Source organism: Ruditapes philippinarum, unplaced genomic scaffold (assembly GCF_026571515.1).
Source record: "Ruditapes philippinarum isolate M1 unplaced genomic scaffold, ASM2657151v2 ctg5763_1_1_1_1, whole genome shotgun sequence".
NCBI classification, from domain to species: Eukaryota; Metazoa; Mollusca; class Bivalvia; order Venerida; family Veneridae; genus Ruditapes; species Ruditapes philippinarum.
Window position 1 is genome coordinate 48,939 of NW_026864301.1, and position 72,089 is coordinate 121,027.

General features: G+C 32.4%; 4 protein-coding genes across 4 annotated transcripts; all 4 read right to left on the bottom strand.

The window, feature by feature from the left end:
- Positions 1-7,726: 7,726 nt before the first annotated feature.
- On the bottom strand, positions 7,727-19,129 carry LOC132725122 (nuclear hormone receptor HR96-like). Its single transcript, XM_060710201.1, has 2 exons — positions 18,445-19,129; positions 7,727-8,471 (listed from the first exon to the last, which is right to left on the bottom strand). The coding sequence occupies exons 1-2, from the start codon at positions 18,786-18,788 to the stop codon at positions 7,964-7,966; spliced, it is 852 nt and encodes a 283-aa protein (XP_060566184.1). The 5' UTR covers positions 18,789-19,129; the 3' UTR covers positions 7,727-7,963.
- An 11-nt stretch (positions 19,130-19,140) lies between these two features.
- Positions 19,141-33,198, bottom strand: LOC132725120 (uncharacterized). Its single transcript, XM_060710198.1, has 2 exons — positions 33,080-33,198; positions 19,141-19,659 (listed from the first exon to the last, which is right to left on the bottom strand). The coding sequence occupies exons 1-2, from the start codon at positions 33,135-33,137 to the stop codon at positions 19,361-19,363; spliced, it is 357 nt and encodes a 118-aa protein (XP_060566181.1). The 5' UTR covers positions 33,138-33,198; the 3' UTR covers positions 19,141-19,360.
- Positions 33,199-33,285: 87 nt separating this feature from the next.
- On the bottom strand, positions 33,286-50,515 carry LOC132725123 (uncharacterized). Its single transcript, XM_060710202.1, has 11 exons — positions 50,363-50,515; positions 49,459-49,986; positions 48,619-48,681; positions 47,775-48,179; positions 47,069-47,395; positions 46,792-46,881; positions 42,783-42,961; positions 42,421-42,538; positions 40,865-41,206; positions 36,838-36,936; positions 33,286-33,428 (listed from the first exon to the last, which is right to left on the bottom strand). Exons 2-11 carry the CDS (start codon positions 49,943-49,945, stop codon positions 33,286-33,288), a joined length of 2,253 nt encoding a protein of 750 aa, XP_060566185.1. The 5' UTR covers positions 49,946-49,986; positions 50,363-50,515.
- Positions 50,516-58,967: 8,452 nt separating this feature from the next.
- On the bottom strand, positions 58,968-63,006 carry LOC132725124 (uncharacterized). The gene is made up of 3 exons (XM_060710203.1): positions 62,940-63,006; positions 62,352-62,561; positions 58,968-59,170 (listed from the first exon to the last, which is right to left on the bottom strand). Exons 1-3 carry the CDS (start codon positions 63,004-63,006, stop codon positions 58,968-58,970), a joined length of 480 nt encoding a protein of 159 aa, XP_060566186.1.
- Positions 63,007-72,089: the final 9,083 nt, after the last annotated feature.

The following is a 72,089-nucleotide window of genomic DNA, read 5'->3' on the forward strand; positions in this document are numbered from 1 at the left end:
TGTAGGTCGCAAAACCCATTATGTTGGTTTTGTCATGACACAGCTCATATATACAAATCTTATAAACATATAACAATGTTTCATTACCATACATACTTGTAAATCACAAATATTGTGATTTAGAAAGTGTGATGTACTAAACCAAGTTAGAAAATAAAATAGCTGCAAATAATCATTACAATTTTGTCAACAGTTAATTCAATTTAAGTATTTAAATTGACCATTTTTTGGTGTGAAAAATGGTTTGCGTTTTGCATTGAAAGAATAAAGAAAAATATACAACAGTGTCACACCAAGAAAATGTGGTATTGCAAGTCCTTAAGTATGTTGTGTTGCAATATGTACACATGTTGTGTTGCAACATGTCCTAAAAAAGATGTTGTGTTGCAATATGTACACCAAGTCCTCAAAAAATGTTGCATAGCCACATTATCACCAAGAAACTAACTGTGTAGCATTTCATCTGAAAGAGCTGTTCCCTCATGCCCCCAGTCAATATTTTATTTTTTATTTTCATGGATAATTGTACAAACTATATGAGCCGCGTCACGACAAAACCAACAGAGTGCGTTTGCGACCAGCATGGATCCAGACCAGCCTGCGCATCCTCGCAGTCTGATCAGGATCCATGCTGGTCGCAAACGAATTATGTTGGTTTTGTCATGGCGTGACTCATATGTACTTATGAACAGAAACAGTGAAGTCTGACCCTTCTCTAAACTGTTGGCTCCTAAAATCTCTTATGCTTGTACTAAACGGTGCAAAATTAAAAGCAAGACATGGTGATTACATAAATTCTGCAGGCAAAGGATTTATTAATATATTTTGAAATGCCAAAATACCTACATGTGTCAAATGTCATATTTTATAAAGGTATTTGTCCTTAACGACAACCAGGAACTAACTTTTCAATTTAGAAAAACGACTTTTAAGAATTCAGTTTAACAGAATAAAAAATTATGGTTTTGTTACTGATGTAACAGTTTTTATAATCTTTAAAACTCGAAATTACTTTTTAATCTGATAAAGTTTCAAGATCATGTGACAAAAATTAGTCTGGAGAAAACAGTTTCTGAGAAATAGCGAACAAAAAAATCTAAATCAATAAAATAGTTTTACTTTGTGGGTATTTTTTTGCGTGTATAGTTTTTAGTTTTTTTTATTTGTTATGATAATATATTTTTATTATGTGGTGTCGTTTAAATACAGAGCAGTTTTTTTTTCTTGGTTAAACGAAACGTTAGCATTCTTGTGTTCATCAAGTTAATTTAAAGTTAATTAGATCAGGTATTGAAATTTATAAGCCTTTGCCATTACTACATGTATAATGCCAGGCCAGTCTGTGCATATGTGCAGTCTGAACATGGCCGAATACTGTTGGTAGTTCATTTTTTGTCAGTTTATTTTGAAATACCACACTCTGAATTATTTATTCCAAATTCAATGGAGGGCAAATTCACTTCATAAAGTAAGCACGATCAACGGTTGAAAGGTTTTAATAAATGAATTGGACATTCCCTCTTCATAAATTTTACAGTTATAGTTTTCAGAAAAACTACTCGGCCTCACGTAATATTGACTTGATACGCTGAAACTTTATTATTTTAGTCTGTAAAATGCCAACTTTCTCATTTCCAATCGGCAGTAAAAGACATTAACTGAAATTAGTGTCCAACTTTATTTGTCATCCAATGAAAACGCTCTATTTCTGTGTGTTAATTTTCACATAGAAGAACAAAAGTCGATGCTATATCGAATTCCGTCCATAGTCGACTTCTATCTTACATAGTACTTTATAGAACCGTATAGTGACGTAATAAAGTGAATGATAATGTGGCCAAATAAAGCTTGACACTAAATATATTAGTATTCATCCGTGCTGTTGTACAGAAAGTAGAAACAATCTTCTGTGACGTGTCGCTATCGCCCCGTCGAAGTTTCTAATTTCTGTAGAAGAGCACGGATGAACACTAACATATTATACTTAATGCTAGTAAAACTAGTCAGAAAATGTAGTTTTGCTTTGCACATTTCCCTGTTGATAATCATTCTACCACTACATTTTGATTAACAAACTTTAGTTTTGTAACAATACTGTTTCATAAAAGCGAATCCAATTATTTTGAAAAAACATAATTAGTCTAAACTATGAGTGCTTTTATATGATAGCACAATAAATGATATCTGAAAAGAATCATAAAGGTCATAAAACTTGAAATAAAAGTTTGATTTAAAAAAATTTCAAGCATTTTTTGTTTAACTTAATTTGATGATTGATGAAAAATTACATTTCATACAATTCATGCAAATTATCTTTGCAAGTATAAAGCCGGTGGCCTGAACCTGTATATTTTTGCAGTCTGACCACGCTCTATACTGTTGCCTGCTCAATATTTGTATTTTGATACTGAACCCCTAATACTTGAAATGGACTGTTCTAAATTCAAAGTAGGTCAAATCCATTACACAAATTCAGCAGGTCAATGTTCTGTCTGAAGGAAAAGTATGAGTTTTTACTGATTAGTAAACATAATGCAATAATATGATACTATTTTTCCGTGCAGTTCTTGGAACCATATGCCTTCATTATTTATATGATATTTTTATGGCATTTTAAGCAATGGCATTGTATTCATGACAGTTTAAGCGTACAATCGTAACTATAATATCTAAATTGTATGTCTGTATAGAGGTAAGTATGTATGTAAGAAAGTACGTACGTATGCAGTAATGCATGTACGTATGCAGATATGTAGGTACATATGCAGGTATGTATGTACATATGCAGGTATGTTATTATGTATGCAGGTCTGTGCATGCATAGTTGTATGCAGCTATCTGGTCATGCATTTGAAATCTGAAAGGAACATATTAATTAATTAAGAGGCTCAGTTTTCAAATAGGGGTTGTTATTGTTCTTGAGAAAATATTTCACAGTCCATTAATATACGTTTTACCCTCACGGTAAATCAGCAACAGCAAAAAGATTCCTATATCATAAGTGGAGTATCTTCCTCTAAAACAACTTCACATCTACCTGATTAACTAACTGAGGTAATCTTAAATGTGACAAGTGTCTACGGAAGCGAATAAGGGCCTACAGTTGGTGAGATGTTTTGCGCTAAGTCGACTAATTTTTATTCGCATTGATAAGATGTTTTTGCATTTCTCAATAAAATTTACTGACAAAGATGAGAAGCTTTTAGGCATTGCAACTGATTTTTTCTCAATATGCTTGAAGCTTTTGTCTCTTCGTCAAAAAAACTGTCGAAACTTCTTGATTTCACGACTTTGCTGAAATATTTAGTAAGACGCAAAGACGTTACTCGCATTGACAAATAGCTCACGTAATTCAACAAAGTTTTTTTTGCAATGATTAAAAACTTGTACTTATTACATATTTTATCATAACGTCTTCATGGAATGTTTTATGTATTACGTATTAATCAAAACGTCTTCATGGAATGTTTTGGTCAAAACGAGAAGAAACAAGTTGACATGACGTGAAACTATTAGAAAAGTGGAGGCACTGATAAGCTTCCGTAAGTTTCAAATGTATGAGAAATGATAAATTTAACACAATACCTGTCTTAAGACCCCTTAAACTTTTCTTAGTTCTAGAGAGAATACTTAAAGCAGTCAAAAAATCGGGCACAAGTTGGCGTAAGCTAATTTTCAGATTGTCTTTAAGAAATGGCATCCCATTCTGAAAGTGAAAATGTAAACCAAATAGAAAGTGACAAACTTTGAAAGTTTCTGGGAAATTATGGGACATTTGTAGCGCCGATATATGTCCAAACGTCGAAAAATGTCCAAACGACGATAAATGTCCAAAAATTGACGATAAATGTCTCAATCGCCGATAAATGTCCAAAACTCCTTTAACGATAAATGTCCAAAAATTAACGAAAAATGTCTCAACAAATTAGGTGCTCATAAATGTCCAAATCGGTTAACGATAAATGTCTCAATTTTTCATATGTTAATTGCACTTATTTCTATGATCAACAGTAATGCATCAGCCAGTTATAAAGGTTTTCATAGGGATTAAAAGTACCGATTTAAGTAGCGTTCTCACCAGCATCCCGGCAAAGCCCAGGACCACCCCAGACGATCCGGGATGAAAATATTGTTGCAGTCTCAATAACCCCGGTAGCACTACGGCGATACCCAATTTCCATACTTATAACAACCAGGATGAACTCCGGGCCATCCATGCAGAAACCAGTTGAAACTACGGATAATGCAGATAGTAACTGGACGACGGGTGACCTAACACGATATTCAAACGCTGTTAAGTCTTCGACCAAAGAGATCATAAAAGCTGAGATCCATGCTAGCACAGCCCCGGATGATGTCGGCAGAGTCCCGTATGATCCCGGCAGAGCACCGGTACGGTCAGATAGAGTGCCGACAATCATCGATAGAGCCCCGGCAGAGCCCTTGATCATCCCGGACTTTGCCGACAGAGTTACGGACGTACCCGGTCGTTCCTGGATCACCCGACCGATTCCCGGGACTCTAGCGGGATGCTTGTGAGATTGTTAAAAAAGTTTAAAAGATGTATTTGAAAATAAGTCGATTGTTGGATACAGTCTATCTCCCTTACTATTAAAAATAAGTTAAACCGAGGTGCATTGTAATGGTGCTTTACACCGAGCAATTAAAAGAACCAGGGTCGCCTCTGGAACGAGGCGTCTTCTGTATCATGCACTATCCCCCGAAAAATAATATACTAACAATCTTCAGGGGCCGTTGGTCATATGGGCAACCGGTACCAGCGATAAAAAAGTCAAATAAAATAAGTTATTATGCCCTCCTTTGCTTTGCCCATGTCGGTCGGTCGGTCGGTCGGTCGGTCGGTCCGTAGACCATGCCATTTCCGCTCAATAACTAGACAATGCTTTGGCTGATGGTCCTCATATTTGATGTGGAGGTTGGTCATGACTAGTAGATGACCCCTATTGATTTTGGGGTCAGTAGGTCAAAGGTAAAGGTCACAGTGACCTCACCATGAAAAGCTTGTTTTTAGAAGATATTTTGTGTGTAACATTGTCTCATTGACAACTACAGGATTTACTCAATTCATGGACCCATGGGTCATATTGGTTTTACCCATGGTAATGATGTACATGTATTCCATAACAAATTTACTATGCATTTTATACACATTTAAAAATATAATGTTATATTAAATTGGCTGTGTTTAGGGGGGCATACATGTTTTACAAACATATCTTGTTAACATCTGCATTGCGCTACTCTACACTTACAGCTATATTCAGTGTCGTCACTCGAACTCAACCTCTACTCAAATTCTTTGAATTGAGGACGTCTTGGTCAAGGTGAACTCAAGTGTAGAATTGGTACTGTCCTAGGATGTAAATTTGGTCTTAACGGTACATGGGAAAGTCCAAAATCGGGGTTATCTGGATCATTATCAGATATCGTAAAAGTGAACACTTACATATACTATATAGCATTATTCTTACAGAATGGATTGTTTATTACCGTTATGGCTCTGCCGGTAGATCGAAGAAGTTGTAACTTTTAGTGTTTTGTACTCATAGGTTCGAAACCCACTTAGTGCCATTTCATAACCACAGTTTTTTCTTCTTACTCTGTTTTTTTATCATTATTATTTATTTATTTTTCGTTTTCCTTTTTGTTTTCTTCTTATAATATATATTTTATTGTATATATTTATTTTTTTATTTCCATTCTATTTTCTTTTGTATTTCTATTGCAGTGTAATAAAATATTCGATCTCATATTCATGTAAGTATATGAAAAAACCGGTCAAACTTGTTTCTTAACAATTGGCTGTTCTGAGGTAAAAAAAATTATGTCTTACAGTAGTCGAACTTCTGCCTGTACGGGTAAAACACATTTCTGACATGGTTGCTCTGCCTAAGTACTACGCTAACAAGGCATATGATAATATATAGTTTTATTTTCTATTTTATAGGTTGTGGCATCGATCTGCCTAACCTTTTTTCCGCATTGTTATTGGTCTTTGTTATGTAAACAAAGGCTCAAGTTATCATCCTAGGACAGTATTCATATTTGAAAGTCTTCCTCGACTTACCCGAGAAAGGTTTGAATAGCAAATCACCCGTAAAATCACTGTTATAGGTGATCTGTTCAATAAAATATACACTAATTACATAATTCGTACTACTGATGCCCTTTGTTGGTACGAGATTGCAGATATATGGTACAGAAGACCGTAAGAAATGGCATCAGTACATTACCGAAGTTGCAACCAAGACATAACCAAGTTAATATATGTGTAAAAACAGTTTAAAGATGAAAATATTCATTGACAAATTGTGATAATTTCAAAATAACGTTTGTCGAATGGAGAAGAAATGTTAAAAATTTTTGTCACCAGATTAAAATAAATATTTCACAGTATTCGAATAGTAACATTACAATTGCTATATGATGGTGTCATTTAAACATTAATATTAGTATACCTCAATATATCCTTCAATGTAAAACTCCCATAGGGCTACAAAGTGTTCTTATCGAATATCACCCTCCTAGAATATATTCCCCGGGGAATATTTCTTATATCACCTTGGAGCACAAAACTCTTACATAACTCATTCATAAAGCGAAAATGCCTTAGTACCCAGTTAGCATAATATTATATATTTCCTAGTCTGTCTGTCTGTCTGTCTGTCTGTCTCTTGTTTTTATCTATATACATTATACTATTTTTGTGTATATCGAACATTTACAGATCAAAATCGCTATAATTGTGAAGTGATGATCTGTATTTTTTTCAGGCAAAGACTGCTGACCTAAGGGTTTTTTTTCGGTATAATAAAATAAATAACAACATGGCTGTCGGGGTGATAGAGGATATTGCCAACCCTTGAACTGGCATATTACCCTCGGCTGCGCCTCGGTTGTAATATATACCAGTTCTCGTGTTGACAATATCCTCTATCACCCCGACAGTCATGTGTTTATTATATATTATTATACCTCAATATATCCTTCAATGTAAAAACTCCCACGAGCCTACAATGTGTTCTGATCGAATATCACCCTCCTAGAATATATTCCCCGGGAATATTTCTTATATCACCCTGGGGCACATAACTCTTACATAACTCTGTATTCATAATAGCGATACTGCCTTAGTAACCAGTTAACATAATGCAAAAATATACATACTAATACAATTTAGATAGTTTATAAAAAAAATCTTTATTTAGCAAAGAATCCCACGTGGAAAGCGAAAAGTTCTTAGACACTTAGACACTCGGACGGACAATGGCAACGCTATATGGGGCACAAAAATATTGAAGAACACAAACAATGCTAAAACGTATTGCTTTGGTGAGTTAAGAAGGCACATGCCCCCGCGCCACATCCGGATCTGCAACTGGCCATGCACAATAATGTATGATACATTTTACGTCGGGGGTAAACCAGAGGGTAAAATCACGGGTTAGTTGGATAGACTGTTACAGTATCCAATACAACAAATTACAAATTAGCATATGAAAAGTTGAGACATTTATCGTTAACCGATTTGGACATTTATGAGCACCTAATTTGTTGCGACATTTTTCGTTAATTTTTGGACATTTATCGTTAAAGGAGTTTTGGACATTTATCGGCGATTGAGACATTTATCGTCAATTTTTGGACATTTATCGTCGTTTGGACATTTTTCGACGTTTGGACATATATCGGCGCTACAACATTATCGAAAAAGTTAACTAATGCCAACAAGTGGGTCATGACAATTGCTCCACCATTTTTCATATGAAAAAAAGGGAACTAATAAAATAACAATATCCATAATTACGAAAACACCTTGGTAAAAGTCCAAACTCTGGAAAATTTCAAATGTCTGATAAGAGATCAATCGATACTGTCACAGTTTCAAACCCATGTGACTCCATTGTGTTTTCAAATTTTCTGTAGTGAAATGTATCTAGCGTCATTTCTGCAGATCAAACACCTCAATGAGTAACGGTTCTAGTTTTGTAATGTCTAAATGAGAAGCAAGCTTGGCACCAGACTCGCCAAGGTTCCTCACATCCAAAAGCATCATCAAGAGCTTCTGGTACAAAGTGCGTGCTTCGCAAAGAGGCATAATGGATTCTAAATACATCTGTAGCCAATGAGTAAATTTACCCCGAGCCTGTGTAATGGCCTCTAAGTTTTTCACGTTCGGTCGATCCGGTGAGAATATCTCGATCACGAACATCAGTGTCATTATAGTGTTGTTGCTCATCGTGAGTTGGTGAAGAGTTTTCACGAATTTCATGTGTTCTGTATACATACCCGTACATAGCTGTTCCTTTATAATTGATGGATCGATATAACGCTCTTTTGTATCCTGCATTTGTTTAACCTTCCACATGTGATTTTTCGGGTCAAACCCAATCGCAGACCCTAACACCATGATTTCCATAATACCTCCCTGAAAAAGACAATTAAAATCACTTTAAATACAATCTATACTGTGCATAATGTCGCCAAAATATAATCAAAAGATGATTTGATTTACCCCAACTTTTTCATGTGATCAACTAATGAATGTTACTTGTCTATCATACGAGAACCATTTACAGAGGGTTTGACCTTAAAGGAGCATTCCATTACAGATTGGTCAATGGTTACCAAAGAAATATGGCATTATGAAACCTTGTCTTTTTTTGCAGACGTTCCAACTAACCAGCTTTCCTTGATAACTAACCAGTTCATACCGATCTCTCTGCATTTGATTCCTAAATCAGTGGTGAGAGACAAATGACCATTAGACCCAATGTCAGAAATCAATCGACACAAAGACATAATTGAGCCGCGTCATGACAAAACCAACATAATGCGTTTGCAACCAGCATGGATCCAGACCAGCCTGCGCCTCCGCGCAGTCTGATCAAGATCCATGCTGTCCGCTTACAAACCCTATTACAAGTAGAGAAACTGATAGCAAACAGCATGGATCCTGATCAGACTGCGCGGAGGCACAGGCTGGTCTGGATTCATGTTGGTCACAAACCCACTATGTTGGTTTTGTCGTGACGCGGCTCATATCTACCCTGCCAGAGAATCAAACAAGTGACCCTAGATTACAAATCTGATGCAGGGGGTATTCGTGGCCGAGTGGTTAAGGTTGTTAACTTCAAACCACTTGCCCCTCACCACTGTGGATTCGAATCCGGACAGGGACTTTGGATTCTTTCATGTGAGGAAGCTATTCAGCTAGCTTACGGAACGTCAGTGGTTTTACTCAGGTGCCCGTTGATGCCTGAAATAATGCATGAAAGGGCACCTGAGATCTTCCTCCACCAGTAAAGCTGGTAAGGCGCTTTATGACATATAATGTGTCTATGTGATGTAAAACCCAATTAAACAAACAAACAAACTAACTAACAATTCTAATGCTGTCTCTACAGAGCAAAGTGGGCAGACTGTATTTTTGATACAACAAATGGTGAAAGCTCTGACAATAGCTAATATCTGAACACTCTTTCTGCAAGCTTTTAACCTTATCCAGGTTGTTTTAGAATTATTTGTTTACAAATACATGCAGGAATAAAATGTATATGTTAAGATTAACATAATACCGTTCACATTAATATTTCTCCACAAATGTTTGAAGTGACCTATTAAATGTAGACCGTGAATATAAAACAAGACAATTATTATGCATGTGCAGAGAAATGGATATAAGTGTCTGAGTGCAAAGGCATTATCATATTACATGAATATACACTCTGCATACCTGTGTCTTTCATATACAGTTAAATGCTATAGAATTCATAACAGGTGTTGCTGTGTTAATGAAATTTCATTTTCATTACAGGTAAAATCATTGTTTGTCAATTTTCTTGTATGTGTGCGTGTGCGTGACATTGATCACTAAGAGGTGTGACATTGGTCACTAGTAGATATACCTTTGAAATACTTTACTGAGCAGAATCCATCTAAATTAGATCCTGAAAATTTTCCATCTTCTTGATTTATTCGTAATTCTTTTGTGTTTCCATAGATATTAATTAAATTTAATGGAATAACAATCTTGGATTTGTTGTTTTTCCTTTCCTTCGAGACAAAATGCCGAATACATCACAGATGGTTTCATAATTGTGGTTAATCGTTTATAATTTCTTTGGTTCCATTCGCCATTTTTATTGATCTTTATAACATAAGGCAATTATATATTAGATGGAAAAAACTCCGCTGAGGTATTTTGACATGACCCAATTGGAATTTTTTTTATTTTGACATGAAGGAATTGGAAATATTTTTATTTTTATTTTGACATGAAGGAATTGGGAAAAAAATTCAGAAATTTTCAAACCATTTGAAAACCAGTCAAAACAAAACTTGTATGCATAATATTAGATCATTCCCTCACTCCATTTTTCCTGAAGAATGTTTTTTTTAGTGTGCCAAATGACCTAAATGTGTGTAATTAAACACATTTTACTTGAATTGAGATAAGAATCACATTATTTTTTTCTGTTTTAATTCAGGGTGTATTTCTTCAATATCTTAATAATGAAGTTGAAAAGCCTTTATAATGTTTACTGTATTATACTAAGCAATAAACTAACTTCATAATTAAGAATTAAAAACAAACTTTTGCCATTGCAACTTCAAAAAAATGTGCAACAGGATGACTAATCTATTGTGACAGGTGGTAAGAACGGTCAAAGTTTGTTGGAAGGGAAAGTCCACATTAACTCAGTTCCAAATAACATCTATTCTAGATACTAGTTCCATGTTTATGTCAGTTGTTAAAACACCTCTTTAATTCTGACTTTTATCTATCATTGTGTAACCATTTACATATATATGACAGCTTTTTATTGTTAGTTCCAAGAACCCATCATTTCTAGAAAACTGCACCTCATCACTACTAAACAATAAAACTTAATGACCTGTGTAACTGACAATTGCAAAATCGCTTCATTAAGTGTATAAAGCAATCTATCCGTCCATAAATTAGAATGAAATATGTTGTATGAAATATTTCCTTTCAATCTGAATCAAGTTCAGTGTTTCGCCTTCTTTATAATTCGAATTTCCCAAGAAAGCTATTTTCAGCCATGCAAACAAACCGGTTTTTACAGAAGCATTAGAAGAAGCAAGAAAATACCGTTATTCATGAAAGTTAAACAAATTTTTGATTTTTGTTAGAAAAAACTGTTTGAAGGGTAAGATGGGTTCTGCACATTACCCAGATCGGGTGAACATTTGATCAAAATTTGAAGAAAATCCTTCCATAAGTATAGAATGGTCTAGTATTGATTGTATGTAAATTTAATGAATTAAAAAGGGGCATAACTTTGTCAAAATGCAATACAGAGTTATGTAACTTGACCTGCATATCTTATTTGTGACACCTCATATATCTTTTAAGTTTCGAACAAATACCTGCGCTGGTTTCAGAAATATTCAAGCACATGTTAAAATTTAAGAACATTTTCTAAGTCAATTTTTGACCTTCAAGTGTGACCTTGACCTTTAGCTGGCACAGAGGTGACATAGATTCTGCACATAACCTTGTTGAGCTGAACATTTTGATTAAGTTTGAAGAAAATTCTTCCATTAGTATAGGATTTATAGAGCAGACACGATATATTTTCTAATATTTGATTGTATGCAAATTTGAAGACTTAAAAAAGGGCATAACTTTGTTAAAATGCAATACAGAGTTATGAAACTTGACCAGCATATCTTAATTGTGACACAAATATATTTTAAGTTTCAAGCAAATACCTTCTCCAGTTTCAGAATTATTCAAATACATGTTAAAATTTAAGAATAATTTCTTAGTCAATTTTTGACCTTCAAATGTGACTTTGACCTTAATCCGACAGAAGGGTAACATGGGTTCTGCACATTTCCTTGTTGAGGTGAACATTTAAGCCAAGATTGAAGAAAATATTTCAATTAGTGTAGGACTTACAAAGCGGACACGACATACTGTCTAATATTTGATTGTTTGGTATTTGACCTTCAATTGTGACATTGACCTTGACCTGACACATAGGCAACATGGGTTCTGCACATCCCATTGTTGGGATGATTTGAGCCAAGTTTGAAGAACATTTTTCAATAAGTGTAGGACTTACAGAGCGGACACGACATACTGTCTAATATTTGATAATGTTTGACATTTGACCTTCAATTGTTACCTTGACCTTGAGCTGACACATGGGCAACATGGGTTCTGCACATCCCCTTGTTGAGGTGAACATTTGAGCCAAGTTTGAAGAAAATTCTTCAATTGGTATAGGATCTATAGAGCGGACACGATAATGGAGACCGACTGACACCGACCAACCGACCGATCGACCGGCCGACGCGACAGAGCAAATCCATTATAGCCCCCCCCCCCCCACACTTTTTGGCGGGGGTAAAAAAAAAAAAAAAAAAAAAAAAAAAAAAAATATATATATATATATATATATATATATATATATATATATATATATATATATTATATGTTACAGTAGAATCCCTACTTAAGACCACCTCGGATTTAAGACCACCCCGCTTTTAAGACCAGTTTTCAAAAGAACGGAATTTTCTGTTCTTTATGTCAATGGCTACATGATCCAGAATTAAGACCACCTCACTTATCCACTTTTAAGACCACCAAATTCAGTCCAAATTCATTATTTTGTTCTTTATTTGACCTCACTATTGAGACCACTGATATTAAAATCAACACCTTCCTAGATCTAAAATATGTTGCTGTGTTGTTATTATCTGCTTGATTGCTCTTAGGCATGACACTTGATTACACTAAGTGTCAAAAAATGTTATTTATGGGATATTTAATATGATATGTGAATTAATATGTATAACATACAATAATTACTATTGAAATCAGAACAAAGAAAACTTGATATTAAATTTCTTCAGAAATATATTTTCTTCCCATTTGATGTTAAATTATAACATACTTTCATATATACACATTGGTTGTTCATACAAAATGAGTAAAATAGGGCTTGGTCATAACATGGGTAAGCAATGATAAGAATATCCACAATTCAGACCACCCCGCAATTAAGACCACTTTGGTCCAGTCCCGATGGTGGTCTTAATTGAGGGTTTTTACTGTATTTTGGTTTTGGAGTGATATATGTGGATATATTACCTGCTAAGATTTTATATCACCCGAGCCGTTAGGCGAGGGTGATATTTTATCTTGGCAGGTAATATATCCACATATATCACTCCAAAACCGAAATAATAATTTTATTACCCTTCCCCTGTCGAGTTTAGACGATTTTTAAAAAAAAATCATTGTTGTTTCAAATGAAACGTCTAAATAAGATTCCCTTAAGGGTACCCCTTCATCACAACATGACGTCACATAAATACATGACGTATTTTTCCCGTATCTAACGAATGTAAACAAGAGAAAAGGAGTAGTCTATTGAACGCACTTTTTTGTAATTAATATCAAGCTTTCACAAGGTTATATTTGTTTTCAATACTGATGGGAATATGTATCATTACTTTACTTTGGTAAACATTTTTCATTTGACAGTTAAAAAGTGCTTGTAAATCGGAATGTACACCGCGTAAAATCGAACCGTGCGCGCATCACCTAAGCGCATGTTGTTTACAACGTGGGGTACCCATCGGGGAAATTTAGTTTGTATAATACCCGTCTGGCTCGGTAATATCAATTTCTTTCGGGTGATCAATAACCAATCAAAAAGGCGGAAAAAATCTGGAAGGGTAATAAATATATATGTACTTGGCCAAATAAAGATCAATAGTAAAAAGATGCCTCCTCTATCAACATTGATGAATTATCAATTGTCCTGATTTTACCTGTAAATAACCCTATTGTTTATCTCTTGCCCAATAATATTCTTACACTTAATCCTCTTTGAGCATATCTAGTGTATCAACAAACTTGCCATGATCAAACCCTTTAATCATGAATATGCTTTTAGCTAGTGCCCATGTCAACTTTTTCTTATTTCTAAAATAAAACCCCAGAGGAAAAATATCATTGTAAAGAATAATCCAACAAACATTTTTATTTTTGTAACAAATTAAATTCATGTCACAAACTTGATCGTGACTGTCAGTCAGTTAAAGGTCAAGGTCACATTTGAGTTAATAATCATGTAAATTTTGTCAAATGTGTCCATACTCAACCGATTTGTCAATCTTATTTCTCTAGGTCAAACATTTTTTTTTTGGCTACATGTACCAAAGTTGAAAACTAAAAATATTGTATTAAGTAAAGGGCAAATACTACAAATACTGAATAAATGCACAAGAAAACCCAAAAGGTGCATAAGTACAAATGCTGACCAACATTCTTGTATACTTTCAGGCCTACAGATCAAATACTTTTTGAGTTACATGCAACACAAGTTGAATATTATAAATTTTTACTCAGTCAAGGGCAATAACTCCCATACAAAAATACCCAGGTGCACAACTACACATGCTGAGAAACATTCCTGGAAGGTTTCATGACTCTAAGTCAAATATTTTTTATTTAAGTGCGACATAAGTTGAAAATTTGAAAGTTTTACTTATTGAAGGGCAATAAATCTAAAAGTACTTAAAATATCCACATGAAAAAACTCAGGTGCACAACTAAACATGCTGAGCAACAATCTTGTAAGGTTATTTGACTCTAGGTCAAATACTTTTTAAGTTACATGCGACACAAGTTGAAAATTGGAAATTTTTACTAAGTCAGGGTCAATTACTCTAAAAATACTAAATATATCCACATGAAAATACCCAGGTGCACAACTTCACATACTGATCAACATTCCTGTAAGGTTTCATGACAAGGTCAATTATTTTTTGAGCTACGTGTGACACAAAAAGAGAACGGACGGACGGACGGACAAGGGTAAATCTAAAGCCCCCCCCCCCCCTTTATCGTGGGGGCACAACAATTTTTAATAATTTGACCTTGATGGTCAAGGTCATTTCAGGTCAAAGTCATAGCAGACTAATTCAACATGTTGGTTTTGTCATATGTGTTTCTTTTGTCTTAGTATAAATCAAATCTGTAAATATATAACAAAGTTATGACAATTTAAGCAAATTTAAATAATTTGTTCTTGGAAATCAAGGTACAATACAGGTCAAAGTCATATCAGTAAAATTCAACATAAGGGTACAATGTTCAAGTATGAATCAATTCTGAAAGTAAATTACACAAATATGACACTTTGAATTAATTCAATAGTTTGACCTTAATTGTCAAGGTCAAATAAAGGTCAAAGTCATATTGAATTATTCAACCTACGGGTCCTCTGAAAAGTGTTTTTTTGTCTAAGTATAAATCCATAAATAAATAACAAAAGTTATGGTCATTAAGAAAGAAAATTTGTTGTGTTTGGGTTTCAATGCCACACCGACACAGTATTGGTCATTTGGCGACGTTCCAGCTTTACTGGTGGAGGAAGACCTCAGATGCATTATTTTAGGCAGGAACGGGCACCTGAGTAGAACCACCGACAGTCCGTATTCTAGCTGGATAGCTTTCTCACATGAAAGAATCCAAAGTCCCGGTCAGGATTTGAACCCACAGCGGTGAGGGACAAGTGGTTTGAAGTCAACGACCTTAACCACTCGGCCGTGAACGCCCTTTAAGAAAGAAAAATATTATGACCAATGTTAAAATTTGCAGACCTCAACAGCACTGGCAATGACAACATGACTGTATCAATAGCTTTTTTTTCTTGTCTTTTGAGCTAATGATATCAAACTTGCACACAAAGTTATAAGTCTAGACCTACATCAAATTGAACATTAATCTCAAAAAAAATATTCCCAGTCCCGTAATGTAAAAAATGTCAGTGGAGTCCTACAATAAATAACAGGATAAACAAACAACAAGTTCTGTTAATCTAAGAGGACAGTCTCTTCCCATATAGTACCCTGTTTAATATATGAATCCTTTTAAAAATCCAAATTCTAAAATTAACCAGCAATGGAAATAAAATCTTGACATATTTCATGGAAGTATGGGATGGTCCAGCACCAGAATGACATTATTGCTCATGGAGTTCAAAGAAGTTTCTATGCCTGATCACAAATTAATTTTCCACATGTCTTTATTCATTTGTTTATGACAAGACACGTCATTTATGTCCTCATGGCATAATGGTGAACCCAGCTTTTATGGTAAGGATATAAAAACCAAATAAGGAGCTAGCTGTCCAAGTAGATAATTAATGAACAAGTTTATACACTTATATCACCAGTTACCTTATATAATTATCAAAAACTTATTTAAGTATTGAATTTCCAAACATAACCACTTTGTGTTTTTTACCTATATGAATATGTAAAAACATTTTTTTTTAAATTTTAATTAAACTTCTTAAGAAGTAAATAACTAATAAGTATTTATTAAAAATCTTTCCACAGTATTTTAGACAAATTTTGTAGAACTAAATTTCTTTGTGTGTGTTTGTGTATACATATAAAATAGCCAAGCTGCAGTCCAGACGCGAACCACAGGTCTGTTGATTGCCGGTCCTGTATGCTAACCACTACACCACAGTGACCGTTGCGTTTTATTCATGCTAACTGACCGTAATATATATCTAATTTATTTTTAACTTTATTGTGGTGTCATCAATTGAATAACCATAGCGGTGAGCTGGTTTAATGACTATTACCGCTGTTGCATGGCTGATTCAGTCGAAGTTTTTCTTATTTATTGTCTTAAGTCAAACACATTTAGGGTCGCTTATAATTTCCCAACACAGCCCATGAATAAATGTACATAGGTTTGTTTGTTTGTTTGTTTGAATTTACGCCTTTTCCCAACAGTATTTTAGTCATATAGGCAGGTAGTTCCTTAACCGTCGTTCCTGGAGAGCTTCACCAGTACTAGACTACCTTCCTCCGCGCTAAACTACCAAAGCATCTCCCGGGGAACAAACCCACGCCAGAGAGGTAACTAGATTAGAAGTCATCGACTCTAACTCCTCGCCCACGGAGGTGGTTATATAGGTGATCAATGAGAGGACAAAATCTTCATGTAACCTCTCTCATTACACTGGCAGCAATATTGACTTTGGCACCAATTTACAGCCAGACAAGAAAGATCCGGCTTTATTTTGTTGGCAGCTTTGTTTCTAGTATCCTATATTCAAAATCTTAAACAAGCTAATTTGAAACACATCCATTCAGTTGAATAGCCTACATCTCAAGGTAATAGTTACATGTTATATATGCGAATGATGATTACATGATACACCAGTATCACTAATAAAATACCTTATGAAACAATTTAAAAGGATAAGTTATTGACGGTATGTGGGCTCATTATGTGGCCATGACACAATTCAAAGATGTAAAACAACGACATTAATGCTTTAACTGATCAGAATTCAGGACAGACTGTCTAGCAGTAGTGTTCAGTCAACCCTGAAGTATAGAAATCTAGTGGAAGGAAATTCTACTAAGGCGCAAAAATTCATTTGCAAGAAATTTTACGTATCTTTTCTCAGACTTCACATCTGTGATAAATGACTGTATTTATAAGTTAGCATACAATTAAAAGCCTTCATTACAATAACCTAAATAGGTAACGTACAAATAGTTTTCTGCAATGCTAATCAAGAGGTAAAAATATTTCAACTAACTAGCTTTCATTCTCTTGCTATTGCCAAGTTATGCAAAATGTTTCAAATAATATACAAATTCATGCTATTGTTAAGTTGCTTATTTGCTTTGTTGCTTACCAACTTTAATTTACATACCTCTCACCAATTAGTATATTAATGCATTTTAGGTATCATGAACTATTTATGCTTCTGGTAAACTATTTTGGTTGTGTTTAAGCCACACTAACGCTGTCATGATGTTGTGTACAATGGTGGTGGGACAATACCTCGGACCCATGCCTGCCGATGCATTATTCCATGCAGTGAAACTATGGGTCAACAATAAGCTAGCAGCAAAGCACAGAAGTTACAAAAGTAGGTACTGTAGTGTATAAGTGGATTTCTGCGTGTCCAAAAAGTTAGCGAATTTAAAATTTTAAACCCATCGCATTAAGAAGTATTAGCGAATCATTAAAGGGTAGAATTTAATGACAGGTTGGTTAAAATTTACGCTAGAGGTTGATATTTACGCTAGATGAAATTTTAGCGATTATCACCAATTCGCAAAATTTCTCAATATTTCTGCGTCGCTAACTTAACAACTTATACATTTATTCATACATATTCATATCTTATCTTAGCTATCCAAGACTACATTTTCATAATTAAAGAACAAGACAAGAGCTGTCGGAGAAATTATGCTCAACTAATTGAATACTGGATTCACTTACGAAAGATTTGTCACATTGATAAAAAACATACATTTTATGAGTAAGACAGCTTTTCATAACCCTGTTTACTCAAGCTAAAAGATGTTCAAAAATATAAATAAAAATCAACAAACATAACCTGTAATAAATGAATCTGATCTTCAAGCTTGAAGTTCTTGAACTCGGGAATTTGGTTGGCAAATTTTATTAAGCGCCGTATAAAAACATCTGACATGTTGAACAAGTCGTTAGCATTATACGGCTTTTCAACCAGTTTTTTAGCCTGATCTTCCGAGTAACCACTATCGAACACTGACGCATATTCTTTTTTCAACTTCCGAATTTCTGCCTTTAACTCCAGATCCATAGGTCTCGTGTAATCATTCCCTGCGGTCTGGAGACCGCAGGGTATTGGTACGCGTTTAACTTTTGAGGCATGGAGGAGCACGTGACCTGTTTTCGGTACATGGAGGAGCATGTGATCTGTAAACCGTACATGATTGGTTAATTGACCTTTTCGAAAAACTAGCTAAATACCGTTTGCCGGTACGTTACAGATTCAACTCTAGGGAATTTATTCGAATTACACCTAATTAAGAACAAAAAACTATTACGTGATATTTCTAATTTTCTATAATTATTTTACCGTTTAAGGTGGAAAACTTGAATGATGTGTTTGAAAATTATCAATGTTTCTTTAAAAATCCAATTTTACAAACCATAAATTGTTTATACCGAAAATCTACAAAATTAAAATATTCGTAGTGGCATCTGCCATAATAAATAGAGATATTTTCTGCGTAAACTTGTGTGTTTGCTTTATTCGGAATGATTCATAAAATGGAAGGCATATTTAATCATTTTCTTAGAAAGAAATAATTGTTTTATGTCCAACCTTCTCCGGTCTTCAACGGTCACCAGTTCTTCTATATTGATCGATTATTGGATACAAGCGTTTATTTACCCCCCCCCCACACACACAAACAATGTTGAAAATAGTTCAATGAAATATCTTTATATCATTAAAAATGTTCCCCGCAGGAAACCATTTTACTTGTCTTCACTTTTTTTAGTTTTTATAATGTCTTGGGCAAAATTCGTGAGCGGACTACTCAAATTACTTGTTTCAGTAGAGTCAGAGAAGTAGGTGGTCGAGTTTGTGTCAGTGTCGTTGTAGATACCCGGTGACTGAAAGGAGGACTCCATTTTATGTGGTGGTAAATATGGGAATGGGGTCGTCATCTGCTGTGGCAAGACGGTCTGTTCATTTTCTATTAAATATTTTTGGACGTTAGCGTATGATGATGTCCGTCCACTCTTTTTACGCCGTTTAGCCAACTGATCATCACCTATTCAATGAAAAAATTGTGATTTTAAGTTTCTTATCTCAATAACAGTAGAGATGGGACTGGTACAAGCAAAGATAGAGTTTGGTGCAATACTTTTAAATATTAGGACTTTTTTTCCTTTCCAAGTTCGAGTTAAACACTTTTAGGGCCATGTTTATGAAATTTGGTTCATCAAAACTCTTAAAAGTTTCTCCTATATTTTTATTATGATATAACAAGATTATTTTGAATAAGTTATTATAATTTTGGCAAATGATAAAATTGTTTTGATGTTCCATTCCAGTGTAAACCGTGCAATCTACGCACTTCTTTTATTGAACCAATTTAAACCAATAAACTCTATGATATTTCAAGTATTTCCACAACTTTTTACTTCCCAGAATAGGAAGATTTTTTTTTTTGTTTTAACTTGAAAATGAAAAGGACTTGAAGTTTAGTGGGGATTCTAATAAATATATCAAATAATTACACAGAGATCACATGACAACATTCAAAGATCGAATAACACATAATCATATACAATTAAAAAGCATATTAAACATGAAGAACTCTTAAAATAAAGCTCAAAATAGCATAAATTAAACTTAAAGCTCAAATAATATAAATAACACTTAAAACTTAAGTCATAACTCTTAAAGGTCTAATTACATAAATTACAAACAAGCCCAATATTATAATGTGCTCTGCATAGAGCTCTCTATGCAAAATTAAATCAAAGGATAATTTACTTTTCATTTATCTGCAAAAATAGCAGACAGCAGGATATACACATGTTACAAATGCGGACCAAGGTCAGCCCGCACATCAATGCTATCTGATCATAAGTCTTCACTGTGCGCTATTCAGTCTGTAATTATCTAGAAATTGTCCATAAAATTGTTAAAAAGTTTTTGTCTAGCTTGAAAACAAGACAAGTCTATCTAAATTTATTTGCAGCGTGGTAGCATTTGGCGTGGCAATTATTTGAGACGCGTCACGACAAAACCAACATAATGGGTTTGCGACCAGCATGGATCCAGACCAGCCTGCGCATCCGCGCAGTCTGATCAGGATCCATGCTGTTCACTATCAGTTTCTTTAATTGTTATAGGGTCTGTAAGCGAACAGCATGGATCCTGATCAGACTGCGCGGATGCGCATGCTGGTCTGGATCCATGCTGGTCGCAAACACATTATGTTTGTTTTGTCATGACGCGGCTCATATTTAGCGTGATACACCCCAATTAAGCACATACATTACCTTAATACTTATATATAACATGTTAAAAGATAGGTCTTCGGCAACCTTATAAATGTTCACCGCGTCTGATCATTCTGAAAATTTCTAATTCTATGAGAGGTTTTTAATATTCAGAAAATGACAGTCTCCAGACAGATCCTAAATAATTATTTGGCCTACATTTAGATTGCACTATTCACTTAATAACATGTGAGAATAAAGATAAACAAATAAATTTCTGTTAAGTGAATGAACTAAATTTGCTTAACCTTAATGTCTCCTAAATTTGTTGCCATGAACTTACCTTACCTACTTACTTTATTGATTAAAGGGATTTTCTATGTTAAAATTCTCATATTATGCACTAAATAATAAATAGTCTGATCATACTGCAAGATTGTGCAGGATTTACCTTTCCTTGTATATCAGAGAGGGTTTTCTAACATTTTTCGAGCTTAAAGCTGCATGCCAACAGATGAGCCTTTCAACAAAATTACACTGGAGAAAAATGTACTAAAATTTTAAGAAAAGAAAGAAAAATAAGATTTAAGTAATAACTTACATGCCATGTGTGATTAAGAACTAATTTTGCAGTATTTATTACTATATTTCTGTGTTACTAATGCATTAAGTGCCATGTTTGCATATTCTGGCTAATTTACACAGATTAAAAGTGATGTTTGCAATGTTCAAATTACATTCATTTCACAATATTTAACTTTTAAATACATTTTATAAATTTTCATGAAAATAAGCATGAATCTGAAGATGTGCTCCTTAAATAATGGTAAAACATGTCTCCCACACTGAATAAGACACTGGTAAAACCCAGGACGATAAAATGGTATAACTCAAGACTCTCAATCTCAAGAAATAAGCCGCATCATGACAAAACCAACATAGTGCGTTTGCGACCAGCATGGATCCTGACCAGCCTGCGCGAATCAGCACATATCGCCGCTGTTCTGATGAAACATATAAAAGTTATATGACTTTTAACAGTTTGGTTACTTTAAAGACTCCAGAAATGTTATAAGGTAAAATGTTAGTTTTTCTGATATTGGAAAATATCATTATCAAAGACAAGAATTGATAGAGAATTTAGAACACTTTAGTTTATTAAATCAACAATGTATAAAGAAATAAATGAGAAATAAACATATTTCCTAAATTGCAAAGCAATATTAGAAATAATTTGCCTACAATATAGTTTTGTGATTAAATTGGGAACTTGTTTCCCTAAATGAGGGCACACAAAACATAAATATGATAAAATAAATAAATAAACATGTTGGTAAACAAAAATATCAGCAGTCTATTCGACTGTTTTTTTTTTTTTTTTTTTTTTTTTTTTTTTTTTTTTTTTTTTTTTTTCATTTGTTGCATGTCATTTGGAATTGTAACTGGAAAAAGAAAATAAAAGAAATGAGCTGCGCCATGACAAAACAAACATATTGGGTTTGCGACCAGCATGAATCCAGACCAGCCAGCGCATCCACACAGTCTTATCAGGATCCATGCTGTTCGCTCTCAGTTTCTCTACTTGTTATAGGGTTTGTAAGCGAACAGCATGGATCCTGATCAGACTGCGCGGATGCGCAGGCTTGTCTGGATCCATGTTGGTCGCAAACGCTTTATGTTGGTTTTTTCATGGCGCGGCTCAAATTATCTCAAAACAGACACTTTTTATCCCTTATACTGATAATTAATACTTAATAATCATGCTGTATTTCATAAATGGATTTGTCCAGCTTCTATTGATAGATAATTATCTCGGATAAAAATTTTAAGTTATTCAGTCACCAGTATAGAGCCTTGTCAGATTGCATAAATGTGCAGGCTGGTCTGGCCGCATATACTGGTAGCAAGGGCTTCTCTCTTTAAGTTCCAGCAGCATAAGGGGCATACATGTTAGTGTAACCTTTTGACAATGAAATTTCAAACTCTGAAAATCATCATGGAATAGTTTGATAGTAACAGGAAATTGGTATTTTCTATGTTCAGTCTTTCCGAGAATTAATAATTCAGTACAGTTAAATTGTTGTTTTTCATTCACCACTCAAAAAAGAAGGATGTGAAAGTTTTATTTATTTATTTTTTGTGTGTATGAATTCAGTATAGAAATCCTCAATATATTACAACCATGATTATTTGACTTGAAATCTTACATCAGCTCTTAGGAAACACAAATAGGAAAAAAATTGTGGTGGCATAGTGGCTAAGGTGTCCATACCTTCACCCAGGGATCTAAGGTTCAAGCTCCACTTGGGTAAAGCCGATGTTTCATCATATGACACCAGGCCTGGTTAGTTTGAGAAAGTGAACACCGGAGTGGTTTAGATAAGCTTCAAGGTCTCATCACAGTTAAGCTAAGATAGATAAATGTTTGTTTATACTAAAATACTTCTTTTAAAGGGCCATGATGGAGAGCAGACATGGACCATCAAGTCATCACAAAACTCACTTTTGAACACTATGTGCTTAAAGGAACTCCACTGAGGTCCAAAAGCGGCTAAAAATACAAGAGGGCCATGATGGCCCTGAGGTCGCTCACCTGTGTATAGGCCCCCGGAGCGGGGCCAGTTTAAACCCCAGGGCTTTTATTTGAACAAAAAATTGGAAAAACCCCCCATAAGAAGAATTTTTATTTATGTTTAAGTTTTTTACTTTACCGGATGATTCCGGTTTGGGGAAAAAATTAAAACCTGAAAATGAGAAAAAAATTTTTGAAAAGGACATTTTAAAAGGGGATGTCGGGGTTAAAAAAGTAAGGGGTTTTTGCCTTTTTCCCAAAATACTATTTTTGGGAAAAAATTTTTAAATTGAAATTGGGGAAATGTGCTTTTGTAAATCCAAAAAATTTTTCGCCTTTTTACCCATTCGAAAGGGGGGTGGGGTGATGTTTGGAAAAATTTTAAAATTTTTTTGGTGAACACAATGATAAAACCGTCACAAATCCCCGTGGCCCCGGGCCATTTCGGGAAATCCAGTAAAAAGGGGAAAAGAATTTTAAACCCTTTACATAGTTTTACCATAGTACTACGATGAGTGATCAAAAGAAAAGGGCATACTCTTCAACGACTAGCGAATTAGACACTAGTGCGAGTGCACTTGAAACATCGTTGCTTAATAAACAAAAAAAAAAAGAAAAAAAAAGTCCGAAAAGCAAATGCAGAAACATAAAGACTCTGATCCCAAAACACAAAAAACAATGACTGATTTCTTGGAAAAAAATCCCCAAAACCCCCCATATCAGAAAATTGAGAAAATGGAAAAACCTTTAGAAGAAATAAATACAAAACTAAATGATGTCCTGAGAAAATCTGATCAATCTTGGATTAAAGATCTCATTAAAGAGACGGTGAATGAAATGAAAAAGGCCATCGTAGAAAGTGTGGAGCAAAGAGTTGGGGTTCTAGAGGGAGAAATTCATGAGTTGGCAGTACAAAATGATAAATTACACAATGAATTCAAGGGAAAAACAAAAGCAATAAATCTTTTAAAAGAAAATGCAACTGACTGTGCTAAACTTAAAGAAAAAATTTAGTCAATCAAAACTAAGAAATGCAAGCCCCTGAAAGAAAATAACCAAACAATGAGAGATAGACTTAACAGAGAAATTAATTACAATGAAGGGGCGCAAAAAACGACGCAGAACAATACAGTAGAATGAACAATATTCGTTTATATGGCCTCAAAGACGACGATCCCAAACAGACATCGAGCATGACAGCTGAACTGGTAGTTAGTGAATTGAATAATCAGCTGAAAATCAACCTCACAATGAATGATATCAGTATCGCTCACAGACTGGGCCGATATCTACCGGGTAGAACCAGACCAACAATAGTGCAGATTGTTAGCAGGGAAGTAAAGGGAACAGTTATGAAAAATGTGAAGGAATGTCGATAAGTCATGACTTAACCAGGCTTAATCAACAAGTTTTACAGTCTATTAGACTCAAGGATAAGAATAAAGAAGTAGACGATGTTTGGTATTCAAACGGAAAAATCTTCGTCAGTAAAAGGGCTCCAGGAAAAAACGGCAAACTGGAGAACCGAACTTTCCAAATCAAACAACGTGACTTTGCGTATTGGTTACGGAAAGACTGGCCGGAGAAACGTAAGATAGAACAGGAAAGTAGGTACGCAGACAAAGTGACAATGTCCATGACTATAAACAATGAAAATGTACAATTATAAGATAATGAATTTAAGCTGTAAATGACTATTACATTTTTTAGATGACGAAATATGTTTATGTATTTGATGTGTATTTATGTTACAAAATGACTTTAAAATTATGAGTTAATTGTTAATAAGCAAAAAAATATAACATGAATACTATGTAGTAAAGATATCGCATATTTAAAAAAAAATCAGGAGTACACGTGTACTATATCAAATATGTTTAATGAGAATCTTATGTAAATAAAAACTTTTACAATATATCATAATATTGAACTCATTGACTGTTTTAAGTATCCGGATATCTATAAGTCTTAACTTTCAAAGTATGTTCTATTTTTGTATAAAACGATAACATAATTATGAATCAGACGACAACTTTATATGCAGACGACACTTTTGCGATAGTATGCAGCAGTTTCATTATTTTTTAATGTTAAAAATCTTAAAATAAATATCATTTTGATATTAAGAATTCAAGAATCACTGTTCATGTTTTGTACACTGTAGTTCAAAATGTTGTTGTTGTTTTTGTTTGTTTTTTTTCCTTGTTAGAATTACAATAAATCATTTAATTATACATTATATAGATCTACGTTGAAGTTGAATTGTGTTTTTTGTGGTTTTTTCCTCGCTGCACGCAGAATTGTATACGCGTTTACTATGATGTTCACATGTTCTATATTTTACCATGATTATTTTTATGTATAATAATATCTTAAGATTTTTGGTACTGATTCCCCATGTGCATAAAAACTCATTAGTTAATTAGTTAAAATAATATATCTTTACCTTTAAAGTCTGTGTCGATAATAAGCCCATATATATTTACTTAAAGGCACATTGTACCTCGGAAAATTAGAAACATTTATGTAGCATAATGGGCCTTAAAAAATATGGATTCGCACTGGGGGTAAATTACTTCCCCTTGACTGATATATTTTTTTCATACATGCTGTTATAAAAATAATGAAACTAGTAAAAATAACAATGAACTTTAAATGGCAGAAATAAAATTCAGGTTATCCCGTTGTGTAATTATGTACATGGAAGTCTTGTTAGAACTTTGCATATTTTTGTTCGTTTGTTGTTGTTGTTGTTTTCCTTTTTTGAGTGTTCTTTTGTGTGTCTTTTTTGTCATTGGTTAAAGTAATATTTGATACTGAGCTACTATGTCAGGAATTAATATTAAAATAGTAAATGTATCAAAGATATATTAAGATTATAAATTCTACTGAGTATTACATGAATTTAACATACCGCATCTAAAATCACCTTATTTCGTTTCTGAGGTGAAAATTGGTGTTTATATTGATAGCTGTCATTAATATTTTGGCCCGTATTGCACAGTTTGTTAGTGGTAGAATAATTGCTTTATATAGTCTTCCTAAACGTTTCCGTCTTTCGTTTTTTTTTTGGTCTTTCGGAAGAAGAAATAGTTGCATATATAGTGGTCAACTGTAAACAATTAAATTATCAATAAGTAGGTTTTATCATTATTCAAAGTATGCAATACATATTGTCTCATTTTGATGAAAAAAAAAACGTTTTGCATTTAATATCTCCTTATATGGTTCTTATTTTTGAATTCCAGGAAAGGTGGAATATTTGTTTGTAAATGCTATGTTACAATTTTTTACGTCCTTGTGTTGTTTGTTTTCTTGTACATGCCTGGCCAGGGCAATGAAAACGAATATGTATTTTACATGTACTATTATATTTTACAAACGTTTTTTGTGATAATTGAAATTTACAGTGGTGCCCTTTTAACGCGGTTTTATGGGAGGCCTTAAAATATTATCTCTAAACTGTAGAGGTTTAAATGGTATAAAAAAGCGGAAAGAAGTATTTCGTTTTCTAAAAGAAAATAAATCTGATATTTACTGTTTGCAAGACACTCACTTCACTTTAGACATGCAAAAAGCTATATACGCTGAATGGAACTGTGAATGTTACTTTAGCTATGGAACATCCAATTCCAGAGGTGTAGCTATTTTATTTGGAAAAAATATTGAATACAAAATTAAGAACACAATTATTGATAAGAATGGAAACTACATTATTCTAGATATGACCATTTATGATAAAAACCTAACACTTGTAAGCATTTATGGTCCAAATTCTGATCAACCACAATTTTATGAAGAAGTTTTTAATAACGTAAGAACAATTAGTAATGAATATTGTTTAATATGTGGGGACTATAACTTGGTCATTGATCCGCAACTTGACTATTACAATTATAAAAGGTTAAATAGTAAAAACGCAAGGAATGCAATGATAAAGTATATGCATGAGCACTGTCTGGTTGATATTTTTAGAGAACTCTTTCCAAGTAAACGGCGATATACCTGGCGACGAACACGGCCAATTCAACAGGCAAGATTAGATTACTTTTTAATATCTGAAGCTATGCAACAATTTGTAGAGCAACATAGTATTGACGCAAGTTTCCAATCAGATCACTCTATCATAACACTGAAATTGAAATTTGATGACTTTAAACATGGTAAAGGTTCTTGAAAACATGATAATTCTCCTTTAAAAGATCTAAAATATCTTGAAACAATAAATGAGGTGATAGATAAGATAAAGATGCAATATGCTCTACCGGTTTATAATATTGACAATATAAAGAATATTCCAGATAATGAAATACAGTTTACAATAAATGACCAGCTATTCTTGGAAACGTTACTTTTAGAAATTAGAGGGAAGTCAATATCTTATAGTTCATACATAAAAAATAAGCTAAGAAAAAACACAGAAAGTCAAATATTAAAAGAAATAAGTTCTATTGAAGCCAATTTATCAGATCAAAATGTTGATAGACTGCTCTTACTAAGAGATGAATTATCTCAGATAAATAATTAACGACTTCAGGAATACCTTATAAGATCAAGGGCTAAATTGTCCCTTGAAGGTGAAAAACCTACTACATATTTTTGCAATTTAGAAAAATATAATTACATTTCAAAAACATTTTATAGAGTACAAAATGAAAAAGAACTATAATTGATAATCAGGAAGACATTTTAAAAGAAACAGAAAGATATTATGAAGCTCTGTTAAAAAAAAAGAGAATCTAATGAAATAATTGATTTTAATGATTTTACATATAATATTAATTATAATAAACTCACAGATACAGAAAGCCAAAACTTAGAAGGTGAAATAACTTATCATGGGGCATCATTTGTTTTCAAAAACATGTCAAACAACAAAAGCCCCGGCTCATCTGGTTTTGGAGCCGAGTTTTATAAAGTATTCTGGAAAAAAATGGGACATTTTATTGTAAGAGCTCTAAATGAAGCATATAATGTCAACCAGTTATCCATTACTAAAACACAAGGAATAATTACATGTTTACCTAAGGAGAATAAATCTAAACTTTTTCTTAAGAATTGGAGGCCAATAACTTTGTTAAATACTATATATAAGATTGGATCTGGATGCATTGCAAACAGAATTAAAATATTTTTAAATAAACTTATTAGCAAAGATCAAACGGGTTTTATAAAAGGAAGATATATCGGAGAAAATGTTAGACTGATATATGATATTATGAATTATGCATAAGAAAAAAGATTTTCCTGGATTACTTCTTTTGATTGACTTTGAAAAAGCATTCGATTCGCTATCTTGGGATTTTGTACAGAATACCTTATCTGTTTTGGTGCATCAATTAAAAAATGGTTTAATATCTTTTATGAAAATGCAACATCAGCTGTTTGTCAATGTGGATTCTTATCCAAATTTATCAATGTACAGCGAGGCTGTCGTCAAGGCGACCCTCTTTCATGTTATATATTTATTTTATGTGCAGAAGTTCTTTCCCTTAAGTTGAAATCCGTAGAAAATATTAAAGGAATATGTATTAAACAGACTGAACATTTATTGTCACAGTTTGCTGATGATACCACTGTAATGTTAGATGGAACAGCACAATCTTTAAATGCCACTCTTGATGTTTTATCAGTTTTTGCTCAGATCTCGGGGCTCAGGGTGAACTTTGAAAAGACAAAGGTTGTTTGGATAGGCATTAAAAAGTACAGCAGTGATAGCATAAAAACTAGATTGAAACTGAATTGGAACGAAACTAGTTTCAAAATACTTGGTATAACATTCCATGTGGATCTTGAAAAAATGGTAGATCTTATCTTTAAAGAAAAAATATCCAATATAGAAAAAATGATTAAACAATGGAATAGACTGAAGAGCTTTGACTCCAATCGGTAAAATAACAGTTATAAAAACAATACTTATCTCACAACTAAACCATTTATTTATAATGTTGCCGAATCCTTCGGATAAATATATACAACAAATTAATGATACATTATCTGCTTTTATTTGGAATGGATCTTCAAAAATTAATAAAAATGTGTTAGTTAAAGATTACATGGAAGGGGGTTTAAGAATGGTAAATATAAATGCTTTTATGAATGCGTTAAAACTTACATGAATAAGAAGAATTATTTCAAGTGATGGTTGTTGGATAAGTATTTTAACACAGGGCATTGATGTACAAACATTAGTCACGTGTGGAAAGCATTATGTCGAGAAAATGTCAAAAAACTATTAAAAATGAATTCTGGAAACTCACTTTAAATGCATTTTCATTGTTTATTGAGCATCAGAAATTTGATTAAGAAGACATTTGTAACTTACCTTTATTTTACAATCAGAACATTACTATTGGGAATAAAAGTATTTTTTGGAAATCTTGGTATGATAAAGGAATTCGTTGTATTTATGATATCTTACAAGACAATGGCCAGTTTTTATACACCAGAAGAATTAGGCAAGATCTACAATATAAATATCAATCATCTTTTATATTTAGGAATTAAAAAAGCATTTACAAAACTTTTTTTCAAAAATGTCTGCTTCAACCCTTTAACTTTTAAGAGAGAAAAATTGCCAACAATTCCAATACACATTAAAGGGATAATTAAAGACCAAAAAATGCTCAAAATATATGTATGATTCGCTTAATGTCAATTTCAGCAAGCCCGTTTGTCAGGTCAAATGGTCACAAAAACTATGCCTCCCAAATGATGATGAATACTGGAAGAATATATATGAAACTATGGAACATATCTTTTGGGAATGCATTCACAGCAATAAATTAATACACGAAATTTGTATAGATAAACTAAACATGCAAAACTTGAAAAAAGAAACTATGCTTTTTGGTTACACTAAAGGAAACAATACAATAAATATTGTAAACAATTTAGTTCTTTTATATGTCAAAATGTATATTTTTAAATATAAAACTAATAAAACAATGCTATCTTTTGCTGGTGCTATAAAGTATATTTCATATGTTTTAAAGGTAAATGAAGAAAAAGCTATCCAATGTGGAAATCTTGACCAATTTAAAAAAGACTGGCATACTATTTTAAATATATGTCATTAATCATAATATAATAGAGACCTATCCAAATTATTTGTTCCAATCTGATAATGATTAATGTAAATCATCAAAATACTTGTTTGTATGTTGGTGTTAGAAGCGACCTTTGTCTTTTCATTTTTCATACCTAGCTTTGTTTGAGCATACATGGAAGAATAAATTCGTGTTTGTAGTATTTTTGAACGTGCCCTTGCCGCAAAGTATTTGTCTTTGATGTTTTTGTTGTGTTATATTGTTGTTTTCTTTTGTAAATAATCAACCTTTTTCGTATGTCTATTTATTCTATCGTCAAGCCTCCTGGTAAACCCCATTAGTATCATTAGTTTGTGTATAACTCATAAATATAAAAAAAGTAATTATGTTTTTGTTTAAGGCATAATGTAGATGTAATAATATTTTTCTATGTCTTGAACTTAAAACCTCCTTTACATATTCAATTTTTCAAAAAAAAAATGCCATAAATTACTTATGTTACTACTATGTTAATTCCTCATGTTTTAACACATTATTGTAAGACTATTAAGGGATGGACCTCCGACCCTTAAATAGTCATGCGACGGAGGCAATAAATGGGGCCACCTTCGGGGCCTGAAAAAAGAAAAAAGTTTTTACTTCACACATATAATGAAAAACAATGATCTGCCCCCCACCCAAGACAGGGCCAATTTTAACCCAAGGGCTTTTATTTGAACAAACTTGGTAGACACCCATAAGCTCGAGCTCATTAGGTTTTTTGAAAGAAGATTGTTTAAGTTTTTACTATATGCATATAGGGACAATCAATGACCCCCTGGGGCGGGGCCAATTTTGACCCCATGGCTTTTATTTGAACAAAATTTGTAGACACTTACTAGAACATGTTTCATGCTTAATATCTAAACTCTAGCTATTTGGGTTTTTTCAAAGAAGATTTTAAGTTTTTGCTATACACATATAAGGAAAATCAATGACCCCCGGGGCTTGCCAATTTTGAACCCAGCAAACTTTGTAGACACTCACTAGAAGATGTTTCATGCTAAATATCTAAACTCATGCTATTTGGGTTCTTTAAAAGAAGAATTTTTTAAGTTATTAATATATGCATATAGGGAAAATCAATGATCCCCTGGGGCGGGGCCAATTTTGGCCCCAGGGCTTTTATTTGAACAAACTTGGTAGACACTCATTAGAAGATGTTTCATGCTAAATATCTTAGCTCTAGTTCTTTTGGTTCTTTAAAGGAAGATTTTTTAAGTTTTTACTATATGCATATAGGGAAAATCGATGACCCCCTGGGGCGGGACCAATTTTGACCCCAGGGCTTTTATTTATAGAAAATTTGTAGACACTAACTAGAAGATGTGTCATGCCAAATATCTAAGCTCTAGCTCTTTGGGTTTTTAAAAGAAGATATTTAAAGTTTTTTCTTTCGGTTGCCATGGCAACCAGAGTTCTGCATGGAATTTAATTCTTTGAGTAATTTTTAAAGGTGACCACCAGAGGAACATTCCTGTGAAGTTTGGATGAAATTGGCTTGGTGATTTATGAGGAGATGTCATTTAAAGTAAAAGTTTACTGACGGACGGACGCCGGACGAACGGACGCCGGACAAAAAGCGATCACAAAAGCTCACCCTGTCACTTTGTGACTGGTGAACTAATAATCCTAAAAAGTAACACTTTTTACATGCAACATGCAGTTATGAGTAATTCTATGAATAAAAGAAGTAATGTTCAGCAATCGATGTTATCTTTTAGACATATTAGTATATTTATCATTTCTGTCTATTGCTTTTTTAATGATTCAATTATTAAGCAGTATTAAACACATATTTAACCTTTTTAATATATAAACATTTTTTACAAAAAGTTGATAAAAAGGAAGATGTTTTCTTGCATATCAGACTGGCGTTCCTTGAGTTCTACCCATGCCGGAAATTTCATCTGACATGGGGATTCATGATGAGTCACGTGCTATACAATAGCACGTTTAGGATGACGTCATTTTACCGTTATGAATGAAGCTGCAATTCATACGCTGTTGTAAGTAGTTACGGTTGTAATGATATAAATTTTCATTGAAAATAAAGATAAAGAATTTAGAATATAATCAAATGTGGTAGAATATGCAAGAAAAAACATCTGATCCGAACCGCAAACATATGTCAGATGTTTTTTTTCTTGCATATTCTACCACATTTGATTATATTTTAAATTCTTTTTCTTGCATATCAGACTGGTATTTCCGTTGTTTTACCAATGCCAGAAATTTCATCTGGAATTGGAGTTGCCAGATGAATCGCGTGCAGTACAATGGCATGCTTAGGATAATGTAATTTTACCTTTGTAAATTAAATTGTAATTTTATACGCTGTTGTAAGTGAAATGACATAAATTTCCATGGAAAATTGTTTCATTCAGATAAAGAGTTTAAAATTTAATGGAATATGGTAGATATGCAAGAAAAAATATCTTACATATGTTTATAGCTCTGATCGAAATATCCGTCCATCGGGAACCCGCCCATCACGGGACGGATATTCCGATCATAACAACAACATATGACAAATAATATTAATATGTATCTTGTGTAAGACAGAGTCATCTACGATACCTTTGGTTATAGAGAGCTTATGTTTATCTTGCTGTAATGTAGGTTCCAAAAACTCCATTTTTTTAATATCTTGACCTTTTAACTCTAAGGGGTAATATACCTTCCTGCTAAGTATTTCTCTCGCTAAAATAAAAATGAAGGGTAGGGTTATAAACAATTAAACAGAAAAATCGGTAAATAAATCAATGAATCGGAATAAATATTGTTTAGTTATCTTGAGTGAAAATCATTTGATGTATAACAACATTTATACCTTCGGTTATCGAGTGTTGATATTCATCTTGCTGCATAATTTCGATTTCTTGATGTTTTCTCAAAATGGGTTCAACTTCATTCTTGCTATCTTTTTCTAGAAATAAAATAAAAATGAAGGGTTATCAACAATAAAACAGAATAATCGGTTAATAAATCAATGAATCAGAATAAATATTTTTCACTTATCTTTAGTGCAAATCATGTCATGTATAAAAAGTAGCATAAACGTACACAAGAGGCCCCAATTATTGAAACTGGTTAATATTGTATATATTGAATAATTTGTATCTAATACTATAAAATAATTTGAATAATTTGTATCTAATACTATAATTGATTTGAATCATTTGTATCTAATACTATAAAGTAATTTGAATAATTTGTGAATAATTTATATCTAATACTATAAAGTAATTTGAATAATTTGTGAATAATTTGTATCTAATACTATAAAGTAATTTGAATAATTTGTGAATAATTTGTATCTAATACTATAAAGTTATTTGAATAATTTGTGAATAATTTGTATCTAATACTATAAAGTTATTTGAATAATTTGTGAATAATTTGTATCTAATACGATAAAGTAATTTGAATAATTTGTATCTATTACTATCAAGTAATTTGAATAATTTGTATCTATTACTATAAAGTAATTTGAATAATTTGTATCTATTACTATAAAGTAATTTGAATAATTTGTATCTAATACTATAAAGTAATTTGAATAATTTGTATCTAATACTATAAGTAATTTGAATAATTTGTATCTAATACTATAAAGTAATTTGAATAATTTGTATCTAATACTATAAGTAATTTGAATAATTTGTATCTAATACTATAAAGTAATTTGAATAATTTGTATCTATTACTATAAAGTAATTTGAATAGTTTGTATCTAATACTATAAAGTAATTTGAATAATTTGTATCTAATACTATAAAGTAATTTGAATAATTTGTATCTAATACTATAAAGTATTTTGAATAATGTGTATCTAATACTATAAAGTAATTTGAATAATTTGTGAATAATTTGTATCTAATACTATAAAGTAATTTGAATAGTTTGTATCTAATACTATAAAGTAATTTGAATAATTTGTGAATAATTTGTATCTAATACTATAAAGTAATTTGAATAGTTTGTATCTAATACTATAAAGTAATTTGAATAGTTTGTATCTAATACTATAAAGTAATTTGAATAATTTGTATCTAATACTATAAAGTAATTTGAATAATTTGTATCTAATACTATAAAGTAATTTGAATAATTTGTACCTAATACTATAAAGTAATTTGAATAATTTGTATCTAATATTATAAAGTAAGTCAGTTTCTCCTTGTATAGAGTAATATAAAATAAATGCTTATTGACATTACAATAAATATATATGTCGACATAAGATGAAAACATTTTTTATTCTTACAATTGATACTTGTAAAAAACTTTGTCAAATAAAACAATTTGACACACACTTAATGAAAACATGTATGCGAGTGATAATATATAAGAGAACTGGACGTTTTGTACTTAAAGGGGCTCCACTGAGGTTTAAAAGCCTAAAAACATAACATTCGAATTTCTTATATAAATGAGCTCGGGCACTTCAAACAGAAATGTATGCAATGATAGTTAAAAAATGTACTTTGAATAAATTTTATGCTTTTCTTATCCTGATTTGAGTGAAAAGCGTTTAAACGCTTTTCATTTTGGGTCATTTTTTTACAATTTGAAAAAGAATTTTGGAAAAACGAAGTGTGCGAATGATCTGAATTTTTTAACAAATATTAGTGGTCTAAACCTACATCAGATGGTACATTAATCTGGAAAAAATATTTTCAGTCCCATCATGTACAATTACCTCAGTGGAGTCCCTTTAACTGAGTTTGTTTTTGCAAATGACATAGGTATTGGTACATTACTACCAGTATTTTCACCAAATTCACAATATGGTGTATATTGTACATATTAATTTTTTTTAAAATTGAATCCTTTGACAAAAAATTGATCAACCTTTCACAATATTTTGCAAAAGATATATGTTTGTCATTTGGTGAAATAAAAGGCAAATATTTTGGACATTCCTGGTTTGATAATATGTTAAATTTGATGACTGCTGTTTCACAAAAAGACATATCTCTTAGATCGTTCGTTTAAGAGGTTTATACAGAAGCAGATTACACATCATAGCACCAGATATCTGAGATGTTGCTGTACCTCTGTTTCCTCATTGGGAATATTGTCATTTGATTATATTCATAAATCTTTGTTAAACAGTTGCTCTTGATTTTGTCAATTACCTAATTTTTAATCGTTCATACTTTTTGAAATTTTCTTATAGCAAATAACAGATTTCTATCTTGTATCTCGAGTTCAGACATTTTTGGAATCCAGTTTATTTTTTGTCAACCTGGAAGATTTCAGTATTGTCTCATACAGCAAATAAATTTATGACCCCTTTTTATGTAATGTGTCAGTTGACGGATACTGTTATATAAACCTTTTTGTATTTTGGTATAGCTTCACTGGTACGTGCATGTGATGCGTGTATAAACATTTATCATCCTTTTACACATTGTCATTGCAATGTGCATTTATCTTTTTACAAACTAGTAAAGAAAATGGCTTTTTCATTAGTTAATTGCAATCCTCTCGTATTATTGTTACTGAAAATCCTTCTGATAAAGATATTGAAAGAAATTTTATATTTTATATCTTTAATACGAGAGGCAAATTGTTTTATTACTTCCATTTTGTATAGTCTGAATGAAAAGAAAATGTTTTTCCCGGTCAAAACAATTATATGTCTTATAAAATATTTGTATAAAAGCCATAAAAAGGATTTCAATAATATTTGTATGAAAATTATACAATTTTTTTAAAAGACTAAGAAAATGCAGGAGAGCATTGGTATGTAGAGTACTCGCTTATATTTGGTTTTCTGAATGTGGCGATATAAACCTATCATCACTTTCTCCTTATATCAAGATGGTTTCTTTGTGTATAATAAATTAGGCTTTATTCTTGCAGTTTGATACTTGCACATAGGTTTTAAAATAAAATATCCATAAAGCCCCAGAAATACTTTCATTTTTTGATTTCTCAAAATCTTACATTTTTGGAAAATCTTTTTAGAAATTCCAAACACATATAGATGAACTAATTTTTCTTCTTCTTTTGATCTTTGGCAAACTGTATGATCATGGCAAATAATATTTTGATAAACTATTTCAGCACATCAGAGATCCCAATCATGGAAACTGTATGTTCAAACAGTTTTGTTTAAAAGAAGAAAAAATATCAAAATCAATGAATTAAATAAAGATTACATCATATTCCTGAGTAGTTTTTTTAATTGATCCATTAAAAAAAGAACTCTACAATGTTTTAGTCTAGCAATTTTTCACTTGTAGATAACTTTTTCAAGTAAAACAATTTGACCAACATTTAATAACATACGTGTATATAAAGGCATCCGAATGTCAAGTACTTACGTGAGGTTTGCTTTTCAGATGAGGTAGTTGCTGGTTTAATTATACCATATGTGATACGGGGAGTATATCTCCTGAACAGATCTTCTGCAGACATGTCGGCTATATGTATAAATTAAATATAATTCAAAAACACGTATAAATATATTCTATAATTAAGTTCTCATAAAACGATCCTCCATTCTTTCAAAATGATAATACACCAATAAACACTTTTCATATGAACTACGTAAATAACCGAGGTATATCGAGTGAAATCATACGAGTTGTTTCCCTTATCTTCGAGTAAAATTGGTATCTCATACGCTAAAACAATACAAATTAAGCCATATTTAAACCGCTAGTTTGTTGTGATTAAATGTCCGACTTTAAAAATTATTACATCAATGGAAAGCTTTGGATCTTAGCGTTGTCACAGAATATAATTTTACATATCTTTTGACACCAAAGTATTTAAATTTAACTGTTAAACCTACCATATGTCAGCCCATTTTACAAACGATTTATATAGCGAGATATACAACCGGTTATCTTTACTCGAAAACCTACTGATAAGAATAACCTGTCGTCTGCTAGTTGGGGAAAGTGTTTATCGGTGTATTGTACAAATTGAGATTTGCAAATTAAATAATTTGACAATACTTTGCAAAATATTTGTTTGTTGGTGAAATGAAAGGCAAATATATAATACATTCATTGTTTGATATTGTTATTAAAGAGCATACTTTTTCTACTTTTCATCAATGATATTTCTGAAAATTTGGATTTTAATGCTTTGACTGAAAGAAACTTTAAACTTTTGTCTAGGTATATGATTTTATTTGCTGATGATATTGTATTATTTACGACAGATCCAAATAGCCTACAGGCTAAAATTAATGCTGTGCAACATTATTCTTAAAATGGGGTTTGAAAATAAACGTTAGTAAAACAAAAAATTGTGTTTTTGAAAAGAGAAAACAAACTGTATAACCTGACTTTTATATAGATAACGAAAAAATCGAAATTGTTGACAATTTTGTTTATCTTGGAATCAAGTTTACTTACACTGGTACTCTTGTAAATGCTGTAAAAGCACTGCATGAGCAAGCTCTTAGGGCGTATAATAATCTTTTAAACGTTTTTGATAATGTTAGTCTAGATATTCGTACCAAGTTATCTCTTTTTGATACTATGATTGTCCCTATATTAACGTATGGATGTGAAGTTTGGGGTGCTTATAATTATAAAGAGGTAGATAAATTACATATTCGATTTTGTAAATATATATTAGGCGTGAAGAAACAAACTCCTACATATGCGGTATATGGTGAACTCGGCCGAGTGCCTCTGTCAGTTATATGTAAAGAAAGAAGCGTTAAATTTTGGTTGAAAATTATGAAAAGTAATGATTTACCTATTTATCAAATGTTTAATGATTTATGTAATAATGTAAGTACCTCTAGTTGGGCTAGTAGAATGAATTCTATTAGGGCCCAGTTACACAGACGGTCGGTCCCCAATCAGTCATCTAATTTTAAATTAACTCACTGTTATGATCGGTTGTCATGCGTGATTTTATTTCTGGTTTTCTGTGTAAACGGCCATCGGTGACAAAAAGCAAACTCAAACGGGAATGGGTCGATGATTAAATGATGAAATACTTTTGGTTTTTATCGTTTATAAATCGGAGCTAAATCGGGCGTAACACTGATTAATCGGTGTTTGATAGCTAGTCACCAGTGATAAAACACATTCCGTCAGATATGGCCGGTGATTCATATTTGGTTATCTTTGTCCGATCGGCGATATCGGTGATTAAGAGCTTGCATATCTCGTGATATAGGTTGCCGTCGGTTATTTAAAAAAAAAAAATCACCGATCGAGAATTTTAAACATGTTTAAAAATCCCAATCGGTAATTTTTCACCGATGAAACTTATCTTTCCCCAATAGCAGTTGATAGGTGGAAAACAGGTGACCAATAGGTGATATCGGTGTTAAATACGTTGTCATCGGTTCACTCCATAATTTGGCTAAAAAAACTACCGATCAATCACCGATGGCTCTGTGTAACTGGGGTGTTATAGATCATTTAGGTTTTTCAGATCTAAGGTTGACATTTGATCCTAGGGTTAATTATTTCCTTTTGATAAAATCTAGAATACGAGATCAATTTATTCAAGAATGGAGTTTAAATATTAATTCTATGTCAAAATTAGATTGTTATTGCAAATATAAAACTGAATTTTGTTTTGAAAAGTACTTGGATGTTATATCGAATGATAAGCTAAGGCAGCATTTCACATGCTTAAGATTGTGCTCACATAGTTTAGATATAGAATTAGGAAGATATAATAATATTGAAAGAAGTAATAGAAACTATGTAACCAAAATGCAGTAGAGTCAGAATATCATTTTGTTATGTGTTGCTCACGTTACAGTAGTATTAGATCAAAATGTTTGGGCCAGTGTTCATGACCAACTTTACAAAAGTTCAATGCATTGATGTCAAATAAAAGTAAAAAATATATGTTTAATCTAGCAAAGTATATAAAAGAAGCATTGTGTTTACGTCAAAATACCCTTGAAAGCTTACCTGTCTTCTGATCGTATATTGTACTTCATTATTTGTCTATGTTAGTTATGTATATAATAGTCTTTGCCATAAGTTTTTGTTTGTTTGTAAATGGCCAAAGGCAAATGTATTGCTGATTGCCAATAAATAAATGAATGAAAAATGAATGAATTAAAGAGCATAATAAGAGAGGGTGATTAGATTAATTATATTGCTAATGGGTATATCATTAATTGTGCTATTGAATTAATTGTGATATTGAATTAAATATTAGTATGATAAAATTAAAAAAAGTGCAAAAATTTACGTATCGGTGACAGCATTATGCAATATTCAATTTAAATCTATTTTCAACTTGCTGAAACCGGCAGTCATTTCAATTTAAAGATCCTGTAACACATTTTCTTATGGTTTAATAACATGAATATGATGCCCAAATTAAGATTTATAAATTTTGTAAGTTCCAAAAAGCATTATCTATAAAGATATTGCCTAATTTAACATATCATGTAAATAAAGGGCGGTAATAACAAGTTTATTTTCTTTAAAGACTAAGTCAATTTTTTCAATAAGAAATGGATGCATATACTTTAATGATTACATATATACTGGCGCCTCATATTTCCATGGTACCCATATTTCCAAGGTATTAGGCTTAAACAGTCCAAAGTGCCTCCTAGACATCATAAACCTGTCAGTAGTTTTACTTTTACTATTTTATTGTATTTGTATAGAAATATTACATATACGACAGGAAAAAATATTCTTTTTATTCAGATTAAGAGCAAAGTGATTTATTACACCATTTAACTTTTAAATTTTATACCTTTTAAGACAAATGTCTTTGTTAAACAACCATTGACATATTTGATAAATGCCAAAGAGAAAATCCCACATTCAGACAAGCCTAGGTATACCTGTACTAAAAAATAAATATTACTATTGGGTTTGCTTTTGAAACTGTAAAAATGTAATTGCCTTGGAAATACGAGAACACAACTTTACTCACTAGGCAGCAGATTGGTGTTAATTACAATGCTGTATACATAATTGCTTACATGCACTCATAAAATGGAATAAACTATGATGCAACTGATATGTCTATCCTACAATATTCAATGTGTTTTTCAGAATTTTATTGTTTTAACTTTTGTTGTCTGTGTTAAACAGTTAAGTACCACGGAAATATGAGGCACCAGTATACATGTAATATTTACAGATATTTGCAGTACATATTTTACATATTCTTTGATGAAAATTTTTATAAGCATAATTATTTAATATAATTATATACATGTACATTTGAAATTTCATTTAAGTGTGGTATTAAATTACACTATTTACTAAATTACAACATACATGATCTTAAGTTACTGTTCATCTTTTTATATTTCTGAAACTGCTTATGGACATTTAAAAATCAAAGTTGTACAATACAAATTAATAAATGCAAGTGAACGTAAATTGTACGTACATTTCGAGATTAATTGGTTTATTCCGGCAAAGTCTTCAGTCGACGGGTTATACCCGTTTTCTTTCATAGCAAAATAAAAATCGACGAAATGATTCTCATTACATTTTTCAAGTATGTCAAGTAGGACTGTAGTACCCATTCTTCCGGTATGTTGAAGACTTATTTTCAAGAATTCGTTACCACTAATAATCATCTTTGATAAAAGACTGGCAGCAATATCATTTGCATTTTCAAGTTCCCGAAGAAGTAAATCTCTCTGTTGGCTGGTGAATTTGATAAGAGGTTTGCCACCATTTGGTCTTAAACATTTTCCTGTCATTGATCCTTCTAGTTCTGACAAAACTGAAGAAAAAATTATACTATTACGAAGCTTGAAAGTCAAAATGTAATAAATCATAAGATACATGGAAGATACATGGAATTTAATACCAACGAGTAAAATAATTCTTATTTTTAAATTGATTTTACCACATAACGCGCTAAAAATAAGCTTTAAACTTTCGGGCGAGAAAGACTGTTTTTATTATAACATTTTGTCCATTGTTTATTTCGACTTCACTGACTGACGAAAATTAATAGAACTTGCAATGATATATTTTCTATGACTCTTTACCAATGTAGTATTGAATTTCTTTGAAAGTATTACACAGTGCCCTTCTTAAGCACTTCAGAAGTTGTTGGTCTCTAATTTTAATCTCATAAACCACTATCAATGTATGTTTATACATTTATAACACATTGATGACATTTTTATGTAGTTTGTGTGTTACCGATTTCCTTTTCATTTTGGGAAAACATGCATCGTACAAGCTTCTATAATATATTTGTTTACATTGTTTACAATGTAAAGTTATTAACAAATGTTTATACATGTAACTACATTGCCAAAGACTGATAATGATGTGCAGGATAATCTTGTATTCTCTCTGAAAAGTGTACAAATAATTGCCCTGCAGGAAATATGTAAACTTTGTATAATTTGCTGATAATAATAATTATAATGTTATACTCGTTGAAATGAACATTTTCCAAAGCTAAATATCGTAATGACACAGTAACCTTCTTTCGCACTTTAGGAGTGTTTGGTTCCTTATTTCTTTCTCATTAATCACTATTGATATATGTTTATATAACACATTGTTGACTTTTATGTGGTTATGTGGTTCTAGTCTTACCAATTTTCTTTTCTTTTCGGAAAAAGCATGTATCAATTCATACAAGATACCATCGGATATTTTTTACATTGTTCGAAACAAAATAAATATCATAAAATGTAATAACAAACAGTAAACAGATGACTTTATGTGACTTTATAACCTTTGCTATGTACAGTTTAGATCTAAAATTTATACAGTCAGTTTATTGCAAATAATTAACTATGTAATGCAGGTTTATTCTTATCGTCTTCTATAACCGTTCTCCGTATTTTTTACACAATACTTTAAAAGTATGTATATTTTGATTTTATAGTTTCCAAATGAATTTAACATCACGAAAAAATAGAGTCAAGAAACTTTTCAGTGTGATAAGCTTATGAAACACATGATTTTACAAACCTGTTTTATCGTTTAAAGTTACGCTATTTGAGTCAATCATCTTCTGAATGTAATAAATTCCTCGGTCGTGTAGATACTGTTTAAAGCCTTCAAGCAATTCTTTTGGGCTAGTCAACACCTTAGATTTAATAATGTATAAATAAAAACGGGATTTGCTTAAAAATGGAATGTAAAACTAAATAAAGACATAGAAGGTGAAGATAGAAATTATATCCATGATTTTCTTAATTTGATATATTATAGAAGGAAAATAATAAATTTTATATAAATTTTATTATTGTCTTTTATTAACAAGTTTTGGAATAAAATGGATTACTCTCATTGTGATACATGTACTATTTTAAAGTTGATTATAAACATACCATTGAAATAAATATGTCAGCATTTCTTTTACGGTTAATGCGAAAATGTTCCCATTGATGAGTTAACAAACCCTTTCTGGTCAGGACATTCATCATATCTTCTAGTATGTAATTTTTTCTGAGAAACAGAACGGACTTCATTATACGGACTTTGTCGGCTAAAAATGTCTTCTCTCCATCTAAACCGAAAATAAATGTTGCAATATCTTATTTATAAAAAACAACAACAAAAAAAAAAAAAAAAACATTTTTACCATAAAAACATTGAACGCACATGATGATTATTCTTTCTAATCATGGTTCAGTTCAAATATATAAGTGAAACACAAAATGCAATCTTATCCATTACATATATACACATGGCAATAGGTTAAGCACACCTGGAAGTTTATAACTGGTTGTGATTGAAATAACTGATAAGTTTGTCATGAGATGACAACTTAATTGAGCTAAGAAATAGTAATTTGATAAGTAGCATAACCAATTTAGTAATCATATACCAGTAAATCTATGAGTTAAGTTTATTTCGAAGCATAAGCAAATGTGTTGTTTTTTTACCAAAAATGTAAGTGTTTATAAGTAAGTTTGTTGGAGCTGGTGGATATTTTGGTGAATGTTGACGATTATGTTACCTAAAATGACATTATGTAGCCAAATTGTTAAAAAAAACATTTGTAACCACCACGTGCCCGGATGATAGCTCCAGCACTTCTCCTCATACTACCAGTAAGGCGTCTAGGGGTAAATTTTGCCACTCTTGGTGCATTGTTGCGTTGCAGGTTGACAACAGGTGTTTCGTACAATTGCCCAAATGAAATTTAAAATTTCCGTTGTGGTCATGTCAAAATTGAGGCAAAATACCGGGTGTGCTGAACTTATTTTATATAAAAAATAGGTGTATATATTGATAATATGTAAAATAATAGAAGAAGAAATTTGATAGCTTCGTTATGTAAGCTTCAGTATGTAATGAATCACATATGATCAAAAAGCATTACATTACAACACATAAAAAATACTATCAATTAAATCATTCATGGTGTAAGATGGCAAATTATGGAATATACATGTATTGCACAAAAATATAACTTCTTTAAATACATAATGCTGCTGAAAGTGTTTCACGCTTGAGTTTAATCACAATTTGCAATTTAGAATCATAAAATGATTCACAGTGCATAAAGAAACTTAGACAAATAATTTTGTATCGTAAAATTCCTAGCAATAGATAGATATAGAAAACGGTGCACGAATAATTGAATTGTTGCATCATTGAATTGCACGACATTTGATAGATTTGGCTGTATTTTTACGTATTGACGTTATAAACTTCTGAATAAAACGACACTGTTTGAATAAGTGAATATCTTTGAGGGACATATATACTTTAAATATACAATAAACAAACGTACACTGACAGACAAATTTGTCCAGAAATAACCAAGTAAGATAAATAGTCCAATTGTAAACAGTTGAGCCTGATAATTTCTTCAAATTATTTTCACTAAAATCTACGTTTAACGTCTATTTTGTGGACGGGCAGGAAATAACATACTCCCTATCGAAAATGATCCATTGTCAAATTTTAAATTTCTTATCAAAATTTGCACACAATGATATTGGTAATGTTTTTACCATATACTTGGATATATTACAGCATTACCTAACAAAAAACCGCAACATTTGGCGCATGTGAACTCTACGTAGGCAAACAACTACTGATGGAACAGATTTAATCAGTATTAACATTTTTATTTACCATTTGGTCTAATCTAGCTGACTGACCTACTGTTAAGCAGCAAGATACAAAGTTAGATGTAAGAAATTTACTTGACATTTTTTCTGCATTTAGAGCATTTATTATTTCTAGAACAAGGATAATTTAACTTAGGATATAGACTTGACCAATCAGAATATATCATACCTTACGGAAGAATGAAAGCTTGAACAATTACTTCATTCTTTTCCTAAATAAAAGCTAAAGACTAAACACATCAGCGTATTTACAAACCTTGTCTAACAGAAAGAAAAAGACTGGACAATAAATAAACTGTCGCAAAAACGATCATTTGAATGTGTAACATAACGACAAATATCTGACAAATAAATGAATTATTTTTTATCAAAAGGAAAACACCTAACTATTCATCACTTTTATGTGTAACATGAGAATAGAGACTTAACTTAAAGTCATATTAAATGACCAACAGGATATAAACAAGAAATGTCATGAATATCAGTCAGGGTTATCTATTGTTCACACCGGTGCTAGAAATACCTGTCTTATGTAAGCCGAATGGCGTGCTTTAATTGACGTCATCCCCACGCGCTTTTTATGAATGAATTGCATTGTTAGGATGACGTCATTTTGCCGTTATGGACGGAGTTGTAAATTCATACGCTCCTATAAGAAAATAGTGCTCAATATAAAACCAGGTTTGTAATATCTTTTTGAAATATCATTACTATGTAATATGCAAGAAAAAATAATCGATCACTTGATGTCGCCACAGACAGAAATATCTAGCTCTCGAGTAACTGTAAAGCGGCCTCGTTACCGCCGAAAAAAATATCCTCGAGCTAGATATTCCAGTCTGTACCGGCAGGCGGTTTAAGATTTTTTAACAGGCCTCGTCCGAAGAATAGATACTTAAATTATTATAAATTATTTTCCTAAACAGAATGATAAACTTTTGAGCTGTCAATACATTCTCTGTATTAAAGGAAGATAAAGGCTCTAATAACAAGCAAATATTTCGTATAACAGACGGGTGAAGATTTGAGTATGAAGTACATTAAATACCTAACAGAAAAAGAGACACTTGAATAGTAACTACATTCTTTGTCTTAAACTAGAACTCCGCGAGTCGAATGAGTCGCCTTGTGAACAATATAGTTGCCATTTAAGCATTTTCTTCTTAAATGTAGGTTATTTATAAACATTGCTAAAGGGCAATAACTAAAATAATAAGAAGTGCAGAGTATCTGTTCTTGTGCACTGTACTTCTTCTAAATGAGATCTATCATCCCATGAAGATAATCAAGTCCATAGCTTTTATAGTTGAAGAGAAATGGCCCGGACAAAAATTAAAGTATGAAAATTAACAAAGGGCAATAACTCAAAAACCATGGAGTACCGGTTTTTGTGCACTGCACTTCAACTCGATGAGACCTATCATCCTATGAAGTTTCAAGTCCAAAGCTTTTATAATTTAGGAGGAATGGCCCGGACAAAAAGTATGAAAATTAAAAAAGGGCAATAACTCAAAAGATAAAAAAACAGAGTGCCAGTTCTTGACAAAAAAGATAAAAAAAAAAAAACAGAGTGCAAATTCTTGTCAAAAATAAGTGCAGCGTACCGGTTCTTATGCATTGCACTTCCTCCTAATGAGATATATCATCCTATAAAGTTTCAAGTCCATAGCTTTTACAGTTGAAGAGAAATGGCCCAAGCAAAATTAAAGCATAAAACAAAGGACAATAACTCAAAATTTAAGAAGTGCAGAGTACCGGTCCTTGTGCACTGCACTTTGGGTTATTGAAAGAAGCATGCATACCAAGTTTGAAGTCAATCCAACTTATAGTGAGTTATGCTCCGGAGAAGCTTTAAAGGACACAGACGCCGACAACGACGCCGACGACAAAAATAACCCCTATATGTCGCCTTTTTAAGGCGACACAAAAAAGGATCAATACACAACCAATCAGAAATTTCAATGTCTGACAATCAACATACAATATATGTAACAGGATGAAACATGACCAATCGCTATATCTCCTGTCGAAATGAGGATACAGAAATGACCAATTAGCATATTGAATGCCTAATATTAGGTAGAAACTATACTTAAATCAGCATATTTAAAGTGAATTGATCTATAAAGAAAGGTCTTAAATAGCATAAATAATTATGATGATAGTATACAATTTGCAGCTTAACCACAACGTTTCATATTCAATACATTATTCAGTCAATTCTATCAAATATCTTCTATCTAATTACACGTACCCGACAGTGAGTGTAAATCATCCTTTGATGTCATCGCATAGATAGTCTCCGTCGTTTTAGCATCTTGAGCAACTGTAACTGCGCTGGAAACTTTGAAAATTAGAAGCATTTTACTCATTTGAAACAGAAATATAAACTGATGTTTTCATTCTATATATTTGATGTAAAATTCTTTAAATTTTCATCTTAAATCTTTGACACGCTTGACATTATAATGACTTTCAAATAAGACAAATATTGCTATTTTAAAAATTGATTTAAAAGTAATATTCAAAACCTGAATCTTCTAAAGCTTCCAGCATCGCACCGACATCCATAGATGCTTTTAGTGTAATTTCACCGCCATAATGTAGTGAGAGTGAGTCAGCAACCTTCTTTAAGCTGTCCGAGAATTGTTTTCCATGGAATGATTGTAGCATTTGAGGTAAAGCTTCCTCAGATTGTAATTCAAGATTCAGAAACAGAGAGGTTTCGCTTTGATTAATTAGTTGATTTTCTTTGTTTACATCATGTGACGCCGTTGTCATTGCCTTGTTTTCGTGAATATTGTCTTCAGATGATACTTCAACGACATGGCGTCGCTTTTCCTCGTTTGAGAGAGTTTCTTTAAAAATAATTGTGTTGAATAAGAAATACATAAACTATATTTTGAAAAGGCGATTCCGTATTTGATCAGTCTTTATTATGCAATCAAAAATTAAGTACAGTTCATTGAGTAAGTTAATAAGGACAAGGCAAAAACCTTGCAACATACACAAAATCCATATACATCTATATTTAATACGCTCGTTACAGAAATGAATATTTTGAATAATACTGCTTGTGCATCTTAGGATAGTTTTAAACTAATTTAAACTACAATGAAGTAAGTATCAACATTATTTATCATTATATTTATCTATTTTATCTCAATTACAAATATAGACAACACACAGTTAAGTTAGAACGAAAAAGATTAGTGTAAGTTTTCATAATGTACTTACTTATAATGTCAATCAATACCGATTGCAAACTTTCTGATGTAACTTGGGATGTGATAGATATCGGATATCTTGGCTTAAAGAATCTATGAAGGGAATTTGATAAGACACATAAATAACTTTTGTATTCCTGACATTCTACTTTACAAAGAAAATGTAAGAAGCTTTCATAGTCCTTGCACTGAAAAAACAGAATGATGCATTTTCTTTTACATCCTTTGAATACAACATCTTTATTGCTCTCCAAATAGCTAAGCATTTTCTTAACATTTCCTTCAATTTCCTGAAATCCACCATCTTCACTTGCCATGCTTTCAGCATGATTGAAAATTGTCTCAAGAGTGTATTCGCAAAGATTTGTCCAGGTTGAAGAAGGACCACCGATAACCAATTCTGTTTCCACACCAACTGTATATATAATAACAAAAGTTACATTTCTATGAATTCATAGGTTTCATGAGCTTAAGATGTTAATTATAACTGACATTGAAAGAATTTTAGTAATCACACCCTTTGTACCTACACCAGCGGAATTCTACTTACAAGGATATGTTTAAATACATGGATATGATCTAAAAATAAACATAAACCTTTAAAAGTCTGTTCTTTTACAAATATGTATCAGTAATCGAACTGAAAATAATTTAACCGTCATGCGTTTCTGCTTTGCCTCCAACATCTCAGCGAGTTTAAAATGGTTACATTTGCCATTTCTAAGATTAGGTCAATTCAAAGCTAGTCACTCCCTAACAGTGTATAGCGAATCATGTCGTAGCTAATATTCCGTAATATCGGGAGAATTAATTGTAAAAAACAAACAGGTTGTATACAAATTCAGTTTACACACCTTTAAATTTCTTTTGACATAACTGACTAAATCCATTAAACGTCGGTAGAGATGGTCTTACGGCTGCAATAATGACAGAATATAAAACGTATCACTATCAAAATAAATTTAACATTCTTCAAGTTTAAACTTAAGATAAATCTAATCTTGATTTAACAGCTTGGAAGTAAAGGAATTTACTTGATGTGTGGATGAGGTATTCCTATTAAAATAGTGAATGTCTTTCCTATATACAACTAAACTGTTTTGTTAGTCATTCATTTAATGGACGTTTCATTTGAAAAATTAAATTAAAGAAGAAGAAAAGGTTGTTACATAATAAAATTAAACCTAGCCCTACAACGCACATTTCACCTTTGACCTTGTATAACTCTTGTTGCCTTTTATCTGTTTGAACATTTATTTTTAATAAGGTACTTATTTGCTACGGATAGTTGAAAATTGATAAATATCAAAAATGTACAGATAATGAAGTATATGTTATTTTCGGTCAAAATGAAGAAAAATACATACACATGCTATTAAGGTGGTATTTCATACGTCAGTTGAATTTCTATTAGTTTTTTTATTATTACGTAGTTTTCATTTGCGGACAATACATAAAGATGGCATTTAGTTCAATTGTGGCACAAATATGATAAAAGATCATATTTGAAGCTTCTTCCGATCTTGGTCCCAAGTAAGATACGTGCACAGTGCCATTAATACCGGCATTCTGTTTAGTTATAATGTTTAAGAATGTAAATAAACATTGATATCTACAATGTAACTAATAGAGTATAAATTAAATACGTTGGAAGATAATTTGAAGGGTTAAAGTATTTTTGAAGGTTATACTACCTTCTAATGGCCCGGAAGTAAACTGTTTGATGTAGTTTGAACAATGCTGTTGTACTGAAATATCGAACGTTGATGCTAATGTTGTAATGTTGTCATCTATTTCTTCTATTACTTCTTCATATTTTCTTTCATCTAGAGCAGCAGTAGTGCAGTGCATAAAAGTTTCGTTTCTCATATATCTTAACAACTTAAGCTTGTCCTTTTCTCCCGATTTAAGATCTCTCCCAAACACAGTTATCAAAACACCAACTAACAGTTGCAAGTCCCAACAGTTGACGTCAGCTGTACCAAACTTTGGAAACAATTTTTGGTATTGCTTGTCATGGAACAAATGTTTCAGTTTCGGTTCATTAATTTTGAGTATTTCATCCAGGTCATTTTCAGACTTTTGACATTCTCGACTTAAAATTTCTTTTGAAATATATAAGCCACCTTCGATTAATAATAGAAAGGAACGTAAAAAGAATATGTTTTCTTTAGAAGCCATTAACCTCTGATGATCTTACATTGCTGTATCTTGTAATTGTTCTGAAAAAAAAAGCAAAACTAGAGTTGAATTTTATGTGTTAAGCCTATCTTCTCCTCTTGATAACAACACAAACGTAATCTTGAAAAATAAACAGTTTGAGTAACACTTAAGACTTGTAGTGATAACTTTTAAATTTAATCTGACTAAACGTCAAACGTATAGCTATTGAATGATTATAATGATAGAGGAAAACGTAACTATGTAATATTGTTAATTTGCTAAAACGGTCGTTCACATTTAGATTTGTAAATACGCAATTGTTAAGATACTCTGGTCTCTCTTAGGGTTGACCTTTTGTTTCCAAAGTTAAACAAATTAAACTTCCGTTCTGCATACTTTATAAAAATTTGAAACAAAAACAACCATTTTACTTACAAGTTATATTTGAACCGAATTCGCCAAGAAAATGATCATACACTTCAATCCATATTCAAAGATTTTTGAATGTTTTGAATTTCTAAATATAAGAGTATTTAAAGTGCTTTATTGCAGTTTAATTAAGGAATTTCCAATCGAAAATATGCGCATGCGTCAGTCGTTATCTATAATATCTAAAACCTGTCATTTGGGCTTAAATTCCGTGTGGTATGAATGAATTAGAAACGATTCGCCACAACATTACGATTCGCCACATAACGATTCAACACAGTCAGATAACGATTCGTCACAGTCAAATAACGATTCGCCACAGTCAAATAACGATTCACCACAGTTAAATAACCTTACTCCCTTTACAGATTAAGGTTAATTTACCACTTAAACAAGGAAATGGTGTTAGTTTTAGAACTCAGAACATCCGAGATACATAGTAGCTTTTGGCGGTTGTAATCCTTTGCATATACTTCTAAATTAAAGAATGTTTGGTTTGAAATATTTGTTAAGATTATTTAACATGTTTAATAAAAAAAGCTTTTTGTGGCCACATAAGTTGTTTTTTCAGTAGACATTTAAAAAAGGATATCTGTACATGTATCGTTTAATCTAGGCTTTCATAGTTTTTTTTTAACTGTTACAAAAATCTTCGTTACTGGATTGTAACATACATGTATAACAGTCAAACATTAAATTATCACATACACATATTTTTTACACACATTAGATTGTAGCATACATATTATTGTTACATAAGAACAACTGCTACATACATAATTTTGCAGCAAACATATGGTAGTTACATACTTATGATTGTTGTTTAAATACTACTGTTATATACGAACAATTGTTACATACGTGTTTTGGCTACATACAAAGTTTTCTGCATACATTAACTTCTTTGTTTATTTTATACCTGTATATTATACTTTATGGTACTCTGAATTTGATTGACAGTTTCATTTTTCTGTCTTATCTTAAAGTGGCACTATGCTCATTTTCCCCTACCAAGTTAACCTGAACAAACTAGTTCAAAAGATTGAAAATTATAATAGTGAGTAATTAAAAAAATGCTAAGATAAGTAAAACGTTGATACGACCGGTGCTAGCTTCCCGTATAAATCGCCAGCAACATAACTGAGCCGCGTCACGACAAAACCAACATAATAGGTTTGCGACCAGCATGGATCCAGACCAACCTGCGATTTTGCGCAGTCTGATCAGGATCCATGCTTTTCGCTATCAGTTTCTCTACTTGTTTGAGAGTTTGTAAGCGAACAGCATGGATCCTGATCAGACTGCGCGTATGCGCAGGCTGGTCTGGATCCATGCTGGTCGCAAACCCATTATGTTGGTTTTGTCGTGACGCAGCTCATTATTATATAACTCATTTATTATACCCACCGTGAACATTTTACTATATAGCCTTATGTGCCGTCACATGGTGTAATTTCGATCTTTTATATGTACGAAAGTATACGTATAATGTTCCTGTATTTTACAATAAAATCAATTATAAAACAGTGTTTTATCAATGAAGACAAAAATTTTAACCTTGTGTTTATCATTTAATGTAACACAGTACAAATATATTTTCGTTAATTTATGAATATTTTTGTTTTCCAGGAAATGTTGTGAGCAACTATCTGCCGAGCTTAAGAGCAATAACTGTGTTTCAAAGATTACTGGGAAAGGGATTGAGTTGTCTTGCTCCCTTACTCCGTCTGTTATTGATTTCAGAAGACTTTCAAATGAATGGAAGAAAACATCAGAGCATATTGTTGATAGGTTCATCAAGAGTAATACCATTGAAACGTCTTTCAAAGCAAGCGAAAGTGTTTGGAATGATTTCATGTTGTACTTCAAGTCAGGCACTCATACGTATAACTTGATATCTGGACTAACCTTTTTTAATTGGTAATCGAGGTCATTGCCTTTTCTGTTTACTTTCTAGCATGTAAGCACGAATCCCGATAGGGACTTTGGATTCTTTCATGTAAAAGAAGCTATCCAGCTAGCTTACGGAAGACGGAGGTTCTACGCAGGTGCACGTTCGTGCCTGAAATAATGCACGAAAGGGCACCTGAGGTCTTCCTCCGCCAGTAGAGCTGGAAAATCGTCACATGACCTATTTTGTATCGGTGTGACGTAAAACCAAATCAAACAGACAAACATGTAACTGTCTGTGGTAATAATCCGTTATGAACGTTCGATAGTCATTCAGAATCGAGGTGTTGGTAAATAAAATTAACAGCTGCTCCTCTATGCATTTAAATCTTTATAAAATCTATGGACTTACAGATCTTTGATATATGGTACTACATCAAATTTGTTAGTTGTTCAAAACTAAAATGCATTCTTCACATGTTTTAGAGACTATTTAATAAAATTTAATCCTAAAAATTTGAAACAATTACTTATCGGTCAATCACCAGTAAAAGTGTATCTCTTTCAAAAACTTTAATGTTTTGTTTCTAAACACAGTATCTGTCCCCTAGCACTAACTGTGTGCGGTATTTGCATAATTACTTGTCAACAAAAAAGTCTTGTGACAATGTCATTTTGAAATTTATATCCCGAAGCACTGCTTTTCTATTACAATTTCGACAGGTCATTGACGTTACTGTTCACAAACGATGTACGCATTAGCATTTGAATGACAATAACATTAAGTGGAATAAATTGTAAAAGATGAAAGTAAATATATTGATATGCTTGAAGCTGCACTCAGTATTTTGATAAATGTGTACACCCGATCCTGTTTTGTTAGCTGCTACTAGCACATTTTTATTAGACTTTTTAGGCTGCTACTAGCACTAACAAAAGGTGCCTTTTCCTTCTATAGTATGTTCCTGTTAGTGCTACAAGCGCTAACAAAAGACAATGTTACTTACAGAAGTAAAGTTTACATGACGGACTAATAAAAATAAAGGCGTAACAGCGGGATCAATTAGTTTTCATTCATTTTCTTTCTTTTTTTGAAATAGTTTCACCGATATTCATGAATGTCATTTCAAGAAACAGCAAAGGGGTTACGAATCGAAAAATAATCGGCTGTTTGTATATTAATTATTAAGATCATATATTATATTTGATGTAGACCCTATTCTATTATTAGTAGCAATGCACTGTAAAGCACACTTCCAACAGTATCTCGCTTATGGACTTATCTTAATACTGAGACATATTGTATTTATAATAAATTGGAATATTTGTTTTCTTTTTAGGTCCATTTTTAAGGCAAAGTAAAACAGCGTACATGTTGGTATGGTCATGGCCCATTCAGCGTTCTAAGCATCAGCATTTGTTTAAGTTTTTGTTTAAAATTACTTTAATACTAACAAGAATTTGTAACAGAGTTACAAACGTCCCCCGCCTCAGGGAAGTTTTATATAAGCATAAAATTGTGCTATTTCAAAAGATATGGATCTTAGGACTTTCAGTCCAAAATTATGATCAATGCTAGATCTGCAAATGCAACAATAAATTTATTAAAGAAATAAAATGAAACACGGAATTTAAAAATCTATCATGTTAATCTTTGACCTATAAGTGTGACCTTGACCTTGGAGGTAGGGATGCATGTGTTGTGCATGACATATCTTCTTATTATTGTAACTTTTTGTGCCAAGTATTTTCAAAATCCCTTGAACTATGAAGTTATAGATCAGACACAAAATATACCCTATAACAGACTATGTTAATCTTTGACCTCTAAGTGTTACCTTGGAGGTAGGGACCGTTGTTTAGCGCCTGAAATATCGTCTTATTATTGTGATTATTTGTGCAAAGTATTTTTAAAATCCCTTGATCTATTAAAAGTTATGGACTGGACACATAATATACCCTATAACAGGCTATGTATATCTTTGACCTCTAAGTGTGCCCTTGATCTTTGAGGTAGGGACACAGGTGTTATGCATGACATATCATCTTATCATTGTGTCTATTTGTGCCTTTTGTGTATTTTCAAAATCCCTTGATCTATGAAGAAGTTATGGACGGGAATCGTCACATTTTTGACTCACCTGTCATGAAACTTGGTCAGAATGTTTGTCTAGGTAATTGTTCGGATGAGTTCGATGGGTCAGGTGAGCGATCTAGGGCCATCTTGGCCCTCTTGTTCATTTATGAGTAACTATCTTCTTTTTCAATCCAGTTAGATTAATTCATTGCATTAAAACTTTATTATTAGCTTATTTTGTTTTAGTTGATTGTCAGCTACCTTATACACATGTTTTTGTTTGGCAATTTAGTTTTCACCAACAACTTTTTTTAGTGATAGTCACTGATGTGACTGAGGATATGTTGGTATTTTTATGTCTTATAGACAATTTATGGAAAATATATCTTACCTTAAGTTAATTTATATATTTTTGATAAAAATATGTTTGTTTATATGAGATATTACTCACTATAAAGAAAGCTTAGAAACCAAAAAGCTGAAAAAAATAATGCAGCCAGTCTTTCTTCAAAGGACTGAAGTTTTCAAGCCCTTTTTTGTTTGGAAATTTCAAATTGAAAGTAAGGAAATGAGATGTTTTTTTACTGAAAACTTGTCAATTTTTTTCCATTTATTTTCTTTCAAAAGATTATAGGTTAAATATGATGAATTATCAATTTGTTTAATGCGTGGATGATGGCTGGTGAGTGTGTAACACTTCCATTAGCTTTAGTAGTTAAATGATATGAACACTTTCCTCCAATGGAAAGAGATCTGAGTTCATACCTCAGCTGAAGCAGGAAATGCTGTTGCAGTCAACCTATTATTTATTTTTCTATGAAAAAATTCTCCCCATAACTTAATTGTATAACTTAATTTTAATGGGAATCAATTTATAATAAGAATATAATGTTGAATTTATATTAGAAAATGTATGCTTTTCAAATTATTGTTTACATGTTAATGGAGAAGAATGTAGGACATGCTGTATAGTCATTGTGACGTAGCGTGTTTATCTAATCTATAACTGACAATGTGTGGAGGTGGTGGTGGAAGTTTTTACTCTTGGTCACGGCAGTAAGCCACACTGAATTTACCAGAGCACAGTTCAGCCCCCGCATTGTTCCTGGGCAGGCTGTCAATCAGTTTACCAGTACTAGGTGCCTCCACTTTCGAAAGGAACTGAAACTGCTGTACATGCCAGAGCAGAGGTACAGTGCAAATGCGTGTGTATTTGAGTTTATTTATACTCGCCACCAGTTGCCCATATGGGCCAGTCCTCCAGAAGAGTATTAGTCATTTAATATTTTGAAGGATAGTGCAAGCTACAGAAAGATGCCCTATTTCCAGAAGCTTCTCCTTGTGCTTTAACGTGCCAATTCGTGTTTAAGCACTCATACACGGGACCTCAATTTAAAGTCATATCTGAATGACTGATTAGTAATTTTAGTTAGCCAGCCCGGGAATCAAACCCACAATGTTGAGTGTTCACACCAAATGAGCTATGCAGATGCTGTGTTTAGTTTTTACATCAACTTTTTTTAAATCAGGACTTCAGGGTTGAATTTTTTTTCTAAATCTCTTCCAGATATCACTTGTAAAAGTTCATATTTTTGTGTGCGACATTATCTAATACATGTAAGTTTTATCAAATGGTAAATAATAAATTGAAAAAAGGACGTGTGGTGCCAGTATTCACAAGATGTCACAATCAAAATTTAACATGCTTGTGCTTTTCACATTTTTTGTTTATATCATATTCGCCTTTTGATTCGCGTTATTACGCCTTTTGTTTCGCGTTATAACGCAAAATGAAAGGCGTAATAACGCGAAAAAAAAGCGTTATAACGCGAATCAAAAGGCGTAGTAACGCTTTTATTCGCGTTAGAACGCGAAACAAAAGTCGTAATTACGCGAATCAAAAGGCGTAATAACGCCTTTATTCGCGTTATAACGCGAAACAAAAGGCGTAATAACGCGAATCAAAGGCGTAATAACGCAAATAAAGGCGTCATAACGCGAATCAAAAGGCGTAATAACGTGAATAAAGGGCGTTATGACGCAAAACAAAAGGCGTAATAACGCAAAACAAAAGGCGTTATAACGCTAATTTAATACCATATAAATTTAGTGATGTAAGAAAGGAAGAACAATGTTGATAAAATGAATTGATGAAGACGTAAGTTTTATTTTCAATTTTGTAAGGACACGTCACCCAACTATAGATACTTTTCTACATAGACAAAAAGGCAATGTCTCCTATAATTGTGACTTAACTGAAACACTATCCCCCATATAAGCATACCTATACTAATCACCCTAATGTGACTAACTTATACCTTACGTTTTTCCAAATCTTGTTACTTATAGCATATTACCTATAGCTTAATTAGTTTATACAAATATCTTAGTTCGATTGTGTTGGAAGCTATACGCTTATTGAAGCACTCTCGAATCCGTTCCTGGAACCAACCAGTACTAAGCAATGAATGTTAAGTTTCTTGCCTAAGGATACAACGGCTTGCCCCTGTCAGGGTTTGAACCCACGCGGTCAGCAATCCTTAGATTGCTAATCCGACGCGTTAACCACTCAATTAGGAATGACATTCACATAATTAGAAGATACTAGAGGTTATAAGTTAATCATACAGGATATATCCGAAGATAATTGAACATATGACTCACATATAAGATAAGATAAGATATAAGATAAGATAAGAAAAGAAAAGGAATTCATTTACTATAGTGACATGTGTAAAATCAATGATGTGATACATGTGAATTCAGAGTAACTGTATTTACGTCCAGTCCAATGGACCTATAAGGCACCAAGTCACCTTATATTGGCAAATATTAAAGTGTCTTCATTTGTTTATGCATATAGGTTGTATTATTACTGTGCAAATGGAATTATAGTTATTGTAAATGTATATTAAATTATTTTATACGAGTTTATATCTTGAGCAATAATTTCAGATCAATATTTGTCTTCCTTTCTCGCGTTACTAGGCCATTTGATTAGTATAAATATGGTATTTAATTGGCATTATAATGCATTTAATTTGCGTTTGACGCCTTTTGATTCGCGTTACTACGTCTTTTTTCGCGTTATTACGCCATTTGATTTGCGTAATAATGCCTTTATTCGCGTTATGACGCCTTTACATTTTTATTTTTTTTTATTTTATTTGACCTTTTTAGGCTTTCGTACGCATGTCTTTATACTAATGTTTTTCTTTTAACTTTGCTGAATATATATGATACATTACAGTATTCCTTTTTGTAGATGAAGAGCAAGTTACTTGTATAAGTACCGGTAATTGATCTTTCAGATGTATGTTTTCATGTATTTACTTATAGTTGAATCTAAATGCATCGGATTCATTACACATGAGTCGATAACAAAAGTTGGTATATCTTTCAAATTTAAATAATATTTTTATGCATCTATCTAAATGGTATCATTGCAATTTAGATACCTCCTTCATAATACATTCAAATAGTATAGACTAATTTATATGTATACCCTTAAAGGTCCATTAAGCCTCAGAAATGATATTATATTCATCTTGCAAAACTTTTTGTTTATTAATTTTTTTATCGTATTACAATTTCAAAAAAAAACTCATTGGCCAAAGAGATGAACAATCTCTCGCTTCTTTTACTATTTGACAATTGGAATAATTATAGCGTGTATTTTGTATGAATGTCAAAATGCCGCTTTGTTTACACATTACATTACAGCACTTTTAACGTAACTCTCTTCAGTTATATGACATATAAGATGCTTTAAATCCTTTATCAAAATATAATAAAACGTGTAACTGACTTTATACAGGTTTAAAAAGTATAGCATTTTGAGGCTAAATGTGTCTTTAATACGGTGCGTTTTAAAGTGACATTATGCTCATATTTTCATAGTCGATTTGATCTATATTGACTTTATATTTCAAAAGATTGACTTACAAAATAGTGTTTGGCCAACAGATGATATTGGAAAATGTTTAGATTAAAATTTTAATTCTGCCTAAAATCTAAAAAGACTGCCCCACTCGTTTAATAAACTAAGCGTTATTGGTAAGTAAATTCTAATGGATTTTACAGAAATTTTGTTGGGATCTCTGTGTTATGTTTTGTTTATGCGAACTTAATTATTTAATAAAAAGGAATTATGGCAAAATAAAAACTTATTTTGATATACATCTGTTAACACAGTTTGTTGGGCATAATGTCACTTTAAGACAAGCTGGGAAAAACAACAAAAAACATTCACACATAATTTTATTTACCTACAAATCCAAACACTTTATAAATAAAATATGATAAGCTATTTACTAATATATATAAACATTATTGTATTTCACGTCGGAAAACCAGGCAGCGAATATCGGCGATATGCTGGAAGTAATCGTGTTAAAACAGGTGCATTATGGGTAACTGAAGCTGGGTCCGGTTGGAGCGATTTAGGAAAAAATAAAAGTATTGTCTACAACAAACTAAGGCGTGTTAAAAATTTTTGACGAAGGGAGGCAATTGATGCATCATGTATCAAATATGCTTTTAAGAGTTACGTTTCTTTATCGATATTTCTTTAAAAATTAATGAAGAAGGAGTAAACTCTCTGCAACTAGTCTACAAAAATAAGTTTGTTCCATTTAAGAAACTTTAATGCTGCACTACCTGAGTTTTTGATAACCTGAGTCGTTTTGCAAGTTCTGATCTATCCTTGCCAACAAGATACTGGTTCCGCTGGAATTCTCTCTCCAGTTCAAAAAGTTGATACGGCGAGAATGTTGTTCGAGCCCGCTTTGGGCGGTCTAGGTCTAATGCTTTAGGAAACACTAATTCCTTTACGGTGCCATTTGCTTCTGAAAGTAAACAGTTTGAAAATTTACAATTATGTTTGTTTGTTATTTTATATTAAATTCTCTACGAATTTTTTTATTACTGGTTTCTACAGACGTTAAAGTAGCTCACATTAAGAATGGTGTACATTTTTCTGAATAGTTACAAAGTGTTATAGAAAATAAAATTAGTCGATCGATAGTAATTAAAGATTGCGTGCACAACTTGCTATCAAATTAAGTCGATTTACATAACATGCATAACATGTATAGCATAGAATAGCATAACTTATCATGTATTGCATAGCATGGCATAATATATATTCATACTTTATTTTTGTCTCATTCGTAAACATACATTTTTATACATATTTACAAATATTCACATACAATCTGCATACGACCATTCTATTTAAGAATTTCAAGAGACATTACATCAATGATAAACATATTCAAGACCTATTACAGTTAGACTAAAATCTAATAGTTAAATTACAATGTATATAAACAAAATATTAAAAGTAAGGTAACCATCGCAAATCGAAAAATAAAAACTGCTAAGAAATTGAGAATTGTACGTCGGAGCCATAACGCGCGTATATCAACGTTTTAAAAGATCGATTATAGTAGTATATGCATCTCTTTACCCCCAAGACTGCGCATGCGCGGCGGCCATTTTGTTTTCTATAAATAGTAACTCATTTGCATAGAAGAAATATGGCCTTACTACACATACGCGGCGGCCGTGTTGAATAACAGACGCGCGGCAGCCATTTTGGATTCATTTTTAAGAATGACATTACGTTATAAATAGAAATAAAAAATATCTCCCGGAAGTATACGGAGCTGACTTGTATACACGATCTTAGGGCTTGAATCGCGGACATTGAAGGTCAGGTCCTCGGCTCTAGACGGGGAGAAAATCACCATTATTATAACTACAGATAACCTTTGTATAAATACGTGCTTAACTACACATATCAATTTATAAAAACATTGTTCGAATAAAGTAGAATCTCTTAAAAAAATGCAAACGGCTTGATAATATTTTTATGTTTATAATAAATTCTTATTTATACATTCAATAAAAAATATTACTTGTTAACTCCTCGGCGACCCGAATCCAAATGACACAAATCATCAGTGTATTATTTCTAAATGCTCTGATCACGAGTGTAAAGTCGCCACAATGTATGGCGTGTGTTTATTTAGGGACGGAAACACTAACAATGGCCTATTGAAATGTTAAAGTTAATCAATTTAAAGTAGCCACTCGGTCTAGCGTATGTTTATTTAGGGACGGATATGCGGACAATGCTCCATTCAACTGTCAAAGTTTAACCGTCTAAAGTAAAAGCGGGTAAGCAATAAGCTTTTGAAGTGTCAGTTTACCACTGGGGCATAATTTTAAACTCATTTTCGAAAAGAAATGCCAATATGTTTTGAAAACTGATCATCACGAATGTGCAAAATTATAAAAAAAAACTATAATTAATGTTAACTAAAACCGAACAAAAATACAACAGAAAAAGCGTTTTTCGTTTTTTGTGCAACATTTTACGATATACATTTTGATTTTTTTAGGCATCAAATGATAGACCTGACAGAATGCTTCAAATTAAACCCTAGGTTCTCGATTCGATTTTTAGCCGTTCTCGAGTTATGGCCAATTAGCGATTTTTAAACCAATTTTTCAAAGTTCATAAAACCCTTAGATTTATATGCTGTTTGAAAGATCTCTGCAAGTAGATACAGAAAATGTATTATTATATGGATCTATCTCTTACTATTTCTGAGATAGGAGAGTTTGAATATGGCAGACAAAATCACTCATGCGGAAAAACCGCGCATAACGTTTTCGTTTATGAACGAAACATAGTCGTGTTTGGTATCAAATTGAAGGTCTTGACGAGTTCATTTTAGTCACGCATCAAACCGGATGTCAAGTCACTCGTGCGTGAAATCCATTTTTTCTCCTCAACGAACGGACCGATCTTATCAATACCTGTATCGAACGAAAGGTATTACTCACTAGATTCAGAAAATGTATACTTTTGTATCGCTGACTCGGATAGGGACCGAGAATTGAAGTAAAATCACTCCAGCGTAAAATGTGGATTTACACCTTCATTAGTCAATATAACCCGGTCATGTTTGGTATCGTACGAAATGTTTTAAGGCGCTCTTTATGAATACTGACTAAAAATCACTAGTGCATAAACGCTCTATTTCTATTAAACATTCTTCATTGAAAATACTGTACTTGAAATATAAACTCAACTTACTGAGTTAATGATGTTAACTCTATGACGTTCAATCACCAAATGACTGAAGTTACCACTACGATACATCATACGCATGCGCTGATCTAAATTTAGAAATGTCATTGTCCAATCTAAAAGCAGTTTCTCTTTTCTTACGGACTAAATGTAACCAATCAGACAAAAGAATTATTTGACCAATAATTTTGATCACGTGACCATAAATAACATAAATAGATGAATAACGTCATGCCAAATATAGCAGCCAATCAGATTTTAATACGTGTGTATATAAATGAATACTAATCAGCGTATTGGCATAAGCAAGATGAACGCCACTGACTGTACATCCTTCAACCAGAACATGGAATATTACGAAAGTAGACTTAAGACGTTCGATACGTATCCAAAACAATTACTCCCGAATAAGTACGAACTGGCAAGCGCGGGATTATACTATAGCGGGAAATCAGACTTGTGCGAGTGTTTCAGATGTCACATAAAATTAAGCGCCTGGGATAGATCGGACATCGCATTGAGAGAACATCATAAGTGGTCACCCAATTGCGAATATATTAAAATAGTAGCGCGCTCCTCAACAAAAACCGCCCCCAATAGGCGGATTTGGCGCGTTTGTATCAACAACTAGGTCAACACCTTGCGGTTTTGGAGGATTCGGTGGTTTAAGTTCAACGACATCTACTGTATCAAATTAGACGAAAAAATGTTGACATTCGTTTGTATAACCATAACATTGATAGTGTACTACTGTATTGTAACATATCTTTTGTGTTTCTTTGTAAAGAATATGTTTATCTGCGTATATTTTATCAATAAACATGTATGACTGGAAACAGGATTTGTCTTCTATTAATCTCCTGCTCCTTCACCACCACCACCACCTTCACCACCACCACCACCACCACCACCACCACCACCTCCACCACCACCAACACCACCACCACAGCCACCACCACCGGCACCACAACCATCACCAACACCACCACCACCGCAACCACCACCACCTTCACCACCACCACCACTCCCACCTCCTCCACCACCACCACCACCAACACCACCTACTCCACCACCACCGCCACCGCCACCGCCACCACAACCATCACCACCACCACCACCACCGCAACCACCACAACCTCCACCACCACCACCACAACCACCACCACCACCATCTCACCACCACCACCAACAACAACAACACTTCACTCCAACGAATACGTCAGTGTACTACTGTGTCTTTTTTTAATAATGAATCAATGTCCAATTTGTCAACAACTTTTCTCAAGACGCGACGCCATGTTGAGACATCATCGTAACCTGCACGAGACTGACAAAATTGTAAGAGATAACCATCCATCACCACAAATAACCCTGGGTCAGAAAAGATGACGTTTTAGCATCCGTTTTCGATGGTCGTCTCCGGGCCTAGCGGTAGCGGAAAAACTGAATGGACAAAAACATTGCTTTTATCCGATATAGAAAGTCTGCCACCGGAGCGCATCATTTGGTGTTACGGTCAATGGCAGATTCTATACGACGAACTTCAGCGTAGAATACCCGGGATAGATTTGTACATGGCATTCCCGACTACTTGAATAGTCCAGAGTATATTGACGGCGTAAAAGGAACTTGATCGTTTTTTGACGATTTGATGACAGAGGCCAAATGTGACCAGAGAATTGCCGATCTTTTTACCAAAGGCAGTCACCACAGGAACATATCTTTCGTGTATCTGACTCAAAATTTATTTCCTCAAGGAAAAGCCTGCAGAGATATTGCGTTGAATACGCAGTACCTAGTATTATTCAATAACCCTATTGACAGACAGCATGTGCTACTTAGCGAGGAAATATATTCTTCCTCTATATAATTTGAAACGTTCGAACGAGCGCATGAAACCGGGGCACGGTATTGTAGGGTAATCTCTACTACCCAAAACTTGCCGAAAATATTTGAAACGACAGTAGACAAGACAGCCTCGGTTTCCGCAAATGATTAGTGGAGCAGAACGTCTACAATATTAATGAATGATTGGAAGAGATTTAGAGGAGAGTGGATGGATCATAGACGAACGAAAATATAAAAAATCTTTCTTTACGGGTCCGTAAGCGGAATAAGAAGAGTAAGAACGCAAACCATAGGATGAAAATTTAAAAACCTTTAATTTGTAAAGAAATAAGGAAGCTAACCATTACCAAATATGATGGAATCCGAGTCAATTATGTTATAATTGAGAAAGAAATGAGACAAAATTAATAATCCCATTTTTGCATTGACTTTTTACGCATACAAGAAATACCCCGTCTTCAGCTGCACAAATTCTTCCAGTTCAGCGAAGAAACTTAGACTATCATCACAACATGACAATTGAAGAATCTATCCGACAAAGCGTTAAACTTAGAAAAGACTGTTTGAGACGTTATGCCCAATACGACATCAAGAATTGAATCAATGGGTGAGAATAATAAAGATGATGACGATGAAGATCACTTATTAGATGAAGAATAAAAATACCGTAAGAATGATATTGGCTCATTTACTTTCAAAACACAATATGGGTTCCATAGAGGTGTACGATCATACACAACAAAAATTGGTGCCGTATATAGATGACTCAGAGAAATGGTATCAGCATTTTAAAGATTTGAGAGACAGTTACGTGACACCCGATCATAGAGGCCGTTACATTATCGGTAGCGGTAATTCGCGTAAAAGGCTCGTGACACTAGAAACGAAGCTCAAAGAAACGGAGAAAAAGCTTAAAGAAACGGAAGAGAAGCTTCAAAATGCACAACGCCCTGTGGTCAATATGTTTAGCCGCGTGACACAAGCGGTTGAAATGGCAAAGTCGGAAGTAAAACGATTACGTGATTCCAATACAGAAAAGTCGGCGCCTAAAAAGCGTAAAACGGATATTGACTGGACTCGGTTCATTTTCTAAAATGGATAATTACCAGCTAGAAAATATATTGAAAAGATACTAGTACCTAGTGACAGTGTGTGCGGCTGTTGAAATTCATAAACAAAAAGGAAAGATTTGTGATTTCAAATACAGACACGAGTGAAGGATCTGGAAAATATTTGGTCGTGGACCAGACAAGTCTTTTAATTCATTGAGTAAACGACCCAGTCAGTATACTGTTCACTTTGAGTTATTGTTGAAAAGAGCCTTACTGGATGAATTGCAGTCAAATACAGGATTCAAATTCGAAAAATATGCGGACTATATTGTGTATATTACATCATGTATAGAAACATAAAGGACCTTTTAACACAATTTGATGTGCAATGCAGGAAATTGAATGACGATTTTATTCGATTTTATTTTAGTTTCATGTATAATGAATGTAAAGGTACCCAATAAAAGGTTGTAAAGAAAAATATTGCCTTGTTATGTATAATGATACCATGTAAATGTAATTGATTGATACGCTTAAAAAAATAAAGAAGACAAATACTACTTCAAGTCAAATATGTTTATTTTCTATATGGTAACATATATAATTACAAAGTTATATATCATTTTACATAATGGGCTTTAATGCATTCGTGTTTTCAGTTTAAACTGTTCTCTCTCAAGATAGAGCTTCTTTTCTCCAACACACTGTGAATATGATCAATAACTTTAGAAATTTGTTGTCCATTTTCGTGAACGAATTCTTTCATATTTGTATCGGATACAGGCATTGAATATAAAAATGGGTGATGTGTATACTTTACATGAACCAGTATATGTACAGGTAAAATCCATTCTTCTGTTCTATTTCTTTTTGCGCGTGGATACCATACATTAAACAGTTCATTCATTCAATGTAAACACTTGCGTTGAAAATCGACCTCTATACAGTCATACACCCGGAAAGGAACACCCATACTTATTACCAACATTGACAATGAACTAGGTACCGCGTTCTTTAAAAAATAATTTTTCAGTTCTGCCCGAGTATTAAGTTCCTCAGTAGTTTTTGAGCTTAATGTCACGAATGCTTGTTCCATTTGGTCGACTTGACACAAGTCTGTAGGTGTATATTCAGTCCCGAAATCATCATAGTCCATCTTGAGGGTTTAGAATTCTAAAGACAGAATGTGAAAAATCTTAGATTCTGTATTTCTTTATACATGAAGGTTTCTCCAGATTGGTCAGTTTATTCAAGCATTTGATTGCAAGTTATTTTTAGCTCATGACTTCATGACCTATGAATAGAAAATCATACCTTGTTTTTCTTTGACCAATATCATTAAAATCGATTCATGCATAAGTGAATTATAGTAAGTTCAATATAAAAAATATATATTTTATTACGTATGAGTAATTTTAACTTCCAGTATGAACTTTACTATCAACAGCGTCTGAAAGTACTCTTAAATACCTTTATTTGATACCAAGATGGATAAAATCGACCCATAAATAAGGACGCCACACTCGTTTGAATATTTTTCAAACAATTTAGTGCAATAACGCTTTATCTAACATCGGTGGTTAAAATACACTAAGTCTATATCTGTAATATCTCAGTAACTCATAATGATAGACCCATAAACCTATACATTTTCTAAATCTACTCATGGAGATCTTTTTAACGTATATAAATTGAAGGTTTTGTAATCTTTGAAAATTTGGGTTTTAAAAAATAGCTGTTACGTAATAACTCTGTAAACAGTTGAAAATCGAATCGACAATGGGGGTGTAAATTAAAGGTATTGAACTGTTCTTTCAATTGGTTGTCAACAATTAAAAATCATATCGTATTCGGTTGCTCTAGTAACCAATATATATATTTTTACGCATGAGTGATTTTGACTTCCAGTATGAACTTTATTATCAACAGCGTCTGAATGTACTCGTCAAGACCTTCAATTTGATACCAAACACGACTATGTTTCGTTCATAAACGAAAAAGTTATGCGCGTTTTTCCGCATGAGTGATTTTGTCTGCCATATTAAAACTCTCCTATCTCAGAAATAGTAAGAGATAGATCCATATAATAATACATTTTCTGTATCTACTTGCAGAGATCTTTCAAACGGCATATAAATCTAAGCGTTTTATGAACTTTAAAAAACTGGTTTAAAAACCATTAAAGGGCCATAACTCAAGAACGGCTAAAAATCGAATCGAGAACCTAGGGTTTATTTTGAAGCATTCTGTCAGGTCTATCATTTGATGCGAAAAAAAAAATCAAAATGTATACCGTAAAATTTTGCACAAAAGACGAAAAACGCTTTTTCTGTTGTATTTTTGTTCGGTTTTAGTTAACATTGATAATAGTTTTTTTATAATTTTGCACATTCGTGATGATCAGTTTTCAAAACAATTGGCATTTCTTTTTGAAAATGAGTTTAAAATTATGCCCAAGTTGTAAAACTGACACTTCAAAAGCTTATTGCTTACCCGCTTTTACTTTAGACGGGATAAACTTTGACAGTTGAATGAAAGCATTGTCCGCAATATCCGTCCCTAAATAAACATACGCCAGACCGAGTGGCTACGTTTAAAGGGATTAACTTTAACATTTCAATAAACCATTGTTAGTGTTTCCGTCCCTAAATAAACACACGCCATACGTTGTGGCGACTTTACACTCGTGATCAGAGCATTTAGAAATAATACACTGATGATTTGTGTCATTTGGATTCGGGTCGCCGAGGAGTCAACAAGTAATATTTTTTATTGAATGTATAAATAAGAATTTATTATAAACATATTAAAAATATAATCAAGCCGTTTGCATTTTTTTAAGAGATTCTACTTTATTCGAACAATGATTTTATTAATTGATATGTGTAGTTAAGCATTTATTTATACAAAGGTTATCTGTAGTTATAATAATGGTGATTATCTCCCCGTCTAGGGCCGAGGACCTGACCTTCAATGTCCGCGATTCAAGCTTTTAGATCGTGTATACAAGTCAGCTCCGTATACTTCCGGGAGATATTTTTTATTTCTATTTATAACGTGATGATGTCATTTTTAAAAAAGAATCCAAAATGGCCGCCGCGCGTCTGTTATTCAACACGGCCACCGCGTATGTATATTGAGGTCATTTCTTCTGAGCAAATGAGTTACTATTAATAGGAAACAAAATGGCCGCCGCGCATGCGCAGTCTTGGGGGTAAAGAGATGCATATACTACTGATTATCATCCAAGATAAGATCTTGCATGACCTGATTAGCAATGATTACCTTCACCTGGGTAAAAATACATTATCATGTTTAAAGCAAGTATATTGGCATTATTTACAAGACAATAAAAGACGACGTTGTAGAATGTTAAAACAGGTTTTGGCACATTAACGTATCATTTCAGTTTTAGTGAACAGAAATATTAATTGTTCATTTTTAGACATTTGCACAAATGCATTATCTACCGTTTTAGTCTTATCAAATAATGATTGTCGCAAGTCATCGTACACAAAGCAATCAAGAATGACACGGCTTTCGTCTTCAATACTGTCACAGAACTGGCAATTTCGTTCCAATACAGCTAAGCCTTCGTAACGCCCAGTTTCTATGCGTAAAGGCGCAACACCACACCAAGGAGGCATAATGAGTTTACAATACAATTCTGCCTCCTTTTCAGTTTTTAACAGTCGATATGTATGCAACTTATTGCCACCACGACCAGAAGGACCAGTGATTCTATTCAAAGATTCAAGCCAGTTTAAAACAAATTTTTCTTGCAATTTAGCTGTAACAATATTCACTATAGCATGTTTTGGAATGGAAATTCTAATATCACTATATTGGTGTGCATTACAATTTTTTAACATATCATTAACATAGAAAAACCAGTTCTTACATGATCTATTTGCTGCAGACAGAGTACAAAGTGCAACTCGTTTGTTTACTCTACAATCAAGCATATAAGAGAATCTAGATAAATGAATAGCAATGGATTTCCACTGTCTGATTTCTTGGGGTATCCATCCCATTTCACCGGAAACCGCGAAGTTAGGCGTATATCTACCGACACCAAATAATATGTATAACATATCATAGATAACTGACATTGCATCATAACATTTTCTTCACAAAAACTATAAAACTGTGAAACAAAATGGAATCATTTTATGGTAATGTCTCTTTAAAAAAACTATGTTTATATATTATATTATAGATTTCAAAAAATCTGGGTTTGTTCCTCTATAAATAATATAATTAATTAATAATCCTAATATTTCATTGGATTTAAAATTTCGGGAAGGTAATTTATTTTTTTAATCATAGTGTATCAGATGATAAAAGTAACTTAATCCTGCACATCGTTCTTTGATTAAATGATCTATAAGAATTGAATCATAATGTGCATTGATTAACTAATATCCGGGTTACTTATTATTGCGATCACTGCATCATTTCAACAGTCAGTTCGTCTTACTATGACCTATTAATTAACTAATAAATTCATTTATTAAAGTGATTAATTCGTTCGTTCATCCATCCGCCTGTCTGTTCGTTCGTTCGTTCTTTTATTCATTCGTTCATTTTGATATTAATTTTCTTGTAGTAACCTGTAGTTTGAATTAACAATTTGAAACTGTCTGGTGCGCTGAAATATTTATCTTTGTGGTTTATATGAGCATGAATAGCAATTTTCACTGAATATTCATAATTTTAATTATACTAAAAATTATTGTCTCGAAAATGATAAAATTTTAAGATATTAAAGACATTATTGGGCGATCCATTAGCCTTCATATTTAACAGAAACTTTCATTAAATTCTATTTAGATCGCAAGTGCAATATTTTAGAGTTATTCTTAAAGCGAGCTCTTATGACAAAGATTGTAATTTACCGCATGCTGTGCAATATAAATGATAGTTTCTGACCACACTGATTTAAAGGTGATGGTTTATAGCTCATTATATAACACTAATACCCGTCCACAATACGCGTGCATCCCACAAAAATTCCGTTTAATTGGGGAAAATCAGTAATACAAGAATTTGATCATCTCGGACAGTAACTGTTGACTGAAAGACTTTTTGTGTTGACTGAAATACTTTTTGTGTCCGACACCACGGGATGTCATAACGGAACACATGTTCATAAAGCGTCGGAGACACAAACACAATTTAACTGCTTGTTAGAAAATTGCAATAATTTGTTATAAATTGAATGCAATTAAAATGTTCGCTTGTTATATTTCCGGATTTTAACACCGAATTGATTTAGATTGAGATTGAGTGTGTACACGAGGGATTATGAAAAAGCATCATCCCTCACGCCCATAGCCCCGGCTTGAGCGGTAGACCATTTCAACACTTACACGTGCTGGAAAAGTGGTAATCAATTTTTGACACTTCGATACAGGAATCAATGATCCCGGAGGACCAGAAACATATATCAACACTGAAATAAATATATTACTTTTAATTGATCGTGGAACGAAGTAGCATTCCCTTGCATTTGATAGTCAAAATATATGACCAAATATGCTTGTGAGAAATATTTTAACTGTTAAATTACATTCAACGCTTTCTTGGTGCAATTCTGATCCCTCAATTTTATGACCTTGATTTCGGTTATCCTTTAATTCCTGCATTCGTAAATCTAAAATGTATAGTCAACATAAAAGGAAAATAAGCTTCAGACAGAGATTTTATTTCTTTGTAACAGCTAGATACAAAAAATATATGTTTCCAATTAAAAGTTTTCATTTCTTTGTCTTGATTTTTGTACGCACGGATAAAACAAAAAAACTTATTAATTAAAAACATATTATATTTGTTATAACAGCACTACAATATTATTTGTTTCAAAATATATATCATAATAAAGAACATTTATACAGTCCATTGGCTTACCAAGACTGTAAAAAAAAAAAAAAAAAAAATATGCAAAAATTATATACGACATTTAATTATTTCCATAGGTTCTTTTGCGTAGACATTCCATTATAAAATAGTTATATACTATTTCCAATATAATACTTCATCTGTTTTATGCATGTATACACGTTACGTAACATTCACGTTGTTTCCTGTTATTGTTTTTTATATACATGTATTTTATATAGGAAATACTTGCATTTCATAATCCGTGAATTTATATATATAGATATATATATATATATATATATATATATATATATATATATATATATATATATATATATATATATATATATATATATATATATATTGTTACGAGCCAGGCGTAACGAGAAAGAAAAGCCAGCAACAAACTTGTAACAATAACAAATTTATTACAGAAAAAATTATTAAAGAAAATTAAAACAACAAATTATGTGTACAAATACCTGAAGTCCAAATATAAAATGTAAAATCAAATGTCTAGTCTGATCCTGGAATGATCCCTTTTTGAATAGCACAGTTAAATCCAAGAACACTTTAGAATAAATTCCCACAATAAAATCCACAAGAATAATTTATTTTAAAATCCAAGCTCCAATAATTCACTTAATATCCAATTTGAATAATACTCCAAATATATTGATGACTTAAAAGGTAACTGATGACTTAAAAGGTAACTGATGACTTAAAAGGTAAGAGTAATGAAAAATGTCTCCTTATATATATTAACTAAGAAGTTTCTAGAATAGTCTTCCATTTACTACAATAATCATAATCTAGCAACTTCAACAATAAAGATCATTCCAGAAATTTCTATCTAAATATAATGCATGAGTTTTCTACAACAGTTAAGAACGTTCTAGTACATACATGTAGTTTATGTTCTAAAAATAGAACAATGATAATATTGGAAATACCAACTGGTCAGATATAAATTATATACATGTAATATGTTGCATACATAACACTTCCCCTCTTCAAGAAAAAGAAATATGAATGAAATGAATATTTCTTTTACATAAATTCAAACAATGTAACTAACAAATAACATAGGAGAAATGTTAAACAATTTTATACATTCATATATATGTGTATTACAAACAATAGCAAACAACAACAAAAAAATAACCAATCATATCATATAAATGCTATTACAAACAATAGCAAACAACAACAAAAAAATAATCAATCATATCATATAAATGTTAAATTTAAAATACTGCAAATAACAGTTTTAGACACGTGAAAGTGCATCAGGGATCAAATTATCTTTCTAGTCCAAGAGATGGCGGGGTTTTATTGCAATTTACCGTATCACCAAAAGAAACATCGCCATTATGAAGCATATTGTTTGTAGTTTCTCAAAACCCATTTCTTAAGTTACGCAGCCCGGGCAAAAGTAAAAAAATCCAAGATGGCCGCCAATATGGCCGCCAGAAATTACAAAATACCATATAATTTTTGTTTCTTGATTTTTTACATACGGATTTTGTACAAAGTAGTTTCAATTGCACAATATCAGATAAAATATGGCTAATTTATGTTTCAATCAAGCAAAAATGACAATTATATGGCAAACTTTTAAATTATCACTATCAATTTACCAAAAAAGTGGTAAAAAATAGCTTTTTTTGACAATATGATGACTTTCGTTTTTCCGTATTTACACAATATAAACAAAAATGCATTTAAAGTGTGTGTACTTTATCAATTTAGCATAGTTAGACAATTTAAGCATAAAAAAATCATTTTCTGGGCATTTATGCCGTAAGAGTAGATCTTCAAAAGTGGGTGGGGTAAAATTATTGAAAAAAAAATCAAAATTACAATATTCCCAAAACATGC

Coding starts and splice junctions, on each gene's coding strand:
- LOC132725122 (XM_060710201.1), bottom strand. CDS start 18,788: ATGCTCCTCCATGTACCGAAAACAGGTCACGTGCTCCTCCATGCCTCA. Junction 8,472..18,444: donor ATTCATTTATTACAGGTTAT/GTTTGTTGATTT, acceptor TTGTATTTAAAG/TGATTTTAATTGTCTTTTTC.
- LOC132725120 (XM_060710198.1), bottom strand. CDS start 33,137: ATGGAGTTTTTGGAACCTACATTACAGCAAGATAAACATAAGCTCTCT. Junction 19,660..33,079: donor TAAGCTCTCTATAACCAAAG/GTATCGTAGATG, acceptor TTCATTGAATAG/GTGATGATCAGTTGGCTAAA.
- LOC132725123 (XM_060710202.1), bottom strand. CDS start 49,945: ATGGCTTCTAAAGAAAACATATTCTTTTTACGTTCCTTTCTATTATTA. Junction 42,962..46,791: donor TGATTTACACTCACTGTCGG/GTACGTGTAATT, acceptor TTTTCGGTTTAG/ATGGAGAGAAGACATTTTTA. Junction 41,207..42,420: donor AACTTTAAACGATAAAACAG/GTTTGTAAAATC, acceptor TTTTTTCTTCAG/TTTTGTCAGAACTAGAAGGA.
- LOC132725124 (XM_060710203.1), bottom strand. CDS start 63,006: ATGCCATGTACAAATCTATCCCGGGTATTCTACGCTGAAGTTCGTCGT. Junction 62,562..62,939: donor TATAGAATCTGCCATTGACC/GTAACACCAAAT, acceptor GTGGTGGTGGAG/GTTGTGGTGGTTGCGGTGGT. Junction 59,171..62,351: donor TGGTGGTGGTGTTGGTGGTG/GTGGAGGTGGTG, acceptor GTTTACTTTCAG/AAGCAAATGGCACCGTAAAG.